General features: G+C 45.2%; 1 protein-coding gene across 3 annotated transcripts; it reads right to left on the bottom strand.

Moving 5' to 3' along the window:
• Positions 1-20275: 20275 nt before the first annotated feature.
• R3HCC1L (R3H domain and coiled-coil containing 1 like) lies at positions 20276-67219 on the bottom strand. Of its 3 annotated transcripts, none has more exons than XM_040437096.1 (7): positions 67136-67219; positions 42730-44465; positions 41283-41464; positions 39259-39329; positions 38389-38484; positions 33350-33490; positions 20276-21191 (listed from the first exon to the last, which is right to left on the bottom strand). In XM_040437096.1, the coding sequence occupies exons 2-7, from the start codon at positions 44434-44436 to the stop codon at positions 21139-21141; spliced, it is 2250 nt and encodes a 749-aa protein (XP_040293030.1). In that variant the 5' UTR covers positions 44437-44465; positions 67136-67219; the 3' UTR covers positions 20276-21138. The 3 variants fall into 3 exon arrangements, with proteins under 3 accessions (XP_040293030.1, XP_040293029.1, XP_040293031.1); XM_040437095.1 differs by having other exon boundaries at positions 67147-67215; XM_040437097.1 differs by lacking the exon at positions 20276-21191 and having other exon boundaries at positions 33327-33490; positions 67147-67215.
• Positions 67220-72089: the final 4870 nt, after the last annotated feature.

The raw sequence follows: 72089 nt of genomic DNA, 5'->3' as shown, positions 1-72089 counted from the left end.
CTGCTATTATTTTGAACACAACTGTATTATACAATGTCTTATATTTGTCTGTATTATTTAGCAAAGTTGTATATAAGTATGGTGCAAGAATACGATCTAAATAAATCCTTACGTTTTGACAGACGATTTACGCCTGACACAATGGGGCGGCCCTTCAACGGGGCCACTCCCTTGTGGATTTTGGGTAGGCTGTAAAAAGTTGCTATCGTGGTATGTTTTTTGTACATGAAGTCAAACTCTTCTTCTGAGATTAAATCTTCAGTTTTTGCTCAAATTCCGCCCATTCAGCACGTCATGGTGATGATTTGTTACTTCCCATCTGGCTGCGCTGCCTCCAACGAATGTTCCGATCATGTAATGAATCACATGATCGGCCCATCTGATTTGTCATGTGGGGGAAGGAGGCGGATTTACAGCGATCTGGCGCGGCCTTTAAATTCAGCCGCGCAGAGACTCACATCGCCGCCGCCATACGCAGGACGCGATGCCATACGTCTGACCCATGAGTCACCATTACATGGACAGATGAGTATATCTGAGCGATTGATCACCGCTCCTTTTGTCACTATATATATGTTTGTGACAATGTCATTATAAGAACAGCTGATTGTATTTTTTAGCCCACATTAGGGCGATTTGAGCACTAGGACTATTTTGTTACTAGAGCTATTTTGGCACTACATTGCCACGACAGTCATATTGTCCCCTGATGATTTGGCAAGTGTCACTGAAACGCGTTGGTACACTTTGTGGAGTTAGTATGAGTGTTTACTTTCTCTTTGTTTCATCCCTTTGATGAAGTCGGGCAGTCATCACCGTATTCTAAAGGGATCACCAGGGCCACATAGGAAGATACGCTTTTGGATGGAGCTGTAGGGACTTCTAGGGTAAGAGACCCGGCATTGTGTCCCTTTAACCCCTTTCATGAGTTTATACATTACCTTTTCTGCTGGTCCGGCAGAATTATGCGGTGATATATATTTCAAAGGTGCTGTGAACTGGGCACCGTGTTCTGTCACTGTTTATTTGTTCTTGTGATACTTTTTATCAATGATATGGGCCTATTTTAATGCATATTTAATAAATGTCAAGTCTTAATAAAGTCACCCACATTATTTAGTTGAAAGTCCTAAATATTACTTTATTATAAATATATTGCCTAATACCTTTGATTATTTATAATGGCTTGTTTCATCTGGGGAGCAATCATCAAGGGAAATAAAATGGCTGCCGTCCTATTAGTACACATAAAACCTGTCCTAATCACACAGCAGGAGAAGTTACTTCCCAACACTGAGTTAAAGCGCTGCCTTATCCTCCTCTCTGCTCTGCTTGTCAGGGATTATGACCCTGAATACAGATGATAAGATCTTCAGCAGAATATCTGTAGGAATGGAGTTGATAAGGAGACATGAAGTAAAGAGAAGATGGACAGGAGAGACTGTGGTTAAGGAGACTGCATACAAGAGCTGCTGCTCATTAGCCACATCCTCACCCTCCTCTTTGTACTTCATGTGTCCTCATGAACTCCATTCCTACAGAGATTCAGCTGAAGATCTTATCAGCTATATTCAGGATTATAATCCCTGACAAGTAGAAGAGGAGGATGAGGAAGTTCTGTAATGCAGTGGGGGTGTTGTGAAGTAACTTGTCCTGCTCTGTGATTAGGACAGGTTTTGTCTGTACTAATACGATGGCGGCCATTTTATTTCTTCTAATGATTGTCCCCTAGACCAGCGGTCCCCAACCGCCGGGCCACGGCCCAGGACCGGGCCCTGGAAGATTGTTTGCTGGGACGCGGCAATCAGGGCCGTCTTTAACGCGGTACTAATAAAGCGCTTCCATTATGAAAGCGCTTCATTAGTACAGGAGGACCAGGTTCTGTACTCACCGCTTCCTGGTCCTCGGCTCGGCTGTGCAGGGCGCTCTAGGACCTCACACTGTGCGCCACGATACACAGCCGACAGCAGAATGAAGAGGATCGTGATGGTGACCAGGAGCAGGAGAGGTAAGTGTTTTTTTATTTTATTTGCACTGGGGGCTGACATAAGGGCTGATGGCTGACAGGGGGGCTTATGGCTGACATGGGGGCTTATGGCTGACATAAGGGGCTGATGGCTGACATGGGGGGCTGATGGCTGACATGGGGGGCTGATGGCTGATATAAGTGCTGATGGTTGACATGGGGTGCTAATGGCTGACATATGGCTGATGGCTGACACGAGGGGCAGATGGCTGACATGGGGGGCAGATGGCTAAAGGTTGGGGGGTTGATCTGAGGCATTGGGGGTCTGATCTGAGGTCTGCTTAACATTGGGGGTCTGATTGCTGGTCTGACCTGAGGTGTAATGAAAAATATTTTTTTCTTCTTATTGTTCTACTCTAAAACCTAGGTGCATCTTATATAGGGCGAAAAATACGGTACAGTGCAGCAGAGACCAGTGCAGCAGAGACCAGTGCAGCAGAGACCCTAGTCAGTTTATATAGTCGTTATATAGTGTTTAATATGCACCTTGTGTGAATCAGTCAGCGACGACTAGCACCTAGCACCGGTCAATAAGTGATAAGGCAGAAAATGAGAGGAGTGTAGCCAGGTATGGAGCCAAGGGCCAGAGCCGGCAGCAGAAAAACAAGTAGAAGATGAGCAAGGGAAAGGCAGACGTGAGATCCAGAAAAAAGGCCAAAGTCATCATATTCTGGATCAATCAATAGTCTGAGGCTGGAAATATAGTGCAAGGATCAAAAGCTAATAAAGGGTATGCAACTCAATCAACAGGCAAAGCACAGCAGGACAAGTCAAAAATTATTTTGGTAGCTCAACAAATAAAAAATTAAATTAGGGTTGTTAAACCACCACATGAGCAAAATCGCTATAAAGTATCTCATCATTTAGGGCCAAAGCTCTGGTCAGTAAAGGGTTCACGGGCCGCCAGGCCTGAAGTCATAGGCTCCAAGTGCCTTAGTAACTGGTGCTACAGCAGGAGCAGGTTCAGCTAGAGCAGGAGAGCTGTGGACCAAACCAGCAGGGCAGAGGCAGAAGAATGGAATGGCAGAGCAAACAAATATGGCACCCAGATATGGCTGTCAACAGGGAACCAGCCTGCCGTAAAGCAAATCTCCGCAACTACAGTAATTACAAACAAGATGGCTGCCTTCATAACTACACAAAGAGAGAAAAAAAAGGTGAGACATTCCTGGTAAAACTCAGAGGCCATGACTGATGATAGTTGAGCTGTTCCTAGGTAGAACATTACTGAGGAGGCGAGGGGGGTGAAGTGGCGGAGGAGGGCATGACAGGCAAAGGGGTATTGTTTTTTTGTCACTACATCCATTGACATAGAGCTCTGCTGTTCTGGAGGATGTGATGTGCAGGCAGGTGGGCGCACGGCAATTAGGAAAATACTAAGAGAGATTCATTTTTTCTGCCCTGTCAATTTCATATTCATCTGTTACAAAGCGATCGCGCAGAGAGAAGAAAGTTTACGGTTAACTTCTCTCATTATAAAGGGTATCAATCATCTCCTAAAAGCATTCCTCATGTCGCGGTATATTTAGTGCAATTATTATGCTCATAATTGGAATCGTTATTTTGCAGAATTAAACATTAAAATAAAGATTTGTTGTCTCGAAGAAAGTGATTTAAAGCAGCGTTACCTCGTGGCCGACTCATTAAATCGAGAGTAATGATGTCCATACAGAAGCGGCACTGGTTTTACAACCCAGCGCGCAAAACCCACTTCAGCTCTGCTACATTAGTGCTCAGCTAGTGCTCATAACTTAGTTATAGGATCTTGGTGATGTGACAAAATGGGCAGCAAAATTCGGGTCCCAGTATTAGGGGTCCGGTCTGCACATTTGATTCGATACTTGGAGTAAATCAGATTCACATGCTGCCTATTAGTGTTGAGCGCGAATATTCGAATAGCAAATTTTTACCTCGAAGATCGCAACTTCGAGAATATTTTGAATATAGTGCTATATATTTGTTATAGCGAATATTCGTCATTTTTTCCCATCTGAACACATGATTCCTGCCTGCTTATTGCTTGTGGGCCAATGAGTCATTGGCCCACAATTAACTTAAGCAGGGAGGAATCATGACTTTAGATGGAAAAAATGGCAAATATTAAAAAAAATTTATATATAGCACTATATCGAATATAATTGTTTTTTTAGAATATTAGACTTTTTTTTTTTTCAATCTGTACAGTTGTTCCACTTCGGCATACTCCTCCCCGACAAGCGTCCCCGTCACCATCGGAAAGCCTGGTGGTTGGTTTGAATATACCATCGGATCAGAGTTTTCACGATCGAATGAGATTGTGAAAACTCAGATCCGAAGGTATATTCTAACCCCGAGGCATTCCCATGGTGACGGGGAAGCTTGTCGGGGAGGAGTATGCCGAAGTGGAACAACTGTACAGATTAAAAAAAAAAAAGACGAATATTCTAAAAAAAACTAATATATTCGATATAGTGCTATATTAGTTTTTCAGAATATTCCTAATATTCTAAAACAATAATATATAGCAATATAGCGAATATTCTAAAAAACTAATATAGAGCAATGTAGCTAATATAGTGCTATAATCTTCTTTGTCTAATAGTCGTAATTTTTTTCTCATCTGAAGTTCAGATTTGAAAAAAATTACGACTTAAAAAAAAAAAAAAAGATTATAGCACTATATTAGCTAAATTGCTCTATATTCGGGTTTTTTCGATTACGAATATTCTGAAAAACTAATATATAGCACTATATTCAATATATTGCTATATATTCATTTTTTTCGAATATTCACGAATATTCTACAAAATATTCGCGAAATATCGGGAATTCAAATATGGACCCTGCCGCTCATCACTACTGCCCATTGATCAGCCAGCACTAGTCACTCTTCACAATCCAAAAGCAGCCGGAAGTGTCTTGGACTACCACGCACAATGTGCATCAGGTAGTCTGAGAAGTGGGGTGGCCATCAAAGATGACAGAAGAGGAGCCTGGAAATTGGTGGACCTACCAGGTCGCCTGGTAAGTGTTATGTTCGTTCCTCACATAATGTGATTTTCATTTTTTTCTTGCAGCGAAACAATATTGCAGTTAAATTTGAAGTAAAAGCATTGCTCAATCGCACGAGAGCCGCTACCACATCAAGCAGGTAGTCGGCGGTGGTGTCGGGAGCTGGGTTGCCAACTGTCCAAAAATTTCTGGACAGTCCATAAAAATAGGCAACTTTTTTCCTGCATCTGTGAAAAATAAAAAATATTAGATGTGTCCATAATTTTTTATGAGGCTGGTGATACTTGACTAGATTATTTTGGTGGTAATTGTCATAGTTTTACAGCTGACAGTAAATGCTGGTGATGAGTTCTTCAGTATACTGAGCTATACACATGTATTACTTATAATCTTTATCATTCATTATGGTTTTCCAATTTGTCCCTAAAAAAACTTTGGCAGTCTGTGTTTTTGGGATAAATTGTCTAGAAAAAAAATAAAAATTCTGGTTGGCAAGCCTGGTTGGGGGTCAGACCCCCACCAGTCTGATATATTGATGACCTACTCTGAGGATAGCTCCTCAATATTGTTTCATTGCACAATCCCTTTAATGCGATTGTGTTTGCTTCGCTCTGAAAACAACAGATACGTTCCAAATAGGGCGTGTTGCATGTTTTATCAAAAGTTATATTCTACAAAAGATCAGTATGGTCGTATATTGTTGGTTACTGGGTCACATTAATGGGACACTTACATCAAAAAGTTTATATAACCTTATATATTACAACCAGTGCACACTTTATAATGTCTTGAAATTCCTGTCTACGCCTTTTACTCCAACAGAAAATAAATGCACGCTCGCCTAACTTCTAGCATGATCACTCATTTAAAAACAAGTTGATTTTTGATGAACGAGTTCCTTTAGGCAACATTTTCTTTTAAGCAGAAAGTGAAGCTCACTGACGTGCATTAATTATATTGGATATACCTTGGGAAGCCGAATTAACTTTACGAAAGACCATTATTTCATGCAATGCCTTACCACGTAGTGACAGATAAAGGTTCATATAGCATATAGAAAAAGGTGAGCAGGCCCAGGATCAATGGGGTACCATGGTGGGTGTTATTTTTAAATTTTTGGCTGTTTTTCTTTTTTATTTCGGCAAACGACACAATTTTAACTCCTTAAGGACACAGCCTTATTTCACTTTAAGGACCAGGCCATTTTTGGCAAATCTGACCAGTGTGACTTTAAGTGGTGATAACTTTAAAACTCTTTGACTTATCCAGGCCATTCTGAGATTGTTTTTTCGTCACATATTGTACTTCATGACACTGGTAAAATGGAGTAAAAAAAATTCATTTTTATTTATAAAAAAAATACCAAATTTGTCAAATTTTGAAAAATTAGCAAATTTCCAAGTTTCAATTTCTCTACTTCTAGAATACACTGCTCAAAAAAATAAAGGGAACACTTAAACAACACAATGTAACTCCAAGTCAATCACACTTCTGTGAAATCAAACTGTCCCCTTAGGAAGCAACACTGAGTGACAATCAATTTCACATGCTGTTGTGCAAATGGGATAGACAACAGGTGGAAACAAGTGGCTCAGGTAGTGCAGCTTATCCAGGATGGCACATCAATGCGAGCTGTGGCAAGAAGGTTTGCTGTGTCTGTCAGCGTAGTGTCCAGAGCATGGAGGCGCTACCAGGAGACAGGCCAGTACATCAGGAGATGTGGAGGAGGCCATAGGAGGGCAACAACCCAGCAGCAGGACCGCTACCTCCGCCTTTGTGCAAGAAGGAACAGGAGGAGCACTGCCAGAGCCCTGCAAAATGACCTCCAGCAGGCCAAAAATGTGCATGTGTCTGCTCAAACGGTCAGAAACAGACTCCATGAGGGTGATATGAGGGCCCGACGTCCACAGGTGGGGGTTGTGCTTACAGCCCAACACCGTGCAGGACATTTGGCATTTGCCAGAGAACACCAAGATTGGCAAATTTGCCACTGGCGCCCTGTGCTCTTCACAGATGAAAGCAGGTTCCCACTGAGCACATGTGACAGGCGTGACAGAGTCTGGAGACGCCGTGGAGAACGTTCTGCTGCCTGCAACATCCTCCAGCATGACCGGTTTGGCATTGGGTCAGTAATGGTGTGGGGTGGCATTTCTTTGGAGGGCCGCACAGCCCTCCATGTGCTCGCCAGAGGTAGCCTGACTGCCATTAGGTACCGAGATGAGATCCTCAGACCCCTTGTGAGACCATATGCTGGTGCGGTTGGCCCTGGGTTACTCCTAATGCAAGACAATGCTAGACCTCATGTGGCTGGAGTGTGTCAGCAGTTCCTGCAAGACGAAGGCATTGATGCTATGGACTGGCCCGCCCGTTCCCCAGACCTGAATCCAATTGAGCACATCTGGGACATCATCTCTCGCTCTATCCACCAACGTCACGTTGCACCACAGACTGTCCAGGAGTTGGCAGATGCTTTAGTCCAGGTCTGGGAGGAGATCCCTCAGGAGACCGTCCTCCACCTCATCAGGAGCATGCACAGGCATTGTAGGGAGGTTATACAGGCACATGGAGGCCACACACACTACTGAGCCTCATTTTGACTTGTTTTAAGGACATTACATCAAAGTTGGATCAGCCTGTAGTGTGTTTTTCCACTTTAATTTTGAGTGTGACTCCAAATCCAGACCTCCATGGGTTGAAATATTTGATTTCCATTTTTAAATTTTTGTGTGATTTTGTTGTCAGCACATTCAACTATGTAAAGAACAAAGTATTTTAGAAGAATATTTAATTAATTTAGATCTAGGATGTTATATTTGTGTTCCCTTTATTTTTTTTGAGCAGTGTACATAGTAATACCTACAAAAATAGTTATTACTTTACATTCCCCATATGTCTACTTCATGTTAGGATCATTTTGGGAATGACATTTTATTTTTGGGGGACGTTACAAGGCTTAGAAGTTTAGAAGTAAATCTTGAAATTTCTCAGAAATTTTCAAAAAACAACTTTTTAAGGACCAGTTCAGGTCTGAAGTCACTTTTTGAGGCTTACATAATAGAAACCCCATTCTAGAAACTACACCCCTCAAGGTATTTAAAACTGATTTTTACAAACGTCGTTAACCCTTTAAGTGTTCCACAAGAAATAATGGAAAATAGAGATACAATTTCAAAATTTCACTTTTTTGGCAGATTTTCCATTTTAATATTTTTTTTCAATATTTATGGCCCCGATTCTGTAGTTTACAGAAACACCCCATATGTGGTCGTAAACTGCTGTACGGGCACACGGCAGGGCACAGAAGGAAAGGAATGCCATACGGTTTATGGAAGGCAGATTTTGCTGGACTGTTTTTTTTGACACCATGTCCCATTTGAAGCCCCCCTGATGCACCCCTAGAGTAGAAACTCCATAAAAGTGACCCCATCTAAGAAACTACACCCCTCAAGGTATTCAAAACTGATTTTTACAAACGTCGTTAACCCTTTAGGTGTTCCACAAGAGTTATTGGCAAATAGAGATGAAATTTCAGAATTTACATTTTTTGGCAAATTTTCCATTTTTTCCAGTTACAAAGCAAGGGTTAACAGCCAAACAAAACTCAATATTTATGGCTCTGATTCTGTAGTTTACAGAAACACCCCATATGTGGTCGTAAACTGTTGTACGGGCACACGGCAGGGCACAGAAGGAAAGGAATGCCATATGGTTTTTGGAAGCCAGATTTTGCTGGACTGTTTTTTTTGACACCATGTCCCATTTGAAGCCCCCCCTGATGCACCCCTAGAGTAGAAACTCCAAAAAAGTGTCCCCATTTTAGAAACTACAGGATAGGGTGGAAGTTTTGTTGGTACTAGTTTAGAGTACATATGATTTTTGGTTGCTCTATATTACACTTTTTGTGAGGCAATGTAACAAGAAATAGCTGTTTTTGCACCGTTTTTTTTTTGTTATTTACAACATTCATCTGACAGGTTAGATCATGTGGTATTTTTATAGAGCAGGTTGTCACAGAACGCGGCGATACCTAATATGTATACAATTTTTTTTCCCGTTTTTGGGCGATTATCTTAGGTAGGGTCTAATTTTTTGCGGGATGAGATGACGGTTCGATTGGCACTATTTTGGGGTGCATATGACTTTTTGATCGCTTGCTATTACACTTTTTGTGATGTAAGATGACAAAAAAATTGCTTTTTTTACACCGTTTTTTTTTTTTTTAACGGTGTTCATCTGAGGGGTTAGGTCATGTGATATTTTTATACAGCAGGTTATTACGGATGCGGCGATACCTAATATGTATACTTTTTTATTTACTTAAGTTTTATACAATAACAGCTTTTTTAAAACAAAAAAAATGATATTTTAGTGTCTCCATATTCTGAGCCAAATTTATTTTTATTTTTTGGGCAATTGTCTTAGGTAGGGGCTCATTTTTTGCGGGATGGGGTGACTGTTAGATTGGTACTATTTTGGTGGGCATACGCCTTTTTGATCGCTTACTGTTGTACTTTTTGTGATGTAAGGTGACCAAAAAATTGTTTATTTAGAACAATTTTTATTTTTTACGGTGTTCATCTGAGGGCTTAGGTCATGTGATATGTGACTTTTTTTTTTTGTCCCACTTTGGGACTTCAACTTTTGGGGGTCTAATCCCTTTTACAATGCATTCCAATACTTCTGTATTGGAATGCATTGGCTGTATGAATAATTCAGTGGCAGCACACGGACCGCACATTGCCAGCACTAATAGAATATGCCTATTCTTGTCTGCAATTGCAGACAAGAATAGGACATGTTCTATTTTTTTCGGGAACAGAAATGTTGGACCCGGAAGTGCGGATCTGCATTTCCGGAGCCGGACCGCACATCGTGCGGCCCCATAGAAATAAATGGGTCCGCAATTCCATTCCGCATATAGATTATATAACTGTATCTTGAATATGTTTTGGTAAACAGCTAAAATGCCAAAACTTGCGTCACTGTCCAAATATTTCTGAACCTACCTGGCTATAAAAAAAAAAAAAAAATGCAAATAATATATTTTTCACACTATAAGACATACTTTTTTTACCCCAATAGTAAGGGGAAAATAGTGTTTCTTATAGTCCAAATGCCAATGATCACTTCCATTATGTTAGCGGTCTTAAGCATGTAGGAGGTGAGGGAAGCACTGCACCAGCGATTCTCTCTCTCTGGTCATTTTCTTCTGGGCGCCACACTGCACTTTGTCCTGACCGCGTACAGCATCAGGAAGTAGTGCACGTAGGCACGCACTATGACCTGACACTGTGCAACGTCAGGCCACAGTTCAGTGCAGTCCGGAAGAAGAGGAGAGAGCGGTAAATCTTGGATCTGGAGAGTGGCAGGGTCATCCGGAGCAAGAGAGACAAGTTTACTTATTTTAATTTTTTTAATGTCTGATCTGAGGCTGATGTGGATTTGATCGGAGGTCTGATCTGAGGCTGCTGGAGGTTGGGGGGTTCTGATCTGAGGCTGCTGGAGATTGGGGGGGTTCTGATCTGAGGCTGCTGGAGATTGGGGGGGTTCTGATCTGAGGCTGCTGGAGGTTGGGGGGGTTCTGATCTGAGGCTGCTGGAGGTTGGGGGGGTTCTGATCTGAGGCTGCTGGAGGTTGGGGGGGTTCTGATCTGAGGCTGCTGGAGGTTGGGGGGGTTCTGATCTGAAGCTGCTGGAGGTTGGGGGGGGGTTCTGATCTGAGGCTGCTGGAGGTTGGGGGGGGGTTCTGATCTGAGGCTGCTGGAGGTTGGGGGGGTTCTGATCTGAGGCTGCTGGAGGTTGAGAGAGGTCTGATCTGAGGCTGCTAATATGTGAGAAAAAAAAAAATCTTGGTGTAGTGTCCCTTTAAGACATACCAAATACTTCTTCATGGGTGCCATTTTTGTCACTTTCTGATTGCTATTTATACCTTACTTTGGGAGGTGGGATGAACAATAGCAGTTCTGCTTTTTTTTTTTTTTAATGGTGTTCACATTGTAGGTTAGATAAATTTTTTAATTTGGAGTTATGGATGCTGTGTTATCAATGTACGGTAAATTTTTCTTTCACTTTTTAGGCATAGAATAATTTTAATGGGTAAAATTTTTTTTTTTTTTAAACATATAATTTATACAAGGTAATTGATCTCAAATAATACACTGCAATACTTCTGTATTACAGTCAATTATGTCTGTCGGTATAACACTAACAGGCATCCTATTAGGCCCTGCTAGACGTTTCCTAAGGTGCCAGACCTCAAACATGTCCTAGGTTGAAATAGGCTAGTGCAACTAAACAAATCTGTGAGTAATGGATACAGTGACAGACGGAGCCCCCTTCATCTAACCATTTAGATGCCGCAGTTGCTACTTTGGTTAAACAGCCAAGTCATCTCTGCTCCCCGGCATTAGAGTGGGCTGAAGTCACCCACAAGTGATGGCTCAGGGTTAGCTTTCTTCCAAAAACAGCACTACACCTGTTCATGTGTTGAGTCAGGTATTGCAGCTCAGCTCCACTAAAGTGAAAGACACTAAGCTGCAATACCGAACATAACCTGCAGACAGGGGTGGCGCTGTCTTACAAAGAAAGCAGTTAGGTTTTCTAATCCTGGACAACCCCTTACAGGGAACCTGTTGTCAACCATATGCTGACCTCACTGAGGGCAGCATACATTAGTGACAGAAATGCTGAGTTCAGCGGTGTGTCACTCATGAGCTAAAAGTAAGTGGTTGCTGAGAACCAGCATCATAATCATTGCAGCCCAGGCCTGGAAAAGAGTCAAATCTACCTCAGAAGAGTCCTGGTTATCATAATCTCCTGCTCTCTCACCCATCTGCTGATGATTGGCAGTTCTCTCCTAGAGCGAAAACCAGGTAGTAGCCGGTCAGTCATCAGCAGGTGGGCGGGAGAGCAGGAAGTCATGAATAACCAGGACTCTTCTCAGGTGGCCGGGACTTTTTTCCAGGCCCAGTCTGCAATCATTGTGATGTCGGTTCTCGGCAACCACTTACTTTTAACTTATAAATGACAGACCGCTGAAATCAACTCACCTGTCTCTTCTTTATTCTGCCGCCAGTATGGGCAGCATAAATTTGATGACAGGTTCCCTTTAACCTCCGAACAGTCACATTCAAATTGGAAAAACCCTTCCAAAAATGTCACTTTTTTTATTGGAAGTTTTTTTATATGAGTCTTAAGTAAATCTTGTTGGGGCACAACTCAGGCACCACCACTTATTGACATAACTAAGTAACATTTTCTCCCTTTGTGTTCTAGCAGTCATTTTTTATTTTGAGGGATTAGTTGCAAGTTTTTAGGAACTATTTTAGAATATATACAGTGCAGAGATCAGCAACCTTTGGCACTCCAGCTGCTGTGAAACTACAACTGCCAGCATGCAAACATGGTTGGCATTTTTTCTATCCCCCATGGAAGCAAATTAGGCATTCTGGGAGTTGTAGTTTCTGAACAGCTGAAGTGCCAGAGGTTGCTTAAAGTGCATTAAATAACTTTTACATTTTATTTTTAGGGGTAAAGATTAAAAAAAACATAGAAATTTTAACATTATTTTGTGGAATTTATTTATGGCGTCCACTGTGTGGTATAAGTAACAGCAGCTGAAAGTAAAAGCAGGTTTTATAATTATTCCCGACGCAATTTCTAACAGTGATATCTCCTGCTGATGTTGTGCTAATGCTGCGATTCTGGTCTTCTATAAAAGCTTGGAATTCCAGTTTTCAAACAAGACCAGTACCTTCTTCTAATCTAGAGATATGAGCAGCTAGAGCAGATCCCTCCCCTTCTGCCCCAACTGTGCTCAGGGTGAACAGTTAAGTAATTTTCCCAAAGCACAAGCTGAACTCGGGCAAAACTAATTTAAAAAAGACAAACTCTTTTTTAAAGAGGTTGTCTCTCACTTCAGCAAATGGCATTCATCATGTACAAAAAGTTAACACAAGGCACTTACTAATGTATTGTGATTGACATTTTTCCATCCCATTATAAACTGCTCATGTCCATGGCTAAGGCCACTGTCTATGTGCACTCCCGCCGTCTCGGCCACCAGAGAGGGCGGCACTTTTTCCTATAGTGTAAAAGCACGGCCACCGTTGCTGGATTGCAGGGTGGTCGTAACCTCTGGAAATGAGCAGTGTACAATGTGATGGAAAAAGGAATACAGCCAGCAAAGGAGGCAAAATGGACAATCACAATACATTAGTAAGGGCCTTGTATTAACTTTATCTACGTGATAAATACCACTTTTCGAGACAACCCCTTTAAAAGGCTCACACATCTGTTACATGTGGTCACTTTACGTTTGGACAGCAACAGGATCAGTTACTTACATTTTTAGCCCATAGCTATCTAGGTGCAACTACCTTCTTCTCCCATTGTGATGGGCATTACTTCACTTTCGGCCACGGATCACACCATACGACAAGCTTACCTTCATAAAAAGCTGCATGACACATGTATTCCAAAGTCACATCTGTTTAATCTTAATTTAAAAAACACAATACAAGAACATTTCCCAAAGACTTTTTTTTTTCCCGGGAAAACAATCATAAATTCATAAAAATACTTGTATTAGAACAAACATTGTTTATAAAAGAGGAACATAAAAAATGATGAAGTCTGTACATTTATTACATAATATGTGCCATAGAAGATACTCAAGTAGGAAAAAAACTAAAATTTACAGATATGCATGTAGATGTCTGGATACCTGTGGGCCCCTTGAGAGTACAGAGATGATGTTCTCCTCACCTACAATAACACAGGGGTCCGGAAAATTGGCTCCCTGCCACTTTACATGGGCAATCACCTGAACTCCTGAAAGAGGGGATCATATGCATTACTCTGCTTGATCGACATCTTAAGGGGTTATCTGGCCAGTAAAGAGGTCTATAAAAACACCAATATCGTCTGCTGCTCTCCAGGTCCAGCAACGTTCTGTGTTGTTCCTGGTTCAGCCAATCACTGGCTGATTCAGGTCACCATTGCAGTCAGTTACTGGCTGAGAGGTAACACCTCGATAGGGATCAGGAAATAGGGACTGAAACATGAGTCACCAGTATTTAAAGGGGGTTGTCTCATCATGGACATTGATGAATCGCTAGGATATGCCCCCATTGTGTTATAGGTGCTGGTCCCAGCCGCATCTATATTGATAACGGAGCCTGGCAAGGTGGTGACTGGAAGACTCGGGTCCGGCCACCACCAAGCCGGCTCCCCATAGAAGTGAATGAGAGCGTACCTAGCATGCGCGGCCGCCGCTTCATTTTTAGGACGCCGACGGAAATAGCCGAGCCAGCGCTCGGCTATTTTCGCCGGCCGCTTAGAAAATGAATGGAGGGCTGCTGTGCATGCGCAGTGCGCCTCCTTCACTTTCCGGGCTCTGTTCACGATATAGGTCCAGTTGATCTGACTTACTACTACTGATATACTATTTTTTACAGCATTCTAAGCATTTTGTCGTGCAGAATACCCATTTAAGAGAGACAGATCAAAAAGTTTGGGCCAAGTCTGACGATCCAAATTTCCAGAGCACGCAAGATAAGACTTTATTCCAGAAGTACAGTATGTGCCCCTAAAGAAAACATGGACCAGTAGAAATATTAAGTACGATTGTTGTAATCCAAAAATATATTTTATCTTCTCTACAGCTGTTTTATGGTGGTCCGTGGACCGCTGTAAAATAGTGGCCACTAACAGCATCTCAGATAATGCAACTCTATTACTGACTGGATCGACTCCGGGTGACAAGGGGAATAGTAACGCTCGGGTGGCAAATTATTCATAAATTTTCAGAAGGTAGAACAGAGGGACAGCACAACATAAAGTTCTAAAAAACAGATGCTGCTGATACAATGTACTAAAGAAAATAGGGAGAGATTCATACATACTGGGTTATCTTTTTGTGCAGGGGTCTTATTGCTCATGAATAGCTTTCTTATATGCATGCATTCCCAATGTTTACTAGGCGTAGTAGTGCACCCAAAAAACGGTGAGCGGCTTACCATATAATAAACAGCCTCTTGTTCTTCTGGTCACTCGCAGCACTATCCGAGAAGCATACAACCCATAGTGGGGGCAGCATATTTATCCAGGGAGCTCTGCAAAGAACTCTATATGGTTGGGGCTGAGCTAGCACCTAGTGTGAGCGGGAGGTGGAGGTTTCTTTTTAGAATAAATAAATTGCAAAAATTGATTTTATGGCAAAAAAATAAAAAATAAAAAATGAAACACGTAGACAGTTTAAGTCTACCAATACCACTTATTACTCAGATACGCATTAAAAGGGTTCTTTGGTTTACTTATGGCTAAAATAGCAAGGCATTTACTTACATGACGTCACCTAAAAAAGGACCTCTCCTGACAGGTCTGTTTAGTAACTGCTTGCACTCCCCATGTAATAGCAATTATGGAGAAATTATTCCTAGAATTCGCCATTCCTCTATTATCCCTACTAGAAGTTATGAATGATTTACTGGCAGTTTGCAATTAATGTCCAGATGGGTGTTAAGAGTCGGGGCTGTGTCCCTGCAATCTGACACTATCCAATCAGTGCACCCAGTGTCAGACTGTGCAGGGACACCCCCACAACTGGAAACCCCCAGATGGACCTTTATTGCTGCAGAATTACTACTACATGGGGAATGCATGTAGTTACTAAAAACAGACAAGTCTGGAGAGGCGACAGGTCCTCTTTAAGATGGCCCTGATTTTGGTGTGACTGGATGGCCACCAAATGTGTCTTGAGTCTCCTCTAATGTCAGATATTGGGAGAGACGAGGATCAGGCATACTGGATTTAAACACACCTGATCCTTTGGTTTTTGGCGAGATAAAAGCCCTACCAGAAAGGTCTGGCAGCAACTTACTCCCTTCCCCTCATTCAGAAGACATGCATGCTCTGCTGGGCTATATCTACAATGTATGGCCAGATTGGATATGTATGGAGTATGACTCCTTGCTGAGAGTAACTGATGGAACCATGACAGATTACAAAAATAAAAAGGGGCTGCAGCTCCTTAAAAGGGGTTCTCCGGGAATTAAGAAAATACTTAAATATTACTTCATTATAAATACATTCCAAAATACCTTTGATTAGTTATAATGGCTCGTTTTGTCTGGGTAGCAATGATTAGGAGAAACAAAATGGCCGCTGTCCTATTAGTACCCACAAAAACTGTCCTAATCACACAGGATGACAAGTTACTTCCCAACACTGAGCTAAAGAGCTGCCTCATCCTCCTCTCTGTTCTACCTGTCAGCGATGATGATCCTGAATACAGATGATAAAATCTTAGACTGAATCTCTGTGGGAATTGAGTTCATGAGCAGATGTACAGAGAGGAGGTGGGGATGTGGCTAATGAGCAGCACTTGTAGGCAGTCTCCATTACCACAGCCCCACATTACCACAGTCTGTCCTGTCCGTCCTCTCTGTACTTCATGTCTCCTCATGAACTCCATTCCTACAGAGATTTAGCAGAAGATCTTCTCATCTGTATTCAGGATCATAATCCCTGCCAAGTAGGAGAGGAGGATGAGGCAGCTCTTTACGTCAGTGTTGTGAAGTAACTTGTCCTCCTGTGTGATTAGGACAGGTTTTGTGTGGACTAATAGGACAGCGGCCATTTTGTTTCTCCTAATCATTGCTCCCTAGACAAAACGAGCCATTATAACTAATCAAAGGTATTTGGGAATATATTTATAATAAAGTAATATTTACGTATTTTTATTTTCTTAATTCCCGGAGAACCCCTTTAAAGTTATGACAGTTCAACCCCATGGACCACCATGCTGGTATGCAGGAAAAAATAAATAAAAAAAGATCAGGAGACAAAGTAATAACACACATCTCCTATCCACAGAAGAGGGGATATCTATGCAATTGATGGGGGCACCTGCGGTCGGACTCCCACCTATCACTGTATGAATGAAGTGGCAAGTTCAGCATGCACGCTGCAGCTCTATTAACTGCAGCAATGTTCGCCAACTTGCGGCTATCAGGGCTTAAATGGGAGTTGTAGTTTTGCAACAATGGGAGAGCCACAGGTTGTCGATCATCGCTCTGTGGGTTTGCTTCGTATGGCACTCGGCTACATCCGGCAGTCCCATAGAGAATGAATGGAGCAGCAATGCATATGCTAGAAATTCACATTCTTGCGATCAGACGCCCAGTTACTCATCACTGGATCTCCGCTAACAACACATTTATGACAACATTAGGAAAACTGAGATTCTTACTCTGCCACAGATCAAAATCCTCAAAGCTATCATTTCCTCGGCCCCCCCAACCTCCAAACCCCCCCCCCCCCCCCCCAAAAAAAAAGACTGCAATGTAAAGGCTCATGTAGCTTCCAGTTCTAAGGCTTGCATGCACACTCACGTTTGATGTCCATACACGTTTGACTAGGGTCTCATTTTCAATTTCAGCCAAACTGTTGTGTTTCATGTTTGGCTGACGTTCTTTCGGCATATGTCAGGTGGAAACAAATAAAATAAAGGATCGGGCATGTTGAATTTCAAAAGGTCACTGAGATAAGATAATAACACATGCATGCTCAGCTGAACTTCTTCCAGAAGAAGTTTTTGAAAATTCCCTCTTTTCTTGGCGTTGGGTCCAGTTTTCATATTTGGGGTTATCGGTTTACCCCTTTTATTACAAAGCAGTAAATACATCTCAAATACCCGCTGCTGCAGCACAAACAGTCCGTACAAGTCTCGGTTTACATCAGTGCGGCAGTCACATGCGGTATATACTAGCATCTTCATTGCAGTGATGTAAACCGGGACCGACCCGAAACCACGAGACCATAAGAGGATTTAAAGGGCATCCGTCAGCAGATTTGTACCTATGACACTGGCTGACCTGTTACATGTGCGCTTGGCAGCTGAAGACATCTGTGTTGGTCCCATGTTCATATGTGCCCGCATTGCTGAGAAAAACTATGTTTTAGTGTATGCAAATGAGTCTCTAGGAGCAATGGGGGCGTTACCGTTACACCTAGAGGCTCTGCCCTCTCTGCAACTGCTGTGCCCACTGCACTTTGGTTGACAGGACCAGGGAGGTGTCATGAGGTTTTCACTGCCTGGCCCTGTCAATCAAAATGCAGAGGGCATTTAGAAGGTTTCAATATCAACCAAATTACTGTTTCAGTGCATTCAAAATGAAAAATAAATCAACTTGAAAAACAGTCTTCATTACTACCTACAGATCCTGTGCAGATGTATGTATCTCCATGGTAACAGACTCCTGAGTAGCCTGATCCTGCAATCACACTCCTATCTGTCCCAAAAGTAAATGAGTAAGGCTACTTTCACACTTGCGTTCGGGGTTCCGCTTGAAGGCTCTCACAAGCGGCCCCGAACGGATCCGTACTGCCCCAATGCATTCCGAGTGGACGCGGATCCGCTCAGAATGCATCAGTTTGCCACCGTTTGGCCGCCGTTCCGCTCAGCAGGCGGACACCCGAACGCAGCTTGCAGCGTTTTCAAGTCCGCCTGGCCGTGCGGAGCCAAACGGATCCGTCCTGACTTACAATGCAAGTCAATGTGGACGGATCCGTTTGACGTTGACACAATATGGTGCAATTGCAAACGGATCCGTCCCCCATTGACTTTCAATGTAAAGTCAGGAGTCCCTATTAATATACCATCAGATCGGAGTTTTCTCCAATCCGATGGAATATTTTAACTTGAAGCGTCCCCATCACCATGGGAACGCCTCTATGTTAGAATATACCATCGGATTTGAGTTAGATTGTGAAACTCAGATCCGACAGTATATTCTAACACAGAGGCGTTCCCATGGTGATGGGGACGCTTCAAGTTAGAATATACTAAAAGAACTGTGTACATGACTGCCGCCCTCCCTCCCTCCCCTGTATTTAACTCATTGGTGGCCAGTGCGGCCGGCCCCCCCTCCCTCATATTTAACTCATTTGTGGCCAGTGCGGCTGGGCCCCCCTCCCTCCCGTTTTTAACTCATTTGTGGCCAGTGCGGCCTCCCCTCTCCCCCCCCTCCTAATTAAAATGACCGACCCTCCATCATTGGTGGCAGCAGAGAGTTCCGATCGGAGTCCCAGTTTAATCGCTGGGACTCTGATCGCTAACCATGGCAACCAGGACGCTACTGCATTCCTGGCTGCCATGGTTACTTAGCAATTTTAGGAGCATTATACTTACCTGCGATGTCTGTGACCGGCTGGGCGCTCCTCCTACTGGTAAGTGAAAGGTCTGTGCGGCGCATTGCTTATAGCACAGACCTTTCACTTACCAGTAGGAGGAGCGCCCGGCCGGTCACAGACATCGCAGGCAAGTATAATGCTTCTATTGCTAAGTAACCATGGCAGCCAGGAATGCAGTAGCGTCCTGGTTGCCATGGTTACCGATCGGAGTCCCAGCGATTAAACTGGGACTCCGATCGGAACTCTCCGCTGCCACCAATGATGGGGGGTCGGTCATTTTAATTAGGGGGGGGGGGGCGGCCGCACTGGCCACCAATGAGTTAAAAACAGGGGGGGGAGGGAGGGGGGTCCGGCCGCACTGGCCACCAATGAGTTAAAAACAGGGGGGGGGGGGGGGGAGGGGGGTCCGGCCGCACTGGCCACCAATGAGTTAAAAACAGGGGGAGGGGGAGGGAGGGGGGTCCGGCCGCACTGGCCACCAATGAGTTAAAAACAGGGGGGGGGGGGGGCGGAGGGGGGTCCGGCCGCACTGGCCACCAATGAGTTAAAAACAGGGGGGGGCGGAGGGGGGTCCGGCCGCACTGGGCACCAATGAGTTAAATATAGGGGAGGGAGGGAGAGGGGGCCGGCCGCACTGGCCACCAATGAGTTAAATATAGGGGAGGGAGGGAGAGGGGGCCGGCCGCACTGGCCACCAATGAGTTAAATATAGGGGAGGGAGGGAGAGGGGGCCGGCCGCACTGGCCACCAATGAGTTAAATACAGGGGAGGGAGGGAGGCAGTCATGTACACAGTTATTTTAGTATATTCTAACTTGAAGCGTCCCCATCACCATGGGAACGCCTCTGTGTTAGAATATACTGTCGGATCTGAGTTTTCACGAAGGGAAAAATCAGATCTGAAAAAAACAGTTATGCAGACGGATCCGTTCTGAATGCATACCATCGTTTGCATTATAGGAGCGGATCCGTCTGTGCAGACACCAGACGGATCCGCTGCGAACGCAAGTGTGAAAGTAGCCTAAGAAGTACGAGACAGAAGGAATAATGACCACAGGCTCAGACTACACCAGGGCTGCTTGTAGTTACCATGAAGACTCATAGGTCTGCATAGGAGCTGTATACACAAAACAGTAGGAGGATAATTGGTTGAGAAGGAGCACAAAGACCCTAAAAAGCCAATGAGAACAGAACTCCGCACGAAGGAAAACATTCACACAGGACGTTTTTGGGAACGGCCCCCCTTTTCTCCAAGCTGGTTCTGCTCTGTTTTTTTGGTATGAAGAACAGACAGAAAGGGTGCATTCAGCAGAATGAGAATATTTTGAGGTTATGCCCCTTGATTGCACTAATGAAAACTAAATAAAAAATATTTTATTCCTGTGCAGAGTTAACAGATGATAAAATTGAGGCCATCTGTCCCCATGTCAAAACTTCCTGTTCATAATTATCATAAGCACCAGGACATGTAATCAACGCAGACACGGGTTTACGTATTTAGGTTGGTTACTAGGAGGCCGGAAGAGGCTATGACAACAACGAACCGCACAGGGACAGGAAGTGTTGTCAGACTCCAAACCCTGATCGCTCACAGGACAGGAATAAGATGCATCACATTATTAAAAACACAAAAATATCTGCGCAAAAGGCTTATGTTTCCCCAAAATTGTAACATTTTTCTTATCAAACCCCTTCCAAAACGATTGCGGCAGATTTATCTTTCCCCTTCCGACTCCACCATTAAGTGCGTGACACAAATTCAAGCGTCTGTTCTGTAAGACAAACTCTTTATTCTCCGCCGGCCGAGCAGAGGGATTTGAGAAACAGGTCACCGCCGGTGCTTGTCACCTGGAGCCAGTGTCCTCGCTGCTTCTCCACATTACAGAGACATGTCGCTCTCCCCCACTGCGCTCAGACGCTGCTGCCTTCACCTTCCTTCCCAGGCATCTTCCCGCTGTTTTGCTTCAAGATGCCTTCGCTCTGTAAAAAAATAAAAAATAAAAAAATAACTTAAAAAAAAGGAGATATAGAAGACACTCTAACTTTCAGTGTAAACAATGAAACTCTCATTCTGGTTCCCATGGCTACAGCCAGGGCCATGTAAAGATGTCTACGCAGACGTGCAAGGTCTCCCCTAGTGTCTACTTGAGATACTTCTATACATTATAGGCAGCGGGGGTAGCTATAGGGGGGGCAATCTGCGGTGTGCAACGCGGGACTGGCCGGCACACGTGTGCATGAGGCCTTATATTCATAACCCATCCACAGGAACGGTCATCAGTAGCTGATCAGTGGGGGTCGATACCCTGCGCCGCTAGTGAGCTCGGCGGCCTCCTCACAGCGCCGTACATTGTATAGTGGCTGTGCTTGGTATTGCAGCCCAATCCTATTCACTTGAATGGGACTGCGCTTCACAGCCGTTCTGGATAACTTATATCCTGGGTCATATTTGGACCTTCACGAGCGTCACCCACTGGTGAGCCTGTACTTAAGCTATCTGTGGTTTGTGGTGGTCTTGGCTCCACTGGCCTGGCCCCTCTTATACCTTCTGGAATATCTGTATACCAGCTTCAACCACCGTATGCTTATTCCTTTTTCCCCCCATTTTTTGTTTTTTTCAATGCAGGCTTCACCATCAGCCTGGCATTGTATTTGTACATCTCCCCTGATGAGTTTGTCTTGAATGAAATGTGACACGTCGGGAGTTTGCCTTTATAGGGTGTACTAGGGATTCCGCCCGTTATTAGGGATAAGTATCCGGACGGGGACGCTCATTGTGGGGCAAGTACCTCGTATAGGTAGGCAGGGTGATTTAGCCCCTACCCCTTCACCAGGGTCGATTAGGGATTCCTTGCTCCCGTTTCCTGCCTTGCTAAGGTTTCTATGTTGGAATTATCTCCGTTGGTAACACATCTATGCAATCCATCGTATGGGAGGCCGCATGCATTCAAGTGACTCCACCATCTACGCCTACAGCACCTGATGGGTGAGAACGTTCCTTTTTTGTCTGCTTTCCATCAGTGTTACCCATTTGTGTTTGTATGTCCTGGCCCCATTGGGCTGTCTTCATGTTAGTCTGTTTAGAGGCCGATGCTTTATGTTAGTGCTTCACTTTTTTAGACTTAGGAATAAATGTTGTTTTACCCCTTTGTCCCCTAGGGGGATCAGTACATTTTGTTACTCCTAGGTTGATGACTTATTTCTGGGGGTCCGACAGCTTGTGAATACGTATGTAGGGTGATATATCTATAGTGTTGAACAGAGTCAGTCACTAACAATATAGACCCCAGGAATAAAAGAAGGGAAGAGGAAAAAGGAAAATGAGCGCCAATCCCCGTTAGGACACAAAGTCGTGGAGAAAAGGAAAGACAGGGGTGGGAAATAAGACGTAGGACTGGATAGCGCCATCACATGATTTACGGATAGTTTGTGGTACTATAAGTGAACACAGCTATATAAAGGAAGGATATAAATGTATAAATAAATGCATAGTATAATTAATGCTAAAAATTAATAATAAAACATTAATGATAGAAATGGTGAAATGCCCCTCAGGGTAACTTCACAAAAGTGGCATTAACTTACACTAATATAAATGGTATAAAATATAATAGATGAAATGCCCCTCAGGACAATTTCACACAAGTCGCAGTCACTTCACTGGGGGGTAGTCATCAGGATAAGCACATGACACCTGTGACCAGGGCTGTGGAGTCGGGGGCAAATTTGGGTACCTGGAGTCGGAAAAAAATGAACCGACTCCTACTAGATTTAAATTGGAATAAAAAAATAAAAAAAGCAAGTTTAAATGTTCCAATTCACAAAAAGTTATAATTACCGTCTTTTTTGCCCATAAGACGCACCTAGCTTTTTGAGGAGGAAAATAAGAAAAAAAATATTTTGAACCAAAAAGGTGTGCTTTTGAACTAATGGTGGTCTGTGGGTGGCACAGTTATGGGGGCATCTCTGGGTGGCACTGTTATGGGGGATCATTGAGGGGGCATCTGTGGATGGCACATATATAGCATTTTATCTTGTGTGTCATCCACAGTTCCCCCCCCATAACAGTGTCCCTGTGTAGTGAATGGGGGCCAGCATCTGTTTCTGTAATGGCAGCGGGGCCCGGTGCCTGCTTCATTCATAAAGTGGGCGGAGAAGGCGCGTGACGTAGTGAGCTACGCTACGAGCGCCCACCCGGCCTCCTGACTGCCAAGAAGTTAGTAGTAAGTAGTACAGCGCTAGATTTAAGAGGATTGGAATACTTTAACAATACCCACAAGTTAGATATGATTACCGTATACTACAGTGAGCGGGGCCCGGTGTAGTAGAATACAGTGACTGCACCGGGCCCCGCTGCCATTACAGAAACAGATGCCGGCCCCCAGCCCCTCCTCCCTCTCAGCCTATTCACCGGACGGTCGCAGCATTCGCCCCCCATAAGATGCACTTCTATTTTTCCCCCACTTTTGCGAAAAATACGGTACTTCTCTACTGTAAGAATAAAGGCCAATGCATGCAGTGCGTCACGTTACCGCAAAACGAACACGTTAAGTGACCGTGAAGAAGCTTTTCATATGCTTCACTATATGGCACGCAACGCACAGTTAAGGAGCGGCAATACTTATACTTTCCATTGTGTTGTGTTCCGCTGTTACAGGGAGCGCAACGCCCATGGTTAACCTCGCCTCTCACTGATAACTGATTAGGTAAATATGTTTTTTGCAGGACTAGAGACACTTGTAGAAGTGAAGGGAATGGATAGTCAATAGTTCAAGACTGAAGCTGTAAACCATGAAAAACTGCTGTCATTCAGCTAAGGCTATAAAACCTGTAAACTCAGATTGTTAGCTTAAACTTTAAACATGACTATGGGACTCTACTAGGGAAATCATGTTTTACATTAAATGGCCCGTCCTGGATCCCCCCACTGCCCTATCTTCAGCAGAAAACAGCACACAAAGGAGAAGGCAGCGGCTCCTAGCCAGTAGTTCTGTGGTAATGACATGTATGTTGCCTCTTTCCTTCAAGGAATGTATAAAATACATTCACATATTAAATACAGAGGAGTCGGAAGTTCCAAAAACTGAGGAGTTGGAGTCGGACCATTTATCTACCGACTCCACAGCCCTGCCTGTGACTAAACCCCCCGGCCAGGATCGCATGTAGAGTAGTAGTGATGGAAGGCAGCAGGAATCCAGTGCTTCTGATCAATCACCTTTAATACACATGTGGCTCAACGCGTTTCAGGGATAACAATTCCCCTTCTTCAGGAGCATTACATAACAGATTGTCAGTAAAACATAAGAATTTATACCTTAATAGCTCCAAAAAAGGACGCGTTTTTCTAATGACCGGAAGTAGTATGGCCGCACTTCCGGTATTTTGGAACGCATATGCGTTCCACCTAATAGTTGTAAGTTATAAATGAAAGCATCTTAAATAAACAACAGAACAAGACAAAACCGCCAGTGGAATAGCCCCTAAAAACATATAAATACGGCCAGTTACCAGGGCTCTCTCTCCAAATTCATCTCAGACTGTTTTGTATCGGGCGGGAAGTTGTTCTGGCTTCCGCTCCGTGGAACGCAAACGATGCGCTCCACCGGAGACTAGAGCCAGGACTTCCGGTGAGGCACAGGCCGATGCATGTCGGACCGGAAGTACCCCGACTTCCGCCCTGCGGAACGCACAAGCTGCGTTCCAACAGAAGCAAGAACCAGGGCTTCTGGTCCACGACTTCAATACACATCGTGCAGTCCAGGGCAGTCTACCTGTAATGCCCAAACGGAAGTATGGGATATCAGAAACATCACTTGCGGGCAAAAAACTATATCATAAATGCATAGTTAATAAATGCATGCACAATTAATAAAGGCACAATTGATAAGAAACTATTAATAAGAAACAGTGGGGCATAATAATATACATATAGATAAAAAAGGAAATATATAAGTAGGAATTAACAAATATAGGAGAATTTCACACACACTATATATGTGTAAATAAATAGATGTAAATAAAATACATACATTCCATTCATATTGTGCAGATGCCAATAGATCATATAAATAAACAATGCATCTATATCTATATATACACATATACACACACACACACATAAAATGCATACATGAATTAATAATATAAATTAAAGGATAATAAAATAAATAAATTGATAAATTAATAAATAGGAGTCTCAATTTCCTTGCAGCAAAAATGGCAATCCACGTTAGTACCGTACTAGCACCTACTATAGGGGATGGGTCCAGATAACGGGCAAAATGTATAGCCCTAACTCAGGCCAAGTGTATTCCTGATTTTTATTATTAATTTATTATCAATTTAAAGGTATTGGATTAATTTAGGGGTATTGAGTGTGTTGGTAACAACGCATGTAGTTATTACGGTGAAACTTTAGTAGTTAGAGTGCTCTAGGGACTTGTTTAGTCCAAAAGGGGTCAGAGTGTTCAGTTTAAAGATCCAGAACATCTCCTTGCGGCAGAGGGTTTGAAAAGAATAGGGGACCCATTCTAAAGGCGTGACGCGGAGTGAAGAAGAGTCCCCGTCGTGATGGGTGGAAAAATGTCGGGAGACGCTGTGGGTAACTACTTTGCGATGGATGTTTGAACGATGTTCGTTCATCCGCTCACGTAAAAGTTGTGTGGTGCGCCCTACATAATAAATATTGCAAGAGCAATACAATAAGTATACAACAAAGGTCCGACAGCTGGCCGTGGAAGAGGCTGCAGTTACTCCTCTCTCCCTACTGAGAACTCACGAACACTTGGTCAAGTCAGGTGTGCATGGGGGGGGGGGGGGGGGGATTGTTGTCATCTACCCCTGGTCCCATATCTTTAACTGGGCGTTAGCTGAGATGGAGTGAGGCTTGGTCTGTCATCTCCACTGCAGATACAGTAAGGAGAGGGGCAGGTTGCTGCTGCAGAAAGCTCGCCTCTCAGCCTTCCCATTTTTTTAAGCTTCTGCTCCACAGGCACTAGCATTGGAAAAAGTAAAACAGCCATAATCAGGGACAGACATAGAATCCAGATTATTTTTTCCATTTATGTGCAGATATCAGATCATGGAGAGCAGGATCTGCCATATCTACATCACGTAGCTAACTGAGGAATAAACTGTTATAATGAAAACCATTAAGTGCAAAGCACTGCCGAGCAATAACACGCCACAACGCATTTATGAAATTCGAGGTGCTTTTTTTTTTTTCACCGGTAAAAAGAGAAAATCGCCTGAAAACACATTTACTCCGAGATAAATACATTTTAGCACAATGTTTGTTTTCTTCTTTTATTCCACACAACTGTCACGGTTTTTACAGCGTTTCAGTGCAATGTGACAGTCACAATGACAAGTTCATAACCGCAGCGAGGCGAAATGAGGCCAAGAGCACAAAGCGTGCAGCGACTCGAGCCTTAAAAGAACGCCACTATCAAAAACAGCGCACGGTTCACACACGTTCTGAGGAAAGGAGGCATTATCTGTATTCCATAGGCACAATGCTACCCGGCATCACTAGTTGTACTTTCAGAAGGGTGAGGGAAGCTTAAAGTGTAACTGACATTTCGCTCTATTTTTTATATTGTGTAGGGACGGGGATGTTACACCTTTTTGTAATATGCTTTATTACCTACTAGAAAGCAGGATATAAAGAAAGACTCATTAGCAACCCTCTAACTGGGCTTCGCTAAGGAGAGTCTGTCTTCAGCATCTACTGAGTGCTGAAGATGACCATGTGGAACATAGAGGCAGGCTTCTCAGCCGGCCTCTTATCTCACTACCCCATCGCCTGCCTATGTATGCCCTCTCTACCCATCTCCCTTCCTATCTGACATGCTGCCAGCACTAACCACTGGCAGCTCCGCTTGTGTATTTCTATTTCCGAAGTGCAGGAAAGAAAAAGGAAAACGGGACTGCCACTGTGTACTATGCCATTGTATATCTGCTGTCAGCGCTGAAAGCCTTGTTATCCTTCTTCTTCCATGTACTCAGTATCTAAAAGGGAAGAGAGAGAAGAACGGGGCTTCCAGCACTTAGTGTTGACAGTAGTTATACAGGGACAAAGTACACTTATTGTCAGTCCCGTTCTTCTCTATTCCCTGCCCTCAGTAACTGAGGAGCGCAGAGGATAAAGATAAATGAGCAGAGCTGCCAATGGTCAGCACTGGCAGCAAGTTAGATAAGCATGGAGACAGGCAGTGGGAGGCAGGGGTTTGTATAATGAGATAAGAGGCCGGCTGAGAAGCCTGCCTCTGTATGTACACATAGTTGTCTTCAGCTCCCAGTAGATGCTGAAGACGGACTATCCTTACCAAAGCTCAGTTAAAAGGTTTGCTAAGCAGACTCTTTACAGCCTGTAAAATGAAACAACTTTCTAATAAAAGTGTGTTACAAATTTTTTCAAAACTCCTGTCCTGTAAAAATATTACAGTTACGATTTAAACACTTCAGGCAAAACTGCTAAATTGTGTTATGATTATTGCAGGGCCAATTTAACATGCTGCACTAGGCATTGGGCTCAGTTTACATAAACATCAGATTTTTCCACAGGGCTCTAGTCACCCGACAGATGACAATTCTTTTTAGCATCCTTTAGGCGGATATACCTTTCATTTTTTGGTGTACAGAATAGCATAGTAGACTATGCTACATTATACAGCGGCTTGCATATGTGCGGCCATTGTGCAGCCATGCAAACCTCCGCTTGTGGGTGCTGCAGACAGATAGCGGCACTATTTTGGGTATCCAAGTGTGTCAACGACATCCACAGCAAACACTGGCAATGCCTCTGAAGAGGACGCCCCCGATTTAAAAAAGGGTGGGCCTTAACCCCTTAAGGACATAGGACGTACCGGTACGCCCTATTTCCCGAGTCCTTAAGGACCAAGGACGTACCGGTACGTCCTGACTTAAAATCTGTATTCCGGCACCCCAGGGGTTAATCGGAACGGGATTTCGGCTGAAATCATTCAGCCGGCATCCCGTAACAATGCAGGGGGGGGTCATTTGACCCCCCCGTATCAGCGATCGCAGCAAACCGCAGGTCAATTCAGACCTGCGGTTTGCTGCGCTTTTTGCAGTTTCTGATCCCCGCGGGCCCTGACCGCGGGGATCAGAAACTTTAGAGTGGCTAAAATCTATATTTTTCACCCCCCCTGCACCCCTGCACGATTTTATGCCGGCGGGTGGTGCGGGAGGCGGGCGGTGCGGCAGGCGGGATCGCGATCCCCCGCCCGCCTCCCCATGAACGATCGTTGGCTTCTAGTGGGTTATACCAGGGTGCCAGCACATTGCTGGCACCCTGGTATAAACGGCTGACATCTGTGCAGATGTCAGCCGTTTAACCCTTTCCATACCGCGGTCCGTACGGACCGCTGTATGGAAAAAGTTAACTGTCATCGGTCAGGGAGCTCCCTCCCTCTCCATCGGGGGGCTGCTGTGCCTTTGCAGCCCCCCGATGGAGAGGGAGAGAGCCCCCCGACAGCCCCCAGAGAGCCCCCCTCAGCTCGTGCTTACCCTTCCCCGTCTGTGAAGTTCTGAGCAGACGGGGAAGGTTCCCATGGCAACAGGACGCCTGCTCAGGCGTCCTGCTGTCCATGGTGCTGAACAGATCTGTGCTAAAAGCATAGATCTGTTCAGTGTAAGTAAAATACAGTACAGAACAATATATATTGTACTGTACTGTATTATACAGACATCAGACCCACTGGATCTTCAAGAACCAAGTGGGTCTGGGTCACAAAAATGTAAAAAAAAGTGAAAAAAGTTAAGAAAAAAAAAAACATTTATCACTGAATAAAAATGAAAAAAATAAAATACACTACACATATTAGGTATCGCCGCGTCCGTAACGACCTGATCTATAAAACGGTCATGTTACTTTCCCCGCACGGTGAACGCCATAAAAATAAAAAAATAAAAACTATGAGAAAATTGAAATTTTGCCCACCTTACTTCCCAAAAAAGGTAATAAAAGTGATCAAAAAAGTTGCATGTACGCCAAAATAGTACCAATCAAACCGTCATCTCATCCCGCAAAAAATGAGACCCTGAAAAAACTATGGCTCTTAGACTATGGAAACACTAAAACATGATTTTTTTTGTTTCAAAAATGAAATCATTGTGTAAAACTTACATAAATAAAAAAAAAAGTATACATATTAGGTATCGCCGCGTCCGTATCGACCTGCTCTATAAAAATATCACATGACCTAACCCCTCAGGTGACCACCGTAAAAAAATAAAAACAAAAACGGTGTAAAAAAAGCCATTTTTTGCCATCTTACGTCACAAAAAGTGTAATAGCGAGCGATCAAAAAGTCATATGCACCCCAAAATAGTGCCAATCAAACAGTCATCTCATCCCGCAAAAAATGAGACCCTACTCAAGATAATCGCCCAAAAACTGAAAAAACTATGGCTCTCAGACTATGGAGACACTAAAACATTTTTTGGGTTTTAAAAATGAAGTTATTGTATAAAACTTACATAAATAAAAAAAAAATAGTATACATATTAGGTATCGCCGCGTCCGTGACAACCTGCTCTATAAAATTACCACATGATAAAACCTGTCAGATGAATGTTGTAAATAACAAAAAAAAAAAACGTGCCAAAAAAACTATTTCTTGTTACCTTGCTGCACAAAAAGTGTAATATAGAGCAACCAAAAATCATATGTACCCTAAACTAGTACCAACAAAACTGCCACCCTATCCCATAGTTTCTAAAATGGAGTCACTTTTTTGGAGTTTCTACTCTAGGGGTGCATCAGGGGGGCTTCAAATGGGACATGGTGTAAAAAAAAAAAAAAACAGTCCAGCAAAATCTGCCTTCCAAAAACCGTATGGCATTCCTTTCCTTCTGCGCCCTGCCGTGTGCCCGTACAGCGGTTTACGACCACATATGGGGTGTTTCTGTAAACTACAGAATAAGGGCCATAAATAATGAGTTTTGTTTGGCTGTTAACCCTTGCTTTGTAACTGGAAAAAAAATATTAAAATGGAAAATCTGCCAAAAATGTAAAATTTTGAAATTGTGTCTCTATTTTCCATTAAATCTTGTGCAACACCTAAAGGGTTAACAAAGTTTGTAAAATCAGTTTTGAATAGCTTGAGGGGTGTAGTTTCTTAGATGGGGTCACTTTTAGGGAGTTTCTCCTCTAGGGGTGCATCAGGGGGGCTTCAAATGGGACATGGTGTCAAAAAACCAGTCCATAAAAACCAGCCTTCCAAAAACCATACGGCGCACCTTTCACTCTACGCCCTACTGTGTGGCCGTACAGTAGTTTACGGCCACATATTGGGTGTTTCTGTAAACGGCAGAGTCAGGGCAATAAAGATACAATCTTGTTTGGCTGTTAACCCTTGCTTTGTTAGTGGAAAAAATGGGTTAAAATTAAAAATTAGACAAAAAAAATGAAATTCTCAAATTTCCTCCCCATTTGCCAATAACTCTTGTGCAACACCTAAAGGGTTAACAATGTATGCAAAAATCAGTTTTGAATACCTTGAGGGGTGTAGTTTCTTAGATGGGGTCATTTTTGGGTGGTTTCTATTATGTAAGCCTCGCAAAGTGACTTCAGACCTGAACTGGTCCCTAAAAATTGAGTTTTTGTAAATTTCTGAAAAATTTCAAGATTTGCTTCTAAACTTCTAAGCCTTGTAACATCCCCAAAAAATAAAATATCATTCCCAAAACAATTCAAAACATGAAGTAGACATATGGGGAATGTAAAGTCATCACAATTTTTTGAGGTATTACTATGTATTACAGAAGTAGAGGAAACTGAAACTTAGAAATTTGCAAATTTTTCCAAATTTTTGGTAAATTAGGTATTTTTTTGTGCAAAAAAAATATTTTTTTTGACTTCATTTTACCAGTGTCATGAAGTACAATATGTGACGAAAAAACAATCTCAGAACGGCCTGGATAAGTCAAAGCGTTTTAAAGTTATCAGCACTTAAAGTGACACTGGTCAGATTTGCAAAAAATGGCCTGGTCCTTAAGGTGAAAATGAGCCCGGTCCTTAAGGGGTTAAAGGGGTTGATCACTTTGGACAATCTCTTTACGTTAGAATGGTCAAGCAAAAATAAGTGAATGGCGGGAATTTCCTCTGATGGGATACTGAGAGATCAGCTGTACTGTGTGGGGAACCTGGCGTTGAGTATTAAATTCTTTTACAACTTCACCATAGGAGGCTCTCCAGCCGTTTCAACCTGAGGCTCTCCAGCTGTTTCAAAACTACAACTTCGTTTTACGGAATTTGGAATTTGACTGTGAAAATGAAAATTTCTTCCAATAAAATGTTGCTTTAGCCGCAAATTTTTCATTTTCACAAGGTGTAACTGTAGAAAAAGCACCCCATAATATGTTAACCATTTTCTCCTGAATACGAAAAAAATAAATAAATATATGTCTGTTTTGGCATCGTTTTTACAGCATTCACCTGAGGGGCATATAATATGATATTTTTATAGAGCAGGTTGTTATGGACGCGGTGATACCCAATGTGTCTATTATTTTTTTTTTTTACGTTTTACACAGTGAAAGACTTTTTGAACAGAATAAAATCTTGTTTTTGTGTTGCCATTTTCTGAGACCCCTATTTGTTTTATTTTTTGGGCCATTGTCTTAGGTAGGGGCTTTTTGCGGGATGCGATGATGGTTTGATTGGTACCATTTTGGGGAACATAAGACTTTTTGATCGCTTGGTATCACACTTTTTGTGAGGCAAGGTGTCCAGAAAATGGCTTTTTTGGCACAGTTTTTATTCATTTATTTTTTTACAGCGTTTACCCGACGGGGTGGATCATGTGATATTTTTATAGAACCAGTCGATACTGACACGGCGATAACTAATATGTCTTCTTTTCTCTTTTTCCCTATTTAAAAAAAAATAAAATTAAACTTTATTTTGGGAAAGGAACGTTTTTTTTTTTATACATTTTTTTAACTGGGGATCGACCAATTAATCGGAAGTACTGATATTATCGGTCGATATTCAGGATTTTGTACATTATCGGTATCTGCATCTAACCTTGCTGATATACCGATAATGTGTATAAAGCGAATACTAGTGAGCGCTTCCATTATGGAAGCACGCACTAGTATGCATCGGGTGCCAGGAGCGGTGAAGAAGCGCAGCAAGCGCTTCCGAAACTTACCGTCCCTGGTCTTCTTTGATGGGTTCCGCTCTGCACTGTCCTGACCTCGTACAGTGCCAGGACGTAGTGCGCGCACTATGACCTGACGCTGCACGCTGTCAGGTGACAGTGCAGCGCGGGCCGGAGAACACAGGGGAGCCAAACGCCGGACCTGGAGATGAAGAGGAGCCGCGGCGCAGGAGAGGTGAGTTTTTTTATTTATCTGAGGTCGGATAGGTGTTAATAAAAGGGCTGATCTGAGGTCTGATAGGGGTTAATAAAGTCAGTGAGGAGGGGGGGGGATGGTGTGGAAATTGGCATTTGGCACTAGTATATTATAAATGTAAATTATAAATTGACTACCAACTAAGGGCTTTATTAATTTATAATTACATTTATAATATACTAGTGCCAAATGCAAATTTCCACCACCTCAGTGACTACCAACTAATATAATATATATTATGAGATTGTAATGCATTTGCTGTAAGTGTATTACACTTCCGCCAGCTTGCCTGTGAGATCCAGGGGGCTGGATCTCACAAGCATACAGGGAAGGCATCGGGCTGCTGTCCAAGCCATCGGATCCCCGTCACAGCAGCGTGGGGACCCAATGGGTGCGCCCTCCCTGCACAGACATCGCACGTGCCGTGGTCAGCGCTGACCGCAGCACATCTAGGGTTGTAGGGCTGTACATAGATCAATTATGTAATGGCTTCACTCTTTTTAATGGATGCCTCTTTAAATAAACCCCATTGTCTTTATGTCACTCTGAACCTGATTGCAAAGCGACAGAAATGTCACGATCCCACTAGTAAGCCTTGCTCATCTCCAGCCGGAGAAGGAGACGAGATAAGTACTCGCGCGCATGCAGCGAGAAGATTGTGCCACTTAATACAGTTTGATAGCGTTCGCAGCTGCTAACAACAAAGTCCCACCGAACAGAAGACGCTGCTCAATCTAATTGCTTCCTCTCACCTCTGGCTTCCTTGAGTTTCTTGCGCTCAGCCTCCCTTTCGGCTTTGCTCTGGGTACTTCGTACTCCCAAGGCACTAATCACCAGTCTCCTTGCAAGAACCGCAGACGTTTCTGGGCGGTCTTTAGCGGGCTGCAGAAAGTCTAAGTCACACAAGAACAAAAGAAGAAATAAAAAGTACAGGGTTTCATACAATAACCACATCGAAAGAGCTGCAAATGTCTCCATCCCCTCCGGAGCTCAGATCCTTATTCTCCCCAACTCAGATTTCCTGACCAATAAAAAAGACTTGTTGCGCAAATTACTGTGACACTTAAGATAATTGCAGATGGAATGCGCGCCGGTTAATGAAAACCGCTGTATATATGGATGCCACGATAATATGAATGATAATTGGGTCAAGCCCAGGGCACAAAGGACTAATAAAAGATAAGAAAAAATGTGACCTGATAATTTATGGAAGAAAAAAAAAAAAAATTTCTTTTGCTCAACTTCACAATCATTCTTTGTAATGTTCCAGTGCATCTAAAATAGAGAAAGTCTCATTTAAAAATACCCTTATATTTTGTGCCTATGAAGAAATAGGTCTCCATGGTAACAGACTACAACCTAACCTTTGTAGTCTGATCTTGCAGTCACACTCCCCTTACTTACTGCCAATATAGGGTTGGTAGATTAAATGGATAGTTCCACCGTAGACATATATGGCATTGCATACGATAAGCCAAATATGTCTGACAGATGTGTTTTCCACATCTGGGACCCATATCTGTCCCGGGGGGGGGGTTTCCCCAATTCCTGGCCCGTCTATGGAAGCGGACACCGAGTAGTGAATTGAGAGGCGGCTGTTCACATCTGCACCTTCTTCATTCACTTCTATTGGAGTCATCTTCTGTGACTACCAGAGAAGTAAGCAGAGACATCCACATGTATGAGCAGCCAACTCTCCATTCGCTCATCACCTGGACTTCATGGCCACCTCACCAGGAAGTGCTCTGAAGATAGGTGGGACCTGCATCCATCAGACATTTAAAGCACATCTGGGGATATCATATAAAAGGTCTAATATGGAAAACACCCTTTTAAAGTAAGCAAAAAGATAAAAGGGAATAGGATTACAGGATCTGACTTCCCAGGCTGGTTTGTAGTCTGTTACCATGGAGACATATGATCCTATACCACCTGAATTCTCAAAACAGTAAGAGATTTCTGATCACTCTAGTTGCACAGTTCTTCCATTTCTCATTTTAGATGCAAAAGTGGACGTTTCCCCTTGAATAAAGAAGAACAATCTCCAAATTCTGTTTTGCCTGAGGGCTGAACAATGGGTGATATTCTAACTTAAAATGTTAAATAGGACAAACATGGTCATAGATGGGCAAACATGGCGCCCACTCGCACGTGCAGCGGGCGTAACGGCTGGCGGGTCTGTGCTGTTTCAAACACAGAGACCTGAGGCTGATTACAGCGACTGGAAATAACGTGATTGCGGTAATTAAAGCCTTTGGATGCCGTGATCAAGTGAGATCACGGCATCTAAAGGGTGTAAAACCAGGATCTCACGCTAATTGATTTAAATCTGCTGGGTCTCACTCAAGAGAGCAAGGGCATTTAATCTGCAAGTCTTAAATGAATTTTTAACTATTTAGATGTAAAAACCTCTACATATGTGGTATCGTTGTAATCGTACTGACCCAGGGAATGAAGGGCACAGGTCAGTTTTGCCGCAAACGGAACGGCGTTGGAACAAAACCAGTAAAACTGTGGAGGAATTGCGTTTTTTTCCAAATCCACCCCATTTGGAATTCCCCCCCCCCCACTTCCTACTACATTGTATGCCGTATTAAATGGTGGCATTAGAAAGTACAACTTGTCCCGCAAAAAATAAGCCCTCGTACAGCTATGTAAACCGAAAAAAATAAAAATAAGTTATGGCTCAAGAAGACAGGGAAGAAGAATGAAAACGAAAAAACCTCTGGTATCCTAAGGGTTTAGGAACTTTGCTAAAATATTTTTTACACAGATGCTAAAGCTGGCCATACACGCTAATGTCCTCTGAACCAGCCAACCATCTAATGGGGGGGCGGGGTGGGGTCTCTGGACTAGTTAATAACAGGAGAGAAAAGGATCAGGCAGTAGGATTTCAACATACCTGATCCTATCATTTTTGAGTAGCGATCTCTGGCAGTAGCTCTCCCCATACAGAACACATGGATGCTCAATGAAGCATGTAAGTGTACGGAGGTGGTCAGGGGAGGCAGATGTCAGCTAAACATCTAGTAATAAACTCCCACCCAGATGTAAGTAGCCTCAGTTGTGACCCCGAATTTATCCAAATCTAATCTCAAAGCATAAAGCAGGGGGAAATAAAAGAAAAGCCCCCAGTAAATGCAGAAGAAGATATTTTCCACATAAGATTTCTAAGCATGAGGACTGTCTGAGGAGTGTAAGTCATCGCCAGACATCTTCACCCAATGTTCAACGGGCGGTGAGGAGAATGCACGAATTCTGCTGCTGACACTTCCATAGGGCAGCGTTCCCTCAGCACGGGACACAGTCAGGTCAAGATCACTGGTCCACGGAAACAACTTTAGTTCTTGAAAGCGAGAAAATTCTGAACCCCGGGAGAATTCCGGCTCATTCCTCGGCGTGATGTTCCCCTTTGCTGCTGCTAAAAGCTTGGACATTAAATGGTCTACCTGGGACGAGCAGAATCACTCTATAATTTCATAAATACCTATCAGACAATCTGGAGGTTCATTCACATTATGCTGTGGAATAAAGGGGGGTTTGTCATCAGGAAATTCACTGCTATACCGGGCACAATGCCTTGTAGGGCTAGCTCAGCTGAACGTAATGAGGACTTTTAAGTCATATGCAGTTTGAGCAATTAAGTGCACTGAGAGCGTGCCCTCTGGATAGGTCATCAGTATCTGATCGGTGGAGGTCCGCTGATCAGCTGTTTAAGAAGACACCAGTGCTCGCAGCGCTGCGGCCGTCTCTCAGCTCACTTGAACGGCCTAGGCCACGTGACTGATGAACTTGACGTTGCATGGCCTAGACTAAGCTGCAAGAAGACCGCGGACCTACTGCACTTCTCAGGGTTGGTAGGGGTCCCAGCAGCTGGACTCCTAATGATCATAAAGTGAGGGCATAGCCTAACAGTATGCCATCACTTGCTGCAAACACAACTTTAAGGCTAGGGCTAAACAGCGACATGTGACGTGCTGCGACTGCAACACGACAGCCGCAAAAAAAATCCATCCAGGATAAATTTTTGTCCGACTGTCATGTCGCAGTGCAACACCATAGACTAGCATTACAAAATAGGTCGTGGGACATTGGTGCAACATCAATGTCACGCGACACATGTTGCAGTGTAGCCCTAGCCTAAGGCGACAATGCATCCCTACACATGTGCACTCATCACTGGAGAAGCTTTACCACAAGGAAGCGGTACCATCCAATGGTCAATTATTCAAACATTTCCAGGAGGAACAACAGAGGAACGACACAGATTTGTAAGAAAAGATGCTCCTGACTTCTTATATGATGGGGAAGTCATGTATTGACTAGATTAGAGTGAGAGATCTGCCCACGGTCTAACGAGTAGCGATTTCTCGCCTGCGCCAATGGTTTCTGCAAAAAGCATGAGCCAGCTACTGCCGGAGGCACATCTGACTGCTGCATGTAACCACGCAGATAACCTACACTCTGCACCAACCTCCATTATCCTTCAAAGTAATCACTACTGTACTCGGTATATTCTAGGGAGCCGTTTCCAGCGCCTTTCCAAGGACGGACTGGTGAAGGACCCGTCCTGCAGTCTTCAAGGTGTTCCCTCCGGGGCGACTTGTCATTTAGCGACTATTGGACTTTTGCCTTTACACCCCTTGTGCTATTGAACCCGCCAAGGTCATTCCTTCCTTTTAGCAGCGATAATGCAAACAAGACCTGCAATCCTGTCTGTATCGATTCCAGCCCTTTATTAATATTGAATGGACTTTGTAAGGAGCGTAAATATATGTAAATATAGTCATGGCTGCCTTTCTGCAGGCTGCTGCAATTAAAATAAATTTAAAAAAAAAAAAATCTATGAAAACGAATATTTAGAGACATGGCAAGTGATTATAGGGCCATGGCTTCAAGGCTGCAAAATATAAACCGGAGCCCCCAAACCCTATCCAACTGCATATACAAGAGATACCTGGGATCTATAAAAACCCAGCAAGTGTAACGTACAATATTCCTATATAGGGGCGGTGGGTCTGATACTGCAGCTCAGCCCCGTTCACTTAAATGCTGCAATACCAGACACAGCCTATAGACAAGAGGGGCGCTGTCTATAGAAAAGTCAGATATTGTTTTCTAATTTAATATGTTGCATCCAATTAACCATCACAACTTTCTCTGGCAGAGTCTCGGCCTCCCTGCTCTTACAGTAAAGAACCCTTTCGATGGATAGAATATTTTCCTCAACACACAGTGGATGTCCGGCAGTATATTGGCCGTCAAAATTCGTGTCAGAAACCTAATCGACCCGATTATAGAGAATGGGATCAGTCAGGCACCAACGGTGCCAGATCCAGTGATTCCGATATTCTGTTCTTACCCCGGAATACCGGAAATTGGCAGCATGCGTGGAGCTAGCCTTAGACAATGTTCACGTGAATGGTGTTAACATGAAGCCGGAAAAAAAATCTGTGCACATTTTATGGCTTTCTGCTGATTTCACTCGTCATTAGGAAGGGTAATGAAATCCATGTGTCTGGCCTGGGGTGTTTAAAGGGGTATTCCCACCTCAAACGGTTTAAGTTGCCTTGCACAGCGGGTGTCCAAGAGCGCTGCTCTGCAGTGGAAAAGCAGTGAAGGGGCTGCAGCGCTGATTCATTGCCCCTTCGTGCTCAGGATCAGAGGTCTCCCATGAGGTGATGGCACATGCTAGTTATATGCCACCACTTGCTGAGATGGGAATACCCCTTTAATCCGCAGATGGCTTTACAGCGGCTATAAGAATGAACGGAGAGGCGCTCCATCTTACCGGAACAGGTCCGAGCTTTAGTCCTGGAGGCTCGGGTGGCTTGGGACAATGGTCTGACCTTCACCAATGGGTTCTTGCTGGACAACGCGTCACGAGCTGAAGGAAAAAACATCCATTCATCATCGGTATCTCACCGCCATCACTGTCTGCATTCTTACCGATGATCTTAGTGCATGTCATGGATTTTTAATTTTTATTTTTTTGTGCATCTGGACGGGGGGAATTCTTTAGACTTTGTCGTGGGGACAAGGGATCAGGCATGCTGAAATCCAACAATGCACTTGTTATATTACGATAGAATAGGCTCTCATTATGTAACCAACCAGCAATGAACAGAGACCCAGGATATGGGAAAAGGATAATCAGGAAGGAGATGAGATCGAAAAAGGCAATTTTTTTCCCCCAAAAACAGCGCCATGCCTATGCGGTGGTATAACAGCTCAGCCCCATTTACTTCAATGGAGCTGAGCTGCAATACCAGACACATACACAGATGGGTGTGGCGCTGTTTCTCCAAAAAAAAGAGCCATGTTTTTCTAACCCTGGAGAATCCCTTTTAAGGAACAATACAAAGGCAGCATGCGGAGACAGCCTCTGCAAATTCGGAATGTCCTGGACCAGAAATGGGTGGGATTAACATAATCCCCACCCATAAGTGGGTGGTCCCAGGTGGGGTAAGGTGGTAGATTTCCTGATTTTACCAACTAAAACATTGGTAGCATATGTCCTATAAATTCATTTTCGGCTGAGTGGTGTCTGTGGAATACAGATGGCAAAAAACGGACACACGGACCAAACACAGATTTTCTAGGGACGTCAAACGGACATGGAAATGTCATTGAGGCGTAATAAGAAGGCAGGTTCTCATACCTGTGATAGGACTGGCGAACACTCCGAGGGCGTGAGTATCATCAACCCACTTGACGTCAAAACCTTTTTTCCTGCAAAACAATAAGACGTACAAATGCACAAGTCACACAGAAAGCAGCAGAAAGGAATGACACATATACGCCATTACCAGGGGCAGTATATACAGTCTGGCTATTGTGCCTAGTCGCTATATACACTGCCCTGCAATTTAAAGGGGTTATCTCACCTCCAATGTGGGACCTGCCCCTATCTCTAGAACGGAGATCCCAAAGTGAACAGGAGTGCACCACACATTCACATCTGCCCTCCATTTATTTCTTTGGGAGTGCTGAATATAGCCAAGCACTGGCTTTGGGAACCCGCACATATGTCTACAATGGGGGCTCCCCCAAAGTGAATAAGAGTGCAGCGTGCGTGCCACCCTCAATTCATTTCTATAGGAAAATAGGTGGTGTGATGGCTCGGCTATTTCAGGCAGTCCCATAGAGGTGAATGGAATGGGGTCCACGCGTGCGCAGTGTGCTCTCCATTCATTTCTATGGGACTTGGGAAAATAGTCGGCCATTTTCAGAACTCCCACAGAAGTGAATGAAAGGCACGCTGTGCATGCATGGTGAGCTCCCGTTCACTTTGGGGGCCCAGTTCTAGAGATATGTGCGGGTCCCAGGGGTGACATTGGTGGCATAGCCTAATGATATGTCACAAATGTCTGAGATGACACAACCCCTTTAAGTGGGACCTGTCCCCTCTCCTGACAGGTCAGTTTTAGTAACTACATGCATTCCCCATGTAACACAAATTCTGGAGCACCTATTCTAATGACAATGCTGTGCCATTCCTGTATTATTCCTGCTATAAGTCTGCAGTAAAGGTACTGCTGGGTGTTACCGGTAGAAGGTGTGTCTGACTCTGTCCAATCATTGCTGCTAGTGTCAGAATGTGCAGGGACCCCCCCCCCCCCCAACTGGTAACACCCTTCTGTACCTTTACTGCAAGCTGCTGACAATTCATTCATAGCTTCTTGCAGGTATAAAAGAGTAACGGCAGAATATATAGTCATAGGAATAGATGCTCCAGACTTGTTATTACATAGAGAATGCAAGCAGTTACTAAAACAAACATGTCTGAAGAGGTGACAGCTCCTCTTTAAGTCGTTCTATCAAGAGGTTAAAAGTTCTACTTTCTATATAGCATTTCCTGGAAAAGCTGGATGATTACCAACATGGCTGCTAGTAGCCTGCACAATGAATAACCAAGGATCATCACCCAGCTTTCCAGGTTACAGGGCAAAAAAAATAATAATCTGCTTATTCCTCCAGTGATGAGAGTGGAACACGCATGACATTATAAATTAGGCCTCATGCACATGACCGTTGTGTGTTTTGCGGTCCGCAAATTGTGGATCCTCAAAACACGGATGGCGTCCATGTGCGTTCCGCAATTTTTCGGAACGGCACGGGCAGCCATTGATATAACTGCCTATTCTTGTCCGCAAAACGGACAAGAATAGGACAGGTTATATTTTTTTGAGGACCACGGAACGGAGCAACGGATGCGGACAGCACACGGAGTGCTGTCCGCATCTTTTGCGGACCCATTGAAGTGAATGGGTCCGCATCCAAGCCGCCAAAACGGTGGCTCGGATGCGGACCAAAACAACGGTCGTGGGCATGAAGCCTTAGGCAGATTTGCTGTTCAGTAGCCTGTAAAGCCTGAGTGACCATCACTATTAGAGCTGTAATGTTGGCAGAAGGACTGTCACCCAGCTTTCCCAGAGTCAGATATGTTTAAAATAAAGTGATCTTGTTTATTGGCTATAGAGTAAATCATCAAACCAACATTACAGACAAAGGGTGAGCAACAAGCGGAACTCCAGCTGCTGTGAAACTATAACTCCCAATATGATCCGTTGCTCAGCGGTTCACAGAACTCCCTTAGAAGTGAATGGAGCATGCTGGGAATTGTAGTTTCACAACAGCTGGAGTGCCGGAGGTCGTCGACCCCTGTTAGGGAATAAGACTCACTGGTAACTGGCAAAGGTGCGGAGTAAATCCTCGGTCTTAAATTCGGCAGGGAAGTCGTAGATCTCGATGACATGTGACAGCTCCAGATCATCCATGTCAGACTCTTTAGGCTCATAGTCGTAGTAGTTGTATCGGGACTTCTTAGGGCTGTCTCCTTCTCCTCCTCCTCCTCTCGAGGTCAGCTAGACGAAACGCAAGAGACATCATCATATCTTTAGTATATAGCGTGGCTCTGAAATGCGCAGTCACAACAAACAGCATGCATCCAAAAAGGGGTTAATCAGAAAACCATATGCAAAGCTCCAAATCCTATCTTCACATAGCCATAGCATTAAAGGGGTTTTCTGGTACTTAAAGGGTCTTGTATGGCATATGTCTGCGATACGGGCCCCGTTTCTAGGATCTCCACCTAACTCCAAAACAGGGCCTTGCTATATCCATCAGCACCGCAGACTTTGAATGGAGCAGCACCGTGCATGTTTGACCACCGCTGCATTCAAATTTCCCCGCTTTGAGGATGTGCAATGGTGGTGGGGCTCAGGATCCGCTTCCTAGTGATCATATATTTATCACCTATCCCATTTTTTCCTGGGATAACCCTTATAAAGTGCAAGCAGATAACAGTCATGCGACGCTCCTCTTCTGAGAACCCTGCTTCTGCAGACGTCACGGGTTCCTGGCCTATGGATGGCACATCGCTTCCCCTGCTGATGGGTCCAGAACTATAGTAGGCGGATTCAGGAGTTTGCACATTTGTCAGGGAGATTAATTGTTCTTGCCCTGCCCAATGCAGAAGCGATGTCCCCGTCCCATAGACCAGACCAGAAACCTGGCAAACAACATGACCGAGCAGCCAGACGACGCAACTTCAAGATGCAAGTCTATCAGAATCCTTCTTCCACAGGCAAGATAAGACTAATAAAAAAGTGGGTTTGTGGGCCTGCTGGGTCCCAGAAAACCCCCTTTGAATAAATGCTTCTATCAAGCACGACCACCACTGTTGGATTGCAGGGTGGTCGTAATCCCTGGATAATACAACCGAAAAATGAATGAAGCCAGCAAATGAAGCAATATGGACAATCACAATACATTAGTAAGTGTCTTGTATTAACTTTCTCTACATGATAAAACCCCTTTAACAGCCATACAAATGATAACATTCTGTCTGTCTGCACTCACCACTACGGGAAGCTTATAAGCTACAGTTCAGTTGGAGCTGTATAACTGCGTAGGCAGTGTGCTCCCCCTAGTGGTGGCTCCAGACAGCGAGGACTGAGCGGCTTTGTGAAATAAAGCAGGGGACTGGTGCTCTGGACCAGCAATTGTGAAATATGGCTAAAAATTCACATCAGTTCTTTGACTGACAGCAGTCTGTTGGTTAAAAGAATATGAGCTCCTGACCTCAAGTCAATGAAAATAAGCTGAATCCCAACAATCAGAATATTACCTCTTGGTTATGGTGGGGGTCAACACACTCTCCGTCATCATTAAAGAGAGAATCCCAGCCCTCTTCTTCCGCGGTACTCGCTGCACATGGAGCCGCTTTATCAGTGGTTTCCAAAGAGGCCACACATTGGTCTGTACGCCCTTCCAGTTCACAGTCAGTTCCAGTCAATGAATTACGTTCCTTCAGGTCAACCGAACAGTCCAAGACTACCTCGCTAGCAGGGCACATACCCGGCTCGGCATGACCTTCCTTCTGACAAGGCTCTGCTTGCTTTGAAGGTGCCTCAAGAGCCTCCACCTTCACCCCTGCTGGTAAAGAGTCCCCACTTTCCATGGTGGGCGCCTTCTCTACAGCATCTAGGCTCGCCAGTGCAGGACCAATGACCTCTGTGTCCGCTGCTATAGTATCGGGCTCTGGACTGGCTGGTTCGGACATCACCAGAGCCTCCGACGATACTTGAGGTAGCACCGCTATTACTGGATCAGGTTGTATTTCTAGAGTCTCCCCCTCATCACTACTTTGCTGATCTAAACTGGGTTCTGCCACCTCGATGATGCTTTCGAAATCTATGGTGCCACCCCTATCCTCTAGTTCTGAAGAATCTAAATAAGAACATATATCAACCTCCTGAACCTCCTGCTCCCCATACGTTTCACTTACACCTTGCAGCACTGGCGATATAGAAGTATGCACACCATCTAGTCCAGCTCCGGCGCTCTCAGATGGGCATGCTTTTAGATCAGCCGGTGGCTCATCTTCAGCGCCGCTGCTGGGCTCGGAGGCGGTGTCTTCCTCCTCTAAGACGTGCTCTCCTATTACAGGAGCAGGATCGAATTCTCTTTCTGTAACATTTTCATGCAGGGGTGCATTAACAGTGTTATCTGCATTGCTTTCTAAGACTGTAAGCTGTCCAGATGGGGCTTTAGTAGCGTCACCTACAGAGATTACTTCCGCACTGTCTGCGCCGGCACTTTGCCGTACGGTCGCACTTTCTAGATTCTCTACTTTGCATTCCCAGCTGTTCTCTACAGTATTAGACGGTAAACCTAAATTGGCCTGATGACATACACACTGCTCTGCGCTGCTGGATAACCTGGCTACGTCTGGCGGAAACCTGTCCTCGTTTCTTCTTAAAGGACCTGCACAGCATTCCGGTTTCCCAGAAGAGCACTTTCGCTTGGCTTGTGCTTTCCTTCTGACCCTGTCCCATTCTGCCCATGTCTCCTCGGACGTAATTCTTTTAAAGTCGTACTGTTTTCTGGGAGGATGGCTGGCAGAGGTGGCCCGGGCGTGAAAAGGTCTGGTCTCGTGTGATGAGCGACTAACCGCGGCAGAAGAATCGATGTGCGAAGAGGACACGCGGCTTTCCACCGAGCTCGTCGTCTTCTCCTTAACGGTTAGGCTATTAAATTCTTTGCATAATGAATCACTTTCAGCCTTTTCTGTCCCTTGGGCTCCATGCTCGGACTGCTTCCTGGGATCGGGCGATCTGGAGAACCTGCTATCTTGGCGGTCTCCGTGCTCCCGGCCGGCGGGATTCCAGTTCTCAGTGGCATTCCTGTATTGGTACTGGTTAGGGGTCTTACTTGAAGAGGCACCCAATGGGTTTTCAGTGCTGGCGGGTCCATTGTCTGCTGTTGGCCGTCGAGCCTTTGGAACGTACAAGGCTTTATCGGGCCTTCGATGTCGAGGTCGGAACGGATCCATCCTATCCTGTGCGTCCTGAGATGAAGTATCTGTGCAAAGATAAAAAAAACAAAAAATATACATTAGGTATTTTACCAGGACTAACCTGTTTGTTTTTTTTACTTTTGCTCAAAAATGTTGGTGACACGAAGCATTCAAACAAGTTTTACCTTCACGACAACTGTTGTCCATACGTCTTGGGAATATGGACGTCAGAAACTAACCCTCCAAATATTCGCTGTTTCAGTGAGGCACGATTCTGTTTTTATCACAAACCTGAATGCTATATTAGGCCACCCCTACGGGCAGGGCTAATAGCAGACCCAATGAACACTGCTGGAGCTCAGCATCCACTGAAGCCAGGCTCCACTGTAATGGCTGAGATCAGAAGAAACTCTGATCCCGGCTGTCAACACCCCTCTATCCTACAGTATAGCGACCGCGGCATCTAGGCAGCTCCCTCTGTCTCCCCTGCAAAAGCAACCGTAGGGTCCTAATAGGGCTGTCTGGGACTATATTAGGGCTGTCAGTCTTGCTATAATGCATTGATATGAAAAGATCAAATGATTGCATAGTGTCGTCCTCATAGTGGATGGAGAGACAGGTTGAGTATGCCCACTGGCATACATTTTCTACGGGACTGTAATAAAAATAATAATGAATATAATATAACAATATAACTAAATAATAATACAATTTAAAGTGAGTTTTGTGGTAGTAGAATGCCGATAGTATCCAATCATTGGGGGTCTGATTCCCGGCACCCCTCCTCCACCCTGATTAGCAGTGGTGCTCTGGCGAGTACTGTGGCCTCCTCTCAGCACACCGCCATACAATGTATAGAGGCGTTAACTGGTATTGCAGCTCAGGCCTATTTACTTGAATGGGACTGAGCTGCACACAGGCTGATGAACGTCACTGGCCTAGGAAGATGGCATGGCGTACAGCTGATCTGCGAGGGTGCCGGGGGTAAGAAGACTGCCACCAAATCAGATACGGATGACCTATCCTGATGATAGGCCATCAATAGTGAACTCCTGGGAAAACCCTTTAAGTCGCTGCATTCTAATAAACCATTTATTTTTTATTTTTCTGTTGACGTGGCCGTATGTTGGCTTGTTTTAGTGGGAGATGAAAGCGAGATGAGAGATTTCGTTGGTACCATTTTGGGGACATGGGACTTACTGAATAACTGTATTGCGCATGGCAAGGGCTGCATGTTTATATTTTCACACTGCTAGGCAGAGGCTTCCGCCTAGGGATGTGGCCGGTGACATCACCAGCATTGATGGGCGGCTTTAGCGATGCCCTAGCCATTTCAAAGGGCTAAAGACCACCCATTAGCCCCGACGACGTCACCGGTATCACTGCTGGGCGGAAGCCTCCACCTAGCAGTCCCTATGGAGCCTGCTACGTCACCGGATCTCCATAAAAAGCCTTTCTCCAGCGCAGGGCAAAGGAGAGCATTGGAGCATTTCATATTAGGGGGGCTGCCGGGGTGAAAATGTGGGTATGTCCGGATTCAGCTCTGAACCCGTACAACCCCTTTAAAGGGGTTGTTCACCTGCATGGTCTTCATGCAGACCCCCCCCCCTATGCCAGACCTGCTGACAGAAGCATACTTACCTGCTCCCTCGCTCTCCAGCCACGGGTCCTGTGGCTGCTACAGTTAATGAATGGCCACAGTGACTCGTGTGAAACCAGGTGTTGACACGGGGAGTTTAGTGGTCCTAGCGGTGAGGAGCAAGGCACGTTGCGTCCGCAGGTCCTGCCATGTAAGGAGGACTGCCGAAAAAAGCCCCCGGGGATAAACAACCCCTTTAAGTAAGGTAATTTTATTCTTTGGGTCAGAGGGGAGAGGCAGTGAAGCAGCTCAATTCAGAGAGCGCTTCACAGTGATGCTCCACCTCCTGATGCAGAACCTGGCAGAATAAAACTTCATATTCATGCTACTCCTGATAATAAAAGCTATACACCCTGCTCTCCCTAGCCAATACCTAGTTCTGGCAGCAATCTAGCATGGTCAATACTGACAGATTCCCTTCATGCTCAGAACAGGACAACACAAATCACAGTAATGACTAATACTGTCCGTCTTATTTTTTCCCCCTCCTTTACATACTATATAATATAGGTTATACACCCGAAGAAGTTGCCATAGGGATAAACTGGGCGAGTGGGGGGGGAAAAAAAAAAAAAAAAAAAAAAAAAGTGCCCGACTGGAGGCAAAGGTTAAGAAAAAAAAGGGAGTACGGCATTATGACGGCGCATGATTATTCTCAAATGAAATTAATTAATTTATAGGTCAGTCTGGGGTCAGAGGATCATTCGTGGCTTTATCAGCGGATATCAACAAATGAAGAAAAAAATAACTCACAGCAATCGTATTGTATTATGAGATGATCCTTGGTTTTCTTGTACAATGTGATACCCATGCTGTAGACACACTAGACTTAAAGGGATATTCCGGTTGTTAAATGTTATCTCCTATTTACAGGATAGGGAATAACTACCAGATCAGTGGGGGTCCTACCACTGAGACACCCACCATTCACGAGAACGGGGAAGCTGCACCCATCGGAGCCCCCCTCGGGGGCGGCAGGTAGAGCATGCGCACTGCATTCATCTCTACAGGAGCTCCACAGACAGCGGAGTACAGCACTTCACTATTAAAAGAGCTCCCCTAAAGATGAATGGAACAGCAGTGTGCATGCTCGACCTGCCGATCCGTTCATTTCGGAGAGCTCCGAGGGGTACAGCTTCCCAGTCCTCGTGAATGGCAGTGGTAGGACCCCCACTGATCTAATAGTTATTCCCTATCCTGTATACAGGGGAAAACCTTAACAACTGGAATAACCCTTTAAATAACAGAGTATTAAAGGGAATGTGTCATCAGAAAATGACCTATTGTTTAAATCAATTTATATTAAATATATTACTATATATCTACTGCAGTTTTTACTATGACCACAATACCAAATGTGCAGATACTCCCTGTTCTGAAGAACAGCGGTCATCTCATTATCATCACAGGCAGGATTACAATGACAGATAACACAGAAAACACCATTCACACTAGGTGATGTCACAGCCTATCTACCCCCCCTCCCTGCACAATAACATTTGCACAGGTCACAGAGCATGCCCACAATGCTCTCCCATAGGTGTCATTTCCAGTCTACGGGTTCCTATAGTCCGAAAAGTTATGATGGCACTTTCTCTTTAACCAAACAGGTAAAATTGCAAATAACATTTTCTATATTCGAGCAGTGAACCCCACAACCCCAGCTCCACGTGCACCGCCATTGCTTCTTCTAACCTTGGCTTTCTATCCGGTGTGACACGTACAAACAGAAGACCAAACATCTTGCTTTTAGCACAAGGAGGCAGCGACCGTCTGTCAGGGGAGCCGCTATCCTCTGATGTGCCGTACGTAGAGCGAGCAATAAAGCTGCATTCTGGAGAACATAAAACACCCTACTAAATAAAGTGGGCGCCACTACCTGCCCTGCGCTGTGGAAGAAAGGAGCAACCAAAGCACCGACAGAGGCTCAGAGCCTGCGGACAACAAGCGTAACGAGGCTAAATCAGAGGAGGAAACGTCATCATCCTCCTCCACTGCGGCCGATTCCAGAAACTTCTTCATACATTCCTTACCGATACTACTGGCAGGGCCGCTAAAAAGTATTCACGCCCTAAGGGCGTCTGTTTGTGTACTGTATAAAAATCGATTTCAAGGGCATCTATCAGCAGATCTGTACCTTGGCCTGTTACATGTGCTCTTGGCAGCTGAAGGCATCTGTGTCGGTCCCATGTTCATATGTGTCCGCATTGCTGAGAAAAATGATGTTTTAATATATGCAAATGAGCCTCTAGGAGCAACGGGGGCGTTGTCGTTACACCTAGAGGCTCTGCTCTCTCTGCAACTCTCCACTTTGACTAACAGGGTCAGACAGTATACAAGTGATCGCTTGTTGCCCTGACTTTTCGTATAGTTTTGTGCTGTGCCACGTGCTTCAGGTGTGATGATGTTTTCACTGCCTGGTCCTGTCAAATCAAAGTGCAGAGGACGCGGCAGTTGCAGAGAGAGCAGAGCCTCGTTGCTCCTAGAGGCTCATTTGCATATTGTGAGGCGGTGACAGGAGTCATCTATGAGGGGCGATATGTGTCACCCAGAATGTTGCAGGAAGCATTCTAAAGCGGGTTGCTTACCAGGAATGTGCCACCAAGGTGCCCGGCCTTGGTGGAGTAAAAGCCCTAGTCTAGGTGTCCACTAAGTTAGCTGGTGGACACAGAAAATAGATAGATAGTGTAGCTGGTTCAGCTAGTTCAGGGCAGGCTTTTACTGGGAACAGGCAATGTGTTGGGTGGGTGCCTGTTCCCCAGGTTCCAGTCCGGGACTTGAGGCATGTTCATGTCCAGGGAGCCTATTTAATCCTGCTGCTGGATCTTAGGTGTGTCAGTCTGGAGGAAATCGAGACAGTGTGAGGTAACACTGTCAGGGAGCATTCACACGACCGTGTGAAGCCCGTGCCCGTGGTGTGGACCGCGAATTGCTGTCCGCTAAGCACGGGCACCTGCCGTGTGGCAGCCGTATAGGGATCTATCTCTTTGCACTCCGTAGTGCTTCCGTAAGGTTCCGTTCCGCATCTCCGGATTTGCAGACCCATTGAAATAAATGGGTCCCCATCCGTGATGAGGAATGCACACGGAACGGTGCCCGTGTATTGAGGATCCGCAACTGCGGTCTGCAATACGGGCATGGGCTTCACACGTTCGTGTGAATGCTCCCTCAGTGTGCTACGACTGCTTGACCCGGATGTACTGGCTGTACTTTTGATGAAAAAGCCTAAATAAAGAGGTTTTGTTGAACGTTTTGGTGTCCCTGCCTCTGTACACTGGTCAAGTGAGTACGGTTCCCCACAATATATAATAAAACATCATTTTTCTCAGCAAGGCGGGCACATATGAGCATGGGACCAACACAGATGCCTTCAGCTGCCAAGTGCACATGTAACAGGTCAGCCAGTGTCATGGGGACAAAACTGCTGACAGATGCCATTAATTCTGAACCCTGAACGTGTGAACAGTGTCTTTTGCTCTGCATCTCTAAACAACGCAGTTGACAGCAGGAACGGGGCAGGCAGTGATGTCATCAGGGCGCTGTACCTAAAGCCGATTGTGCACTGGGGGGGGGGGGCAAATATTACATATATTTACACAGGTCATGCACAGGCGATTCCTCTCATGCATATAGCAAAACATGCAGCAAGACGGCTGCAATTGTACAATAAGGGTCAGCAATCCGGGCGATGTGGAACGGAGGCACAGATCGGAAGCACTACAGAGTGCTTCCGTGGGTTTAATGTGCGTGCCTCAAAACCGCAAAAAAAGGAGTGCATGCAGTATTTTTTTTGTGGTGCGGACCGTCTTGGCATGCAGGTTGAGCTGTTGCATTGCGTGTTTTGTTTTACAGGACCGTCGGATGTGGATCACGGACCCCATTCAAGTGAATGGGTCCGCGATCCGCATGAGGCTGCCCCACGGTCGGTGCCCGTGCATTGCGGACAGCACGGGCTCGGCGAGCACACGGTCGTGTGCAGGAGCCCTGATTGTAGCAATGAGGAGAATGAACATACAAAGCAGCCAAAACACTGCCACGACATGAACAGAAGATGCGTCAGCCCAGCAAGACGGGGGCCGCAAACCTTGGCTCTGTGCTGCTGTAAATGTTTCAGTGTTGCGAGTCGTGACTGCCCGAAGCAGCTGATCGCTGGGTTCCCAGGTGTCGGATCCCACCTAAGGATAGGTGATCAATATCTGTAGCCGGGAGAACCCCATTTAGCTTAATGACCATGAAGGTTCAAGAAACACTCTAGGAAACCGAATCGGATGCATTAGGCCCCTTCTTTTTTCTTTTCACTGATGTTGTTTGTAAACCTTCAGTTTTTTATCACGCGCGTGAAAAACGCATCAAAACGCATTACACTCGCGCGGAAAAAACTGAACGCAATCACAGACAAAACGGATTGAACTTGCTTGCAAAATGGTGCGAGTTTCACTGAACGCATCTGGACCTAATCCGTCACGCTCGTGCGAAAGGGGCCTTAAAGGGGTTATTTCATTAGAGACAACTCTTTTTAGACAGTAGCCCCTCAGGGCAACCAGTCCTGATTTAGTTGTAGTCTAAAGCCAAGTTCACACGTCAGTTACTTCTGTCAGTAAGGGCTCATACACACAAACGTGCCCGGACTGTGTCTCACAAACAGTTTGAATGGCTCCGCAATCTGCAATATAAGGAGCAGTGTAGAGTCAGGGAGCGAAATCCCACAAAAAACCTACGGAGCGCTTCCGTAGAATTTCGGTCCGTGTCTCCGCACCAGAAAACAAATAGAACATGTTCTATTTATTTGCGGTGGGGACCGAATCTTTCGGATCACTGACCCATTCCCGATGCCCGTGCACTGCGGACCTCAGCACGGGCATGAGCCCTTATTGTGAGTCAAAACCAGGTGCGAGATTTGGACCCCCCACTGATCTGATATTGATGACCCATCCTGAGATCATCAATACTGAATTTCCTAGGAAAATCCCTTTAACCCCTTAAGGACTCAGCCCTATTTCACCTTAAGGACTTGGCCATTTTTTGCAAATCTGACCAGTGTCACTTTAAGGCTACATTCACACGTCAGTATTTCTCTATATCCCGATTTTCGGTCCGTTTTTTGCGGATCCGTTGTTCCTGAAAATGTTTCCGTATCTCATCCGTTTTTTGCGGATCCGCAAAAAACGGAAACATGTATAAATTTCAATAAGCAAATAAAGTTGTTTGGATTTCTTTGAAAAAAAAAATATAAAAAATTAAAATGTAATTTCCAGGAACGGAATCCGCATAAAACGGATGACATACGTAATGACATCCGAATGTCTTCCGTTTTTTGCGGATCCATTGACTTTGTATTGTACCAGGATCCGAATTTTGCGGAAAAGAATAGGACATGTTTTATATTTAAACGGACATGCGGAACGGAACAACGGAAACGGACAGCACACATTGTGCTGTCCGATTTTTTCCAGGACCCATTGAAAACGAATGGGTCCAGATCTGGTCCAGATCTGTTCCGCAAAAAACGGAACAGATCAGGAAAGATAAAACGGACGTGTGCTGATAACTTTGATAACTTTAAAACGCTTTGACTTATCCAGGCCGATCTGAGACTGTTTTTTCGTCACATATTGTACTTCATGACACTGCTAAAATTGGGTCAAAAAAGGTAATTTTTTTGCATAAAAAAAATACCATATTTACCAAAAATTTTGAAAAATTAGCAAATTTCAAAGTTTCAGTTTCTCTACTTCTGTAATACATAGTAATACCCCCAAAAATTGTGATGACTTTACATTCCCCATATGTCTACTTCATGTTTGTAGCATTTTGGGAATGATATTTTATTTTTTGGGGATGTTACAAGGCTTAGAAGTTTAGAAGCAAATCTTGAAATTTTTCGAAATTTACAAAAACCCAATTTTAAGGGACCACTACAGGTCTAAAGTCACTTTGTGAGGCTTACATAATAGAAACCGCCCAAAAATGACCCCATTCTATAAACTACACCCCTCAAGGTATTTAAAACTGATTTTACAAACTTCGTTAACCCTTTAGGTGTTGCACAAGAGTTATTGGCAAATGGGGATGAAATTTGCGAATTTCATTTTTTTACCTAATTTTCCATTTTAACCCATTTTTTCCACTAACAAAGCAAGGGTTAACAGCCAAACAAGACTGTATCTTTATTGCCCTGACTCTGCCGTTTACAGAAACACCCCATATGTGGCCGTAAACTACTGTACGGGCACACAGTAGGGCGTAGAGGGAAAGGTGCGCCGTATGGTTTTTGGAAGCCAGATTTTGCTGGACTGGTTTTTTGACACCATGTCCCATTTGAAGCCCCCCTGATGCACCCCTAGAGTAGAAACTCCATAAAAGTGACCCCATCTAAGAAACTACACCCCTCAAGGTATTCAAAACTGATTTTACAAACTTTGTTAACCCTTTAGGTGTTGCAAAAGATTTAATGGAAAATAGAGATACAATTTCAAAATTTCACTTTTTTGGCAGATTTTCCATTTTAATATTTTTTTTCCAGTTACAAAGCAAGGGTTAAGAGCCAAACAAAATTCATTATTTATGGCCCTGATTCTGTAGTTTACATAAACACCCCATATGTGGTCGTAAACCGCTGTACGGGCACACAGTAGGGTGTAAAGGGAAAGGTGCGCCATACGGTTTTTGGAAGGCAGATTTTGCTGGACTGGTTTTTTTGACACCATGTCCCATTTGAAGCCCCCCTGATGCACCCCTAGAGTAGAAACTCCAAAAAAGTGACCCCATTTTAGAAATTACGGGATAGGGTGGCAGTTTTGTTGGTACTAGTTTAGGGTACATATGATTTTTGGTTGCTCTATATTACACTTTTTTGTGCGGCAAGGTAACAAGAAATAGATTTTTTGGCACGTTTTTTTTTTTGTTATTTACATCATTCATCTGACAGGTTAGATCATGTGGTAACTTTATAAAGCAGGTTGTCACGGACGTGGCGATACCTAATATGTATACAATTTTTTTTATTTATGTAAGTTTTACACAATGATTTCATTTTTAAAACAAAAAAAATGTTTTAGTGTCTCCATAGTTTTTTCAGTTTTTGGGCGATTATCTTAGGTAGGGTCTCATTTTTTGCGGGATGAGATGACGGTTTGATTGGCACTATTTTGGGGTGCATTTTGATCGCTTGCTATTACACTTTTTGTGACGTAAGATGACAAAAAATGGCTTTTTTTACACCGTTTTTATTTTAATTTTTTTACGGTGGTCACCTGAGGGGTTAGGTCATGTGATATTTTTATAGAGCCGGTCGATACGGACGCGTCGATACCTAATATGTATACTTTTTTTTTTATTTATTTAAGTTTTACACAATGATTTCATTTTTGAAACAAAAAAAAAATCATGTTTTAGTGTTTTCATAGTCTAAGAGCCATAGTTTTTTCAGTTTTTGGGCGATTATCTTGGGTAGGGTATGATTTTTGCGGGATGAGATGACGGTTTGATTGGTACTATTTTGGCGTACATGCGACTTTTTTGATCACTTTTATTACCTTTTTTGGGAAGTAAGGTGGGCAAAATTTCAATTTTCTCATAGTTTTTATTTTTTTATTTTTATGGCGTTCACCGTGCGGGGAAAGTAACATGACCGTTTTATAGATCAGGTCGTTACGGACGCGACGATACCTAATATGTGTAGTGTATTTTTTTAAAAAAAAATTTATTCAGTGATAAATGTGTTTTTTTTTATCTTAACTTTTTTCACTTTTTTTTTTACATTTTTTTGACCCAGACCCACTTGGTTCTTGAAGATCCAGTGGGTCTGATGTCTGTATAATACAGTACACTATATAGGGTGCTGTACTGTATTTTACTTACACTTTGTCTGAACAGATCTATGCCTTTAGCATAGATCTGTTCAGCACCATGGACAGCAGGATGCCTGAGAAGGCGTCCTGTTGCCATGGGAACCTTCCCCGTCTGCTTAGTTGTAGCCACAACTGCGCAGATGGGGAAGGGTAAGGACGGGGCTGTCTGGGGGCTCTCTCCCTCTCCCATCGGGGGGCTGCAAAGGCACAGCAGCTCCCTGAGCTGTTAACTTTTTCCATACAGCGGTCCGTACGGACCGCTGTATGGAAAGGGTTAAACGGCTGACATCGCATCACCGATGTCAGCCGTTTATACCAGGGTGTCAGCAATGTGCTGGCACCCTGGTATACCCACTAGACGCCAACGATTATGCAAGGGGAGGCGGGCGGAGGTTTGCGATCCCGCCTGCCGCACCGCCCGCCTCCCGCACCGCCTGCGACACCCCCCTGCACCAACCGCCCACATAATATCATTCAGGGGTGCAGGGGGGGGTTAATAAAACTTTATTTCGGGCATTTTAAAGTTTGATCCCCGCGGTCAGAGACCCCGGGGATCAGAATAGTCTAAAAGCGCAGCAAACCGCAGGTCTAAATTGACCTGCGGCTTGCTGCGATCGCCGATACCCAACCCACCCACCCCCCCCCCCGACGTTGTGACATGATGCCGGCTGAATGATTTCAGCCGGCATCCTGTTCGGATTAACCCCCGGGGCGCCGCAATCTTATTTTACCGGTACGTCATGGGTCCTTAAGGATTCGGGAAACATGCCATACCGGTACGTCCTAAGTCCTTAAGGGGTTAAACTAAAAGCAGTTCTGCAGTGTACAGACCCAACAAACAGCTCCTTATATCTCAGCTGCCTGTCATAACACAGCATTTAGTGTTGCGATTTGGTAAATATTTGACATTCGTGGAAATGTCCTTTACAGTGTAACAAAGCCTGTGATACAATTATATCTATTATATACCAGGGCACTGCAGATGTTTATTTCTGGAAAACACAGCAGAGCATCCCAGTAATTACTCCATCCCAGGACTGGGAACACAGCAGCAAGTCCAATCCGCAGCAAATAATCTATGCGTGATGGATTTTACCTGTGTAATTAGCAGAGTCATAATGAGACTACACAAGTCGGCTCAGACATCGATCTCCCACTCCGGGGCCCTGAGAATCCCACAGACATCATCAGCAGCCGTCCTAGCTGTCACATACTAATTCATCAGACCCGTCATAAGCGGAGAAGACACGCAGAATTACAAAGACCTCCAAGCGAATGTACAAATGTTATGCTACTATTTAAAAAAAAAAAGCTAAAAGAGAATTTTTCAATAAAAATAAAAAATCTGAAATCCTTAAAAGGGTTTTCCGAGATATTTTTACTGATGACCTATCCCCTGGATGGGTCATCGGTATCTGATCGGTGGGGGTCCAACAACCGGGACCCCCCTGCCGTTCAGCTGTTGGAGAAGACACCGGCGCTGCGCCTTCTTGCAGCTTTTCCTAGGCCATGTGACGTCACGTTCATTGGTCACATGGCCTAGGCGCAGCTCAGCCCCATAGAAGTGAATGGGGCTGAGCAGCGATATCACGCACAGCCGCTATACGTTGTACGGCCCCGATTGGTGAGCTGACAGAAGGCCGCGTCGCTCACAGGAGCGCTGGTGCCTTCTCAAACAGCTCATACAAATGGGGTCCCGGGTGTTGGAAAAATAAAAATAAAAATCTCGGACAACCCCTTTAACCCTCTCATTCCTGGTGTATTCTACAGGCAATTATGTTTTTGCAGGATTCAATAAGATTTTTTAATTAGAAAAAATGGTCAGAATCTTTTTTTTTTCTCATGTTCCATTTTAACCCCTTCATGCACCCAGATAACAGTAGTTGAGGCACCTACTGGGTCTGAATAAACGCGCATAGTGCCCATGTGGTCAGTGAAAGAAGGCAGCTGTAAGGCCCCTTTCACACGGGCGAGTATTCCGCGCGGATGCGATGCGGGAGGTGAACGCATTGCACCCGCACTGAATACCGACCCATTCATTTCTATGGGGCTGTGCACACGAGCGGTGATTTTCACGCATCACTTTTGCGTTGCGTGAAAATCGCAGCATGCTCCTCTTTGTGCGTTTTTCACGTAACACAGGCCCCATAGAAATGAATGGGGTTGCGTGAAAATCGCAAGCATCCGCAAGCAAGTGCGGATGCGGTGCGATTTTCACGCATGGTTGCTAGGAGACGATCGGGATGGAGACCCGATCATTATTATTTTCCCTTATAACATGGTTATAAGGGAAAATAATAGCATTCTGAATACAGAATGCGTAGTAAAACAGCGCTAGAGGGGTTAAAAAAAAACAAAAAAAAAAAAAAAAAACTTTAAACTCACCTTAATCCACTTGCTCGCGTAGCCCGGCATCTCCGTCTGTCTCTTTTACTGTATAGGACCTGTGGTGAGCATTAACTATAGTTCAAGGACCTGGGATGACGTCACTCTGGTCATCACATGGTACGTCACATGATCTTTTACCATGGTGAACACCGATCCCAAGCCCGAACTTCTGTGAAGAAGTTCGGGTTTGGGTACCAAACACGCGCGATTTTTCTCACGCGAATGCAAAACGCATTACAATGTTTTGCACTCGCGCGGAAAAATCGCGGGTGTTCCCGCAACGCACCCGCACATTTTCCCGCAAAGCCCGTATGAAAGAGGCCTTATAGAGAAAGCTCTGATCCTATCAGTTAACCCTTTCAGTGCTGCAATCAAGCTAGTCTGGGGCATCGTACAAGAGGAGTGGTGGCTCCCCCTTCTACCTATGATTCCCAGGGATGCCGTCACTAGAACCAGATAAAAAGTTCCCAGGGCCGTCTCTTGCAGAAGAACCAACTCTAGTGCACGCAACCCCAGGGCATATGTAGTGTTAGGGCATATGGACATCATACCTTCCACTTGGGACGTGCACAAACGTCTCCCCTTTCTGGAGGACTTGAGCCGTCTTTGCATTGCAAGGCAGTCATATAATTCCCCTGCTGCAGGCATAATGTTTCGCCTGCTGTGGCTTCCCCCAGGAAAATCAGCTGCTTACTGAGGGTTCCTGACACAGGTCCCGGGGTGATCGGCTGCAGCTTTAGGATTAGGCCTCATGCACACGACCATGGTGTGTTTTGCGGTCCGCAAAATATGGATGGCGCCCGTGCGCGTTCCGCAATTTGCGCAATGGCATGGACAGCCTTTAATATAAATGCCTATTCTTGTCCGCAAAGCGCGGACAAGAATAGGACATGTTATATTTTTTTTTAGCGGGGCCAAGGAACGGAGCAACGGATGCGGACAGCACACGGAGTGCGGCCCCATTGAAATTAACGGGTCCGCATCCGGCGGCTCGGATGTGGACCAAAACAACGGCCGTGTGCATGAGGCCTTAGGAACATGGTTTTCTCTGATAAGACAACCTCTTGGAAGGACAAAACAGTCTGTGAAGGGTTAATATACATAAAATGAAGCTTTATTAAAGGGGTTTTCCAGGAGTTCGATATTGTTTGCCTATCCTCAGGAAAGGTCACAAATATCAGATTTGTGAAGGTCCGACTCCCAGCAAGTCTGGCGTACAAGGTTCGGGTTATCCAAGAATTCCATTATGGATTCAGTTACCACGGACCATAACGGCATGCACTACGGAAGCCTTTAAGAGGCATTCCGTCATAATAGAAGTCTATGCTTGCCATGTGCATTTAAGTGAATGGGCCTGGGCTGTAATACTAAGCACAGCCAACATACAATGCACAGCGCTGTGGATAGGTCAGCTGTATGCCACTCCCAGAAAATCCCTTTAAAGGATAACTGTCATATTTTCATCAAAAAAATTTTTTTTAGCATATGTTACTGCTGCAGCAGCATTATGCATAAAGCAATCTTTACTTTCTTCACTTACCATTGTTTTACTTGAGTTTTCCCCTTAGTTACTGCTGTTTTGAATCCTACATTATGAGGATCTTCTCAAGATGGCTCCTCTGCCACTTCTCTGAGGCCAAAACTGCATTCCCTCAGGTCACATACACACTTCCTGCCAGCCAATCAGATTGGATTACTGAGAGACACGCCTCCTCACTCTGAAGCCTAATGCAGGCCTGCAGTGTGAAGGACCGCCCCTCTGTCTTCCTAGCCGGAGACAGACAAGCCATAGCAACGGGCTTTTAAGGGAGCAGTGGAAAGGGACAGAGGACATTAATGAAAGCTGTTATTATAGGTAATTACAGATCTTTTGGCAATCATTGACAGACTAACTCAGGCATACATGCCTAGCTCTAATAAACTAGCAAATAAAATAAAAAATTAAAAGAATGACAGTTATCCTTCAAAAGGGAAAATTTTTGTGATTGCAGTCTACTCATTTTGGGCTAAAAATCTTTTTTTCACTTGGTCTATATTAAAAATGCTGAGCCGTTCCAACACAAAAGGTTAACTGTTTGTCCAGCTGTGTGAATTGCACTTTTTACTTTCACTTTGTGCCGGTCATCTAATAACCCTTATCTCTAAATTATTAAAAGGTCATAAACACTTTATTGAAGGAAACAAATCAAACACTGTTAAACGAAAACCTATAAAACTACAGCACAATTTTTTTTTTGTTTGTTTTTTCTCCAACTCCACCCAATTTGGAATTTTTTCCCACTTTTCCCACTACATCGCATGCAATATTAAAGGGGTTGTCCAGGATCAAACTTAATTTTTTTTAAAACATCTTACTCACCATTAGTAGCTGAGTCTATGTCAACAAGATGGTTTTAGGTAGCTTTTACACTGGAGCATGGCTCCTACAGTCCCCAACAGATTGTTTACATATCTGTTTATCTATGCGATCACTTCCTGCCGCACTGCGGGTCCCAGTGCAGGGCGGCATCTCCTGGTTTCTACTGTATAACATCGCGTCCCTGCACCTGCCCCCCTCATACATATTCATGCCTCCTGCACATCATGCACTAATCCATCGATCTGCCCCCCCTCATACACATTCATCCTCCTGCCTCCATTATTCATTATAAAGCTCCATGCCCGGTGACGTCACTGGACTGGAGGGGCGGGGCTTAGCGCAATGTTGGCCGGCTTACCGCCCCTCCATCCTCTCTGCATAATTATCTAGGCTGCCAGTGACATCACCGGACTCCCTGAGCAGCAGAAAAGGAGGCTTTGCTCGCCTGCCAGGGACCTGGTACGTCACGGAAGACAAGAAAACACTCACTTCCGGCTAAGAATTTACTGGATGAAAACGAGGCTTGAGAAATATGTTCAAAAAGGTAGTACATGCATGTTTGTAATGTGTATGTCAGTAGATTACTATTAGACCAATGTCCCCAATCCCGAGCAACCCCTTTAAATATTACAGGCTATAGCCACTAGAGAGGGGTCGTTGATCCAGGGAGTTATTCTGATTGCCTGATTGGAGTCGGGAAGGAATTTTTTCCCCTAAAGTGAGGAAAATTGGCTTCTACCTCACAGGGTTTTTTTTTTTGCCTTCCTCTGGATCAACTTGCAGGATAACAGGCCGAACTGGATGGACAAATGTCTTTTTTTTCGGCCTTATGTACTATGTTACTATGTTACTATGGTGCCATTAGAAAGTACAACTTGTCCCACAGTTCCTACTGTGTTGGAATTTCCATCATGAAAATGGAGAAGCAGATGATAGAACGATATACACTCACCTAAAGAATTATTAGGAACACCTGTTCTATTTCTTATTAATGCAATTATCTAGTCAACCAATCACATGGCAGTTGCTTCAGTGCATTTAGGGGGGTGGTCCTGGTCAAGACAATCTCCTGAACTCCAAACTGAATGTCAGAATGGGAAAGAAAGGTGATTTAAGCAATTTTGAGCGTGGCATGGTTGTTGGTGCCAGACGGGCCGGTCTGAGTATTTCACAATCTGCTCAGTTACTGGGATTTTCACGCACAACCATTTCTAGGGTTTACAAAGAATGGTGTGAAAAGGGAAAAACCTCCAGTATGCGGCAGTCCTGTGGGAAAAAATGCCTTGTGGATGCTAGAGGTCAGAGGAGAATGGGCCGACTGATTCAAGCTGATAGAAGAGCAACGTTGACTGAAATAACCACTCGTTACAACCGAGGTATGCAGCAAAGCATTTGTGAAGCCACAACACGCACAACCTTGAGGCGGATGGGCTACAACAGCAGAAGACCCCACCGGGTACCACTCATCTCCACTACAAATAGGAAAAAGAGGCTACAATTTGCACGAGCTCACCAAAATTGGACTGTTGAAGACTGGAAAAATGTTGCCTGGCCTGATGAGTCTCGATTTCTGTTGAGACATTCAAATGGTAGAGTCCGAATTTGGCGTAAACAGAATGAGAACATGTATCCATCCTCTGATGGCTACTTCCAGCAGGATAATGCACCATGTCACAAAGCTTGAATCATTTCAAATTGGTTTCTTGAACATGACAATGAGTTCACTGTACTAAAATGGCCCCCACAGTCACCAGATCTCAACCCAATAGAGCATCTTTGGGATGTGGTGGAACGGGAGCTTCGTGCCCTGGATGTGCATCCCTCAAATCTCCATCAACTGCAAGATGCTATCCTATCAATATGGGCCAACATTTCTAGAGAATGCTATCAGCACCTTGTGGAATCAATGCCACATAGAATTAAGGCAGTTCTGAAGGCAAAAGGGGGTCCAACACCGTATTAGTATGGTGTTCCTAATAATTCTTTAGGAGAGTGTATAGTTCTGTGGGTAAAGAGTCAGTATAACTTGTATTTTATTCATTTGAATTAGGGGTGGGCGGTATAGGCGATATAGGCGATATGCGATATAAATTTGGGCCACGATATGGATTTTCGCCATATCGCCGGACCGCGATATGATTGCGCTCTCTGCGCGCACCATTTACTCCTGAGCCCGCCGGCCGGCACAGTGGAGGGAGAAGGAGGGAGTCCCTCCCTCCCCACTGTGCGCGGCTGCCGCTGAACACCGATGAGGAGAGGACAGAGTAGGAGGAGGAGGGGAGGGACTGTGGCCGGCCATATCCCACAGGGTCCCCCTCATTCATTGATGGCAGTGGGCAGTTCGGATCGGAGTCCCAGCAGTGTAATGCTGGGGCTCCGATCGGTTACCATAGCAGCCAGGACGCTACTGAAGTCCTGGCTGCAATGGTATGTTAGTGAGCAGCATTATACTCACGTGCGCCGTGGCCGCCGGGCGCTCCTTCTCATAGGTCTGTGCGGCGCATTGCTAATGCTATAAGCATTAGCAATGCGCCGCACAGACAGAAGAAGGAGCGCCCGGCGGCCACGGGGCACGTGAATATAATGCTGCTCACTAACATACCATCGCAGCCAGGACTTAAGTAGCGTCCTGGCTGCTATGGTAACCGATCGGAGCCCCAGCATTACACTGCTGGGACTCCGATCCGAACTGCCCACTGCCATCAATGAACTAGGGGGGGGAGGAGGGGGACCCTGTGGCCACTGCCACCAATGATTAATACTGGGGAGGGAGTGAGATAAGAGGCTGGGGGGGGGGGGAGCATATAAGAGGCTGGGGGGGAGGGAGCAGATAAGAGGCTGGGGGGGAGGGAGCAGATAAGAGGCTGGGGGGGGGGAGAGCAGATAAGAGGCTGGGGGGGGGGGGGAGAGCAGATAAGAGGCTGGGGGGGGGGGGAGAGCAGATAAGAGGCTGGGGGGGGGGGAGAGCAGATAAGAGGCTGGGGGGGGGGAGAGCAGATAAGAGGCTGGGGGGGGGAGAGCAGATAAGAGGCTGGGGGGGGGGAGAGCAGATAAGAGGCTGGGGGGGGGGGAGAGCAGATAAGAGGCTGGGGGGGGGGAGCAGATAAGAGGCTGGGGGGGGGGAGCAGATAAGAGGCTGGGGGGGGGGAGCAGATAAGAGGCTGGGGGGGGGGAGCAGATAAGAGGCTGGGGGGGGGGGAGCAGATCAGAGGCTGGGGGGGAGCAGATCAGAGGCTGGGGGGGAGCAGATCAGAGGCTGGGGGGGAGCAGATCAGAGGCTGGGGGGGAGCAGATCAGAGGCTGGGGGGGGAGCAGATCAGAGGCTGGGGGGGGGGGGCACATGAGAGGCTGGGGGGGGGCACATGAGAGGCTGGGGGGGGGCACATGAGAGGCTGGCTGCCATGGTCAGCTCCCTGCTGTTGTGTGCACAAAGCACAGGGCAGCAGGGAGAGTGTAAAGTCCTATTCACCCTAATAGAGCTCTATTAGGGTGAATATGACAAGGGTTCTAGCCCTTAAGGAGGCTAATAGTTATTAAATAAAAAGTAAAAAAAAAAAAAGTTTAAACACCCCCCCAATATAGAAAACAATATATCGCAATATATATCGCATATCGCACATGCTTAAAATTATATCGCAATATAAATTTTAGGCCATATCGCCCACCCCTAATTTGAATCCATGCTTAGGAGTCCAGTGGGCGGTCCTATCAGAGACTGACCGTTTTCTCTGTATACACAATCCTGTTTGAAGGTCGTGCACTTTTGACAGCAAGCACAGGTCTTGAAAACAGTGAGGAATTGAATCATTGAATTAGAAATTTGGCTGAATTCTCCAATATGCAAACCCCCTTTCATTTTTTATAGATTCGCACAATGACTGTCACATATTTAAAAGGATAAAAGCAATAATTCAGGATGGAAGCAGATGCAATTACTATAATCACAGCTCCACCGCCCAACAATTATATTTTATAATAGCTACTTACAGGGGTTTTCCCACAAATAACATTCCCTGTTCCCTAGTCTGACTGACGAGACTCTAACCACGAGAACAGGGCCCTGCATTTCTGTGCTGAATGCAGAGGCAGTGCAGAGTGCGCTCCGGCGCTCCTAGATCTTTAAGGGACTGCCGGGATAGACAAACACTGTATTTGGCTGCCCCGTTGACTTAGAGGGAATGTGTCATCAGAAAACGACCTATTGTTTAAATCCTGTTTTTATGTTTAACATATTTTTAAAGAATTATAGGTGATGTTATTTTTAATTTTCCATGTCACTATCTATATTTAAACAAAAACCATAAATTCCTGCAGTTTTTGCATCGGCCACTAAGCCTAACCATAGGCACCACTTCTTGCCCTTAGGGGCAAGAACCCGGGATCTTTTAATCCCTTGTCCTATTCACCCTGATAGAGCTCCATCAGGGTGACTAGGACCTCACACTCTCCCTGCTGCCCTGGGCACAGTACACACAGCAGCAGGGAGGTTACCATGGCAGCCAGGGCTTCAGTAGCGTCCTGGCTGCCATGGTAACCGATCGGAGCCCCCAGGATTACACTGCTGGGGCTCCGATCAGAAGCTGCCACTGCACCACCAATGAGAGGAGGGGAGGGGACCCTGTGGCCGATGCCACCAATGATTTTAATACTTGGGGGTGGGGGGAAGGGGCGCACTTAGCCACCAATGATTTTAATACTGGGGAGGGGAAGGGGGGGGGGGGGGGAGGGCGCACTGCGCCACCAATGATAATTAACATTTAATACAGGAGGCGGGTGCGGCACCTAAGGAGTTAACTGCCGCTGATTGCAGCTCCCCGCCAGCACCCGCCTCCTGGATTTGTATTAAACGTTTACCTTCATTGGTGGCGCAGTGCACCCGCCCCTCTCTCCACACCGGTGGCAGCAGCGGCACAGGGGGAGGGAGACACTGCTTCCTTCTCCCCTGTGCTGCTGAGGAGAACATGGAGCGCGCTGAGAGCAGTGCGCTCCATGTTCTCTGATACTAGACTGCGCAATAGCGAAGCCTAGTATCGAAAAAAAAAGGCAAATCCTGGTATCGAGGTCGATACCAGACAAAAGTATCGATTGGGTATCGACAATTCGATCGATACCCGAAACAACCCTAATCCATGGCTTACCTACAGGAAAAACCAATGTCTGATAGCTGCAGGTCCAACACCTATGCAGTGATTTGCGGATCCCTGACCCACCTGGTGAGGTAGCCAGCGCTTCCAGATAAGCCAAGGCCTAATTCACATGACAGTGAATCAAGGATGTGTGCTGTCCGTGTTCTCCAGCACACATACCCATTGATTTTAAAGGGGTTATTCAACCCCTATAATGACACAGAAGTTGTACTTGCCCGGCACCCGTGTCGCTCCTGACCCCCACACAGCCGCCACTACATCTCCCCGTCGCGCAGATCAAAACATCCAGCGGCTGTGCAGGGATCAGGAGTGACTCTGGTGCCGGCGTGCGGGGTTAGTATACCCTATATGAGGGGCCCAGGCATTGGGGGAGGGGGTCATTATAGGGGTAACCTCTTCACTGTGTTTGTTCACACCAGTGGTTTCAGTGGAAAAACCACGGCAACATGCAGTCTGCTATCCGGACCAAACACGCCCTTTGAAGTCTATGGGTCCTTGGAAACCAGTGACAGTGGTTTTCACGGACCATTGGTAGGAGATGCTCTACACGGATGACACAGAGGGGGCAACAGGAAGACACATGGACCAACCACTGACCATCATTTCACATATACACAGCGCCACCCACAGAGGAAATGAAGCATTGCACAGTTCCCATTCAAACCAGATGCCGGATAACTTTAGCACAGGAGTGGAACTAGCCCAATAGAGGAGTGCACCAAATTAGGGGGGGGGGGGGGGGGAAATCCCTAAACTTCAAGGAAAGGTAGCATTGTTCATTTCCATCTGAATTTGTCCCTCATTGACTGCAATGATACAAATGACACCGTTCGTGACAGAACTCATGAAGTCTGGTCTATATGGATGCATCAGCTGGCGTCACAGGAGAAGCGCGGTGCAGGAGGTGTAGAGACTGATAGGGGAGTCAATCAAGCCCTGCACCCAGAATTCTTGTTTTAAATAGTTGCAAAATAGGGCTTTGTGACTTTTTTTGGGCATATTTGAGAAATAATTTCACAATATTTTGAATTTTTTCAGCCATCATTCCAGTTTTGATAAGTGCAATGGTTTAAGCCAGATTTATCAACTGCGACTTTAAAAAAAAAGTTTGATAAAGTGGCGAACAGGACGCAAAACCCCCTAAAAATAATATAAAATATATATATATTGTGCGAGCAAAGCATGTGCCAAACGTTGCAATTTTTCCACACCAGTTTTCTGGTATACAGGGCTTGATAAAGGTCCCCCTAGAACAGGGGACTCCAACTGTGGGGAGACTACGACTCCCAGCATGTACACTTATTTGGCTGCCCTCAGATCTCCCACAGAAGTAAATGGAGCATGCTGGGAGATGTAGTTTCACAACAGCTGGAGAGACGAAGGTTGCCGACCCCAAATTTATCAAGCGCTGTGAGACACTTGCTAATTTTGGCGTAAATTATGGCAAAACTTTGAAAATTAGTTTCATGATAAATCTTCCCCATACAAGTCAAAGGAGAGAGAGTCCAAACAGCGGGGGCAGCACGCAACTAAACGCTTCTGCCCCTTTGTTTTACCGCCGGACCGCTGCTCCGTCTCCATTGACTATAATGGGGACGGGGCGGAGCTCCGGCGCAGAACAGCAGTTTGCGGTGAGAGGCCGCCGGACTAAAAAGTCGGACATGCAGGACTTTTAGTCCGGCGGCCTTTCACTGTGCACTGCCGTGCTGCGCCGGAGCTCCGTCCCCGTTATAGTCAATGGGGACGGAGCGGCGGTCCGGCGGCACGGCAAAATAGCGGAAGGACGGATGCGACAGGGTGGACAGCCTGTCGGATCCGTCCTGCCGCAAGTGTGAAAGTAGCCCTAGCAATAAGTGGGGTCTCAGCACCCAGACTCCAACCAAGCAAACCTTATAACTTGTCTGATGTTCAGGTGCCGGCGTGAGCATCTAGAGCGGTCGCCCCCAACACTGAGACCCCCTTTGTTTCACCCCGAGGAGCAGCCATCTGCACACTACACCTACAATTTCATCAATGCAGTGGCCCCCGATGAGAACACGTTATGGTGGGGCCCCAGGACAGAAGTCATCCACACCAGACATCTAACATTACAAACCAGTCATACCCAAGACTGGGGGATCCTCTGCATAACAAGTGCTGAGACTTGTAGTTCCTCAACACATAGAGCGGGTGCCAACTGACAGTTGAGATTCCAACAGACATGTAGTAGGGCTGGATGGTACTTGTAGTCCATCACCAGATACACATATAACTGTTGCTCTTCCTACCAACTGTCACTAAGGGGCTGCTGCAGAGTCTGGTGTTAAGAGCTGCTGGGACTTGTAGTGCCTGTGTGTGGTGTAAGAGCTGCTGGGACTTGTAGTGCCTGTGTGTGGTGTAAGAGCTGCTGGGACTTGTAGTGCCTGTGTGTGGTGTAAGAGCTGCTGGGACTTGTAGTGCCTGTGTGTGGTGTAAGAGCTGCTGGGACTTGTAGTGCCTGTGTGTGGTGTAAGAGCTGCTGGGATTTGTAGTGCCTATGTGTGGTGTAAGAGCTGCTGGGACTTGTAGTGCCTGTGTGTGGTGTAAGAGCTGCTGGGACTTGTAGTGCCTGTGTGTGGTGTAAGAGCTGCTGGGACTTGTAGTGCCTGTGTGTGGTGTAAGAGCTGCTGGGATTTGTAGTGCCTATGTGTGGTGTAAGAGCTGCTGGGACTTGTAGTGCCTGTGTGTGGTGTAAGAGCTGCTGGGACTTGTAGTGCCTGTGTGTGGTGTAAGAGCTGCTGGGACTTGTAGTGCCTGTGTGTGGTGTAAGAGCTGCTGGGATTTGTAGTGCCTGTGTGTGGTGTAAGAGCTGCTGGGACTTGTAGTGCCTGTGTGTGGTGTAAGAGCTGCTGGGACTTGTAGTGCCTGTGTGTGGTGTAAGAGCTGCTGGGATTTGTAGTGCCTGTGTGTGGTGTAAGAGCTGCTGGGACTTGTAGTGCCTATGTGTGGTGTAAGAGCTGCTGGGACTTGTAGTGCCTATGTGTGGTGTAAGAGCTGCTGGGACTTGTAGTGCCTATGTGTGGTGTAAGAGCTGCTGGGACTTGTAGTGCCTATGTGTGGTGATCTGCTGGGACTTGTAGTGCCTGTGTGTGGTGTAAGAGCTGCTGGGACTTGTAGTTCCACATCTTATACAACCTACAATTAATAATACGTCTAAGAACACTACAAGTTGCTCAGTTGCAGTATAAACAGCTGAATATCATTTCTAGCCGGGCTCAGCTGCTGAGACTTGTAGTTCCACAACAGCAAACCAATAAATTCTTCCCAGCACAGTCCAGTAAAACTCGTCCCAGTATATGCCAGTATACCCCAGTAAGAAAACAGGAGGGCAGACCGTGTACTCACATCGCTGGCATCTTCCTCCTCCTCTCCCACTCTGCAGCTGCTACATCGTATTCAACTGCTTCTGGTCACGTGACACGCTGCTGTCCTACAGCTACGGCGCGGCCGCCGGGACAAACTTCCTCACAGAGTCCTGTTCGACATTTTACTTCCGAGTGATGTTTATCGCTCCGAAACGTTTATATCGCGGACAGGCGGGATTTTCTGATCTTAGTGAATCCGGATACAGCCTGTGGTTAATAATACGGCTCAATGTTTTCACGGATAAGAAAGTTTAGCCAGAGTGCCCCCATGAATGGTGCCAACCAGACTGTCCTCAGGAATAGCATTAGTCAGAGTGCCCCCATGGCTGGCTCCAAGCACAGTTCCCACATGAATGCTCACCTTCCTCTTTTGGAGGCACAGCCCCTGCTTTTGCCCCAAGTGCCCCCCTCGGCTCTTTGAATGCCCCTCCTTTGAACTGAATTAACCCCGTTGTGACACTGCCAGGCGTCGTGTTTTCTGTCTTCGCTTTTTCCTCCCCACCTTCCCAGAGCCATAACATTTATGTGTTACTCCCGATATAACTATTTTTACGGGAGGAATTGTATTTTTAATCGCATCATTATTTGTATTAAAAACCCTTAAAGGGAACCTGTCACCTGGATTTAGTGCATAGAGCTGAGGACATGGGCTGCTAGATGGCCGCTAGCACATCCGCAATACCCAGGTCCCATAGCTCTGTGCACGTTTATTGTGTTAAAAAACTGTTTTGATCCATATGCAAATGACCTGATATGAGTCCTGTATCCGGAGATGAGTCCAGCGGAAAGGAGCCCAGCACCGCCCCGCGTCCTCCGAATCTCCTCCTTGCCGGCTGACGTCACAGAGCTGGAGCGACGAAATCTCGCGATGCGCGAGCTAGCGCATGCGTAGTTCGTTCCCTGTGCTGATGCTAGTACAGGGAATGAACATGATGCCGACACCGTGCATGCGCTAGCTCGCGCATCGCGAGATTTCGGCGCTCCAGCTCTGTGACGTCAGCCAGCAAGGAGGAGATTCGGAGGACGCGGGGCGGTGCTGGGCTCCTTTCCGCTGGGCTCATCTCCGGACACAGGACACATATCAGGTCATTTGCATATTGATCAAAACTGTTTTTTAACACAATAAAAGCACACAGAGCTATGGGGACTGGGTATTGCGGATGTGCTAGCGGCCATCTAGCAGCCCATGTCCCCAGCTCTATACCCAAAATCCTGGTGACAGGTTCCCTTTAAATAGCATTTATCCTGTAGAGAGTTAATACAAGGCACTTACTAATGTATTGTGATTGTCCATATTGTCTCCTTTGCTGTCTGAACTCATTTTTCTATCACATTATACACTGCTCGTTTCCATGGTTACAGACCACCCTGCAATCCATCAGTGGTGGTCGTGCTTCCACATTATAGGAAAAAGCATTAGCCTATGTCAGTGATGGCGAACCTTTTACAGACCGAGTGCCCAAACTGCAACATAAACCCACTTATTTATCGCAAAGTGCCAACACAGCAATTTACCTTGAATACTACAGTCAAAAATAGAATATCTTCCATGTACTTTATCATTTATCTACAACAGCCTGCCCACATTCAGTGCGCTAATGACTGACAGGAGAAGTCTAAGGCATATTGGTACGACATAGATGTTTTCCAGGGTGTGGGTGCCCACAGAGAGGGCTCTGAGTGCCGCCTCTGGCACCCGTGCCAAAGGTTCGCCATCACTGGCCTATGTCAATTCCCATGGTCCTGGCCGCCAGAGAGGCCAGCGCTTTTTACCATAATGTGCAAGCACGACCACCACTGCTGTATTACAGGGCGGTCTTGTCACACTTGTGTGTTGGAGGAAAACACTGCACCGAGCATAGGAGAGAAAGGGGATTCCGGAATAAGGCCTGGAAACTAGGGAAGGAAGATGGACACCTCCTAGAAAAAACCTCCAGTCCTGACAGACTACCAGTATGAACAGGCCCCAAAGGTAGGCAAGTTCATACACCGGATACCTAGGACCCTATCTCACCCTATAGGACCCTGGAACTAATGCCCGGACTGGGTCTACCTGTCGTTGTGCGCCTGCGCGGTGCGGCACACCCTCGTCATGTCCGGTGTGGCCGCGTCACAACAGGAAGTGACGAGGGTAGGGAAATTTCATGGGTAGGGAAATATCACGGAACACCGGGACTCGGATTCCCGCTGATGTGATAACGGTGGCCTATCCTGAGGTCATCATTATCCATGCCAGGGTAATCCCTTTAATCCATAAAGCAGAACAAAAAGTGATCAAAAACACACATGTACCCCAAATTGTACCATAAAAAACTACAACTTGTCCCACAAAAAGCAAGAACTCAGACAGATCTGCTGATGTAAAAATTAAAATGATATGGCTCTCAAAATATAGTAGCACAAAAAATGTATTTTTCAGAAAAGGTGTATTTATTGCGCAAAAGCAGTAAAACTGGAAAAAAGAAAATATAAACATTTGGTATTACCGTAATCGTACTGACCAGCAGAATGAAGGTAACATGTTAATTATGGCGCATGGCGAACCCCACAAAATGTATGCAAAAACAAACAAAAAGAAAGGAATTTCTGTTTTTGTTACATTCTTCAAAAATAGTTAATAAAAGTGAATTGATAAGTTATATGTACCCCAAAATGGTGCCATTTAAACAAATCACTCGTTGGGCAAGAAACGAGCCCTAACGCAACTACAGAGACGGAAAAATAAAAACCTCCAGCTCTTGGAAGGAGGCAATAGAAAAGAAAAAACATTGCTCCTTTATCGATACCTTATCACATTGTATGACCTCACATTATATTCTACCCATTTCTTGGTTTTGTTTTACTACTTTTTTTTACTATGCTATGAGTTTAACCCATCTGTTCGTATTTCCATTCATTTGCATGGCTGGTGGTTACCATGACTTTCTTGACATGAATCTCGCTTATTCCTCTTTTTTAAGCCGTGATCCAAGTTTTAAAAATATTTAATAAAAAGCAAGAAACGTATCATGGCGTTGGCCTTCTCACTTCTGCGCAGCATAGACTCCTACACAGTCATTAAACTGATATACATCGCATTACAGTTTCTCAACGTAATTTACAGCCAGACTGCTGGGCTATTTAGTAGTACAATCCAATGCTGCCCATCAGCGCTGCTGTGAAGTATTTGACCCCAGATTTCTCCTATTACTGCTGATTTGTCACACTAAATGGTTTTGGATTTGAATTAATTCATTAAAGGGGATGTGCAGCGAGCCCCGGAGGAGCACGTACAGAGCATGGGTGTGGTAGTGACCTGGATGAAGGGCTGTGTCATGTGTACTTCCTCAGGCTGTTGCTCCCTGGTGATCGGTGCGGCAGATATATAGTATTGAAGAATGAGGCCAGAATAATCATATAAAAGTCTTTTTACTAAGTGCAACATAGAACTTCAAATACATTCAATAGCATCAGATTTTGCAATCTTCTGGCAGCAATAAAGATGTTGGAGGCAGGTTGGTTGGTTGCAGTTTAGAACTAGTATTAACTGGCCTAGTAGTAGTCTGGGTGATGGGTGTCTTAGCGATAGTCCCTCACCTTTCAGCAGTGTCTTTGAATGCTAGATACAGCTGGTCACTATGCTGTCACAATATTAATGGCATATCCACGGTTGTCTAATAGGTACGAACCTCACCTCTGGGACCCGCTCCTATCTGAAGCACTGGGCCTCGTCACCTGCCCTACTTCAGCTATTGAAGTGAATGGAGAAAGTCAAGCATGTGTGGCTGAACGCAATGGGGCCCCGTTGTGGAAATATTAGCAGGTCCCAAAGGTAGGAGCCAGATCTATTGGATATTTATAGCATAACCTGTGGATGCTCCATAAATGTCCCAGATGCAGAGGTGTAGCTAGGCTTACCTGCACCTGGGGCAAGGATTCAGATTCCCCCCCCCCCTTACGCGACTCAAATTTACTTAGCGACAGGATAGCTAAGCGGCACGCAGCTTTTCGCGTCAATTATTTTTTTTACACTAAGCCACTCCTCTAACTCCGCCCAATGCATAACTACACTCACACAGTCCCACCTAATAAGATCTATCATAGGGTATACGGCGGTACCAATACTCCTTGCAATAAACGGAAGAGCCAACTGGTCCCACCTCATACTGTCATGCCCCACTCTGACGATGTGCGGAGGTCGGCCAGGATTGCAGCACGAGTTTAGTGTTTGTTTTGGAGCTGTGCTGGATCCGCCTCTCATCAGGTGCACTGGGTGGAGTCATTAGTTTAAATAGCTCATCAGCCCAGTGCTCTGAGCGGATTATACAAATCATTGTGGTCTTGGAAGCTAGGAAGGAAGGTTTTCTGTCTGTTCCAGCTCAGAGAGATAAGTGTGATTTCTGGTTTAGTTGTTTTGTGTCATCTCTTCCATCCAGGTTCTGTGCGAGCAGGCTGCTCCTATTTCCCCTCTTCACCATCTCAGGGAAGTTAGGGTTCTGTCAGCCCAGGCACGGGGACACCTCATACCTACCTTAAAGGTCTGTAGGTGGGCTGAGCAGTGCAGGGAAAGAGGTCAGGGATTAGCTAGGAGGTGACCCTTCCCCTGTCTCTCGCCCAAAGCCTGGTTGGTGGGTTTTCTGTTATTCTGAGTGCACGCCCACCGTGACATTATAATCCGCCATACTGTGACTGCCTTCACTCAGCGGTTTTGTGATGGCGTCAATTGATGCACTGGTTGACCGCATGCAGGGTTTATCCCTGGAGGTTGCGGATCTGCGTAGTTTGGTCACACAGTGTCAGAGGGTTCTGACATCAGGTACAGGTCAAATTGGTGGGGAGCCTAAAGTCGCTCTTCCCGAGAAATTTACAGGGAGTACGGATGATTTTTTCCGCTTTAAAGAGTCATGTAAATTGTATTTTCGACTGCGTCCATTTTCGTCAGGT

This window comes from Bufo bufo, chromosome 6 (assembly GCF_905171765.1).
Source record: "Bufo bufo chromosome 6, aBufBuf1.1, whole genome shotgun sequence".
Lineage (NCBI taxonomy): Eukaryota > Metazoa > Chordata > Amphibia > Anura > Bufonidae > Bufo > Bufo bufo.
Note: the sequence above shows the minus strand (reverse complement) of the source record. Positions and strands in the feature narration are given on the sequence as shown.

Coding starts and splice junctions, on each gene's coding strand:
- R3HCC1L (XM_040437096.1), bottom strand. CDS start 44,436: ATGGATCCGTTCCGACCTCGACATCGAAGGCCCGATAAAGCCTTGTAC. Junction 41,465..42,729: donor ACCCCCACCATAACCAAGAG/GTAATATTCTGA, acceptor CGTTTCGTCTAG/CTGACCTCGAGAGGAGGAGG. Junction 33,491..38,388: donor TAAAGCTCGGACCTGTTCCG/GTAAGATGGAGC, acceptor TGTGTGACTTAG/ACTTTCTGCAGCCCGCTAAA.